Raw genomic sequence first — 72089 nt, forward strand, 5'->3', positions numbered from 1 at the left:
TGGTCTAAGGCTGAGGGTTCCTCTTTAAAGGTGGTTCTTCTCTCAGTTCTAGCTCTGTTTCTTTTGGCAATTAGATTTGCCTCTACGCTAACAGCAACATTTTGCATGTCTGCAAGGGTTTGAGGGGCTCTTTCCCTTAACTGATAAGCCATGTCAGTGTCAAAACCATCAGGGAATTTATACAAAGCAAGATCAGGTGGAGGTCTTAAGTTCTGTGGTATTGCATTATAAACATTATTAAATCTTACACAATAGTCCAAGACAGATTCTTGAGGGCCTCTTTTGATGGTGTCATATTCAGATAATATGTGCAAGGGGTCTTTCTTTTTCTCCCATCTATTGATAAATGACTGGTATAAGGCTTTTGGGTCTGCTATGGAATTGGCTGTGAGTGCTCTAAACCAAGTTCTAACATCACCGGTCAAACTTTGGACGAAAATCTTCATTCTCACGCTATCGTCATCTATCTCGTAGTTCTCAAAATAGTCTTGCATCTTCTTTGTATGCTGAAGGGCTGTGCAAGAACCAGTTCCATCAAAATATGTGATTTTAGTTTGATAATCCTGAGGCATAGCCCCTGGATTAGCAGGTAATTGTAGGGGTGCATATCTATTAGCCATGTTTACGGGGATAAGTGGAACAATAGGAACAGCTGGAACAGCTGTAACAACAGCGGTTATGGGAGTATGTGCAGTAAATGGAGGTGTGGAAGGAGTGCTTTGAGAGGTGGATGATGAAGAAGGGGAAGTGGGGGTTGAACGAAATAAAACCTTGACAGGGGTCGGAACACAACTTGGCTGAACTGTTTCAGGGCTAAAGTCAACAAAATCTTCTCTTTGCTCTAGCTTCCTGAGGTTCCTTGGGATTAAATTGGGATTTTAAAAAATAGCTAGGGGGTTTGGGTCTGGATTTGACCTTGTATGCCGTGAATTCCTTTTGGGAGCCAGATTCTGAACTTGTTTTGGTATTTTCTGTGAATGCTTTTTAGAATTAGCAAGGAACTGATCAAATTTTGGAATAGCTATCTATAACTTAAAACTAGCACGAAGTTTGACTGAAGCAACATTTGTTTACTCCTGTAAATGCAAAGCAAGAACAGTTTCAAAGGCTTCCTGGCTGACATTCAGGCTTCATCTATAGTTTTAAGGAATATGCAGCAATTGGAAAATTCATTGTTTTTCCCTAGTGGAGCTTTGCAACTTGATTTGTGAGATTTAACTGAGGATGTTCCCCAGTGGAGTCGCCATTATGTTATCACTCAGGTTGTCCCTTAGCTCCTTGAGGGATACGGCCGAGGTAACCACAAACCAATCTTTGGATTGCAGGTGCTAGCCCACCAGCAGTCAGAGAGGGCTCTCTCTTTAGGATTTAGCTTTGTTGATGATGATTTTAGGCTAGTTATTGAGTACAAGGGGTTTTGTTTTAGTTTTAGTGGGATGGATGATGCTTTCAAGTAAAGAGGCAGGGATAGCATGAAAGTTTTAGAACCATTGGGCGTGGAGTCAAGGAGTAGGACTGCTGGTGCGTTTTCTTGGTCACAAGAGGGAATATGGAGCAAGCTAGCTGCACATGAAACAATGATTCAAGCTAAAGGATGGAATGAAGGCTAGGAATGAGAGGCAGTTAAGAATCTCTCGTTCAGCTTAGCAGAGGGAAGGTGAATGAGCTCAATCTAGGAGCAGTGAAGAATCCCTAGATAACTATCGAACATGAGTGAATTAGGGGAAATATGAGCCACAGGGAATTCATATTCATTACTAATTCAGATGAAAACATATAGAAACAACAGAAATTGAGCATAGAGGGCAATTAAACCAATTCTAAACTATTCATTCTTTCTACTATTTTGGATGGTACATCAATGGAAAACAAAGGTAAGAAACACTTATTGAGTCATGCTGCAGCACAAGAATTCCACATTCAATTCTTCAAAACATTGATACACAGCACACAGTCATTCCTCCAAGCTTTTCAGCAGTCTTTAATTAAGTAAAACATCAGGTATACAGAGCGAGTATCTCTTGGAGCTATACAACCAACCAACCAACTCCCTAAACAGTGAATTAGGGTGGTTTTTATAAGTAAAATATCTATAAAGATCAGATCTCAGACAGATCTGCTGTAATAAGTGTCTTTAACCTAACACATGTCTGAAATAAATGCGGGAAAATATCCTCGAGCTGCGCTGGGTGCAGCTGTATCAAAAAGGAATTAATGTGTTGCCTTTATGGCTCTGTGCTGATCACTTAGCCATAACTGTGCTTTGGGTTTTGATCCATGCTCTTGAGTGGTTCTGAAGTGCATTAACTGTGATGTGAGAGCCTTGATTAAAGCTCCACCGTTTTCTTTGACTTTGTTGGAGGTCATTCAATGTTCACCTGCATTGGGAATAAAAGTTTTTCTTTAAAAAACATTCGACTGATACTCTTTGCCGCTTCCTTGATATGCTTTGGCACTGAATGTGCGCCTTTCTCACTTCTGATACTCTTTAAACTGTTGCATCGACCTTTCATGGCTGCTGTTCGGCCCTCTGTTTGCTTTTAAAACTGTGTTTGCCCCTTTCTGAATGCTGCGCAAAGAAATTCATGTCATTCTGCGCCTTTCAGGCCTGCTGGAGGCCGAGTCACGAAAGGGCTTTCCATTTTGGCCTATTTCCCGTAGCGATGCACGATTAGCGCCTATCAAAAACTGCCTCAGATTTTGATTCCGGGCTTCCTAGGCTGTGATTTGCGCCTTTCGTGCTTTTTGATGGTGACGTCAGCATGACGTCATGTGGTGGGTCCCAGTACGATGGGTGACATGGCAGGGTGACGTCAGCAGTACGGCAGGTGACGTGGCAGTGACATGGCAAGGACATGGCGGCAAGAGGCCGACGCTAGATGATGACGTCAGCATGACGCGGCACTGACACAGGGGGGGAAGCGGTATCTAGTTTCAGGTGCACCGCTTTTGTGCGCAGGCAGTATCGGAGGAGGGGGCTCCGTCACAACCGAGAGGGTGATGCGTGGCGGGAGTACGACGGGAAAACCGCCAATCTCTTGGGCACTAACCCTCGACATATCGGGGCACAAAAAGGCCCGCCCATCGTAGATCTTGGGTGCGCCAGATCTGACGGTCGGCGGCACGAGGAAGGCAGCGGACGGTTAAAAACGGGGCGCGTGTATATTTTATTATGTGTTGTTTAATTCGGTGGGGGGGGGGAACCTTAATAAAAATGGGTTTTATGGGTTATATACAAGCGGGGAAAATATATTTATATGCATGACCTTAGGATAAGGGTGGGAAGTGAGTGTTGTGGGGTTAGGGCTTAGGGGAAATGGTTGTTAGGGTGACCAGATGTCAGACTAACTCCAGGTAAGGACACGGAAGGGTTAGTAGGAGCCCCAGATGGACTACTATTTCCCGGACTTAGGAAATATGGCTATAGTGCCAAAGGGAGGGGCTATTTAATATTTTTTGGGGATTTCATATAATTTTTAGTAGTAAATGGGGATGGGGAAATGATATAGGGAGCTAGATAATAGAGTTAGGGGTTAATATGAAAATGAGATGAAGTGTAGGGGGGAGGCTAAGTTTGTGAGCCTAAACTTTGGACATTGAAAGTGAATGGACTGTGGAGACATGATTTTACACAAGAAATGTGGCTTCTTTTCACAGAAGAAAGTCAAAGCTTGACTTGGTGCTGTTACAAAAATAAAGTTATAACAGGACTGGTTGGGCAGATCCCAAGGTCCTCAAGGGGATGTTAGTGAGTGATTTGGGGAATGAGAAGAAGGGGGAGTTAGACATGCCTCACTTGAGCTCCTCCAAAGGGGAATTGCCTTGCCTTATGATCTGAATAGATATAACACTTGAAAAGATGAAATGTATCACACAGCATGATTCTGCAACCACAAAACTACTTACCCAGCCTACTTACCTAGCATTTTTTCTTCTTTTTGCATGGGTGCACTTGGACTTGCAAACCCTGATTATCCTTTTTCTTTTTTCTGTCCTCCTATCTAAATGTACACTTATTTCTTCCAAGGGCCCAGATTAAGCAGTTGGGCTCCTTTGTTTCTCTACCTATCTACAAATCTGCCAAGATTAAACTGTTTGGACAGATAATGATTCTCTATATTGTAAAACAAGAAATTGAAACCTAGGGAAGCCAAGATTAGGCTGTTTGGACTTCCCTTAACCAAAATTCTTCAAAAATGGTTAATTTATCAAAATTGGAATACAGTAGTGGCATTTAGATGGGCACACTTTCATGGCCTCTTCTTTGGCCTCTTTTAGGAAATATGGAGCATTGCAGCATGCAAAGTATGACATATTTGGCATGTAAAAATGTCAATCATGAAAGACGAACACCTATTGCAACAGGAGGCTAACATGATGAATCCAACGATCGACGCTTTCCCCGCTACATGAACATGCTCGACTGATAGGCCACGGGGAAGTGGTTTCCTGCCTACCACGCGTCGTTATATAATTGCATCGCTCTTCCATGTACTATTACCGCCTTCCCCAAAAAGCGGTGCCGGGAAACCACTTATCACTCCCGTGTACGGTTCCCCACTTGTTAATCTATGTGTACCCTCCGTTCCCGTCAGCCGTTGGATCATTCCCGTCGCGATCCAACGACCCTTGTTTCTCCATTCCCATTTGCTCCCAATAGCCCCCTGGATCCGATCTCCGCTGTCCAATGTGTTAGATCCAATGGCCTATAATCAATCGTGCTCCTGTTTCTCCCAACATTGCCCGCTAACAGATCTCGACCATCCGTCTAAGCGATTCGGCGGATAGAGTTCATTCTCGGCTTTTAGTCTATTTTCATTGCATTTTGCAGAGTTTTCGGCCTGGCCCATGCACGAGAAGAAAGAGGAAATGATCCAGTGACCTACACATTTAATCATCAGCTACCATAGTTAAAGAACAGCACGGTCAAAGACAATCCTCAAGCAGCTCAATGACGGTAGCAGTTATTGAAGTTTATTCAGAAAGTACTTCATCTGTCTGTAAAGGACAATAAAGTACCTATAAAAGTCATTCTATCCATTAAAACATTCAGATTGTAGTAGAAGACCCATATATAACTGTAAATGTGGTTGGTGATTAATTAAAACACCTCCATGCATAGCCTAGTAGAGAAATTTTGTAAACAAATTCTATATATACTCAGAATTAAGATGTAATCAGGTTGATGAGTGTTATTCTGTTGTAAGCTTCAACTTCTGGAGATTGTAACTACTGTGTAACCTGCAGCTTCTGGTTTGCATTTCCAGCTAATACAAGCTTCTTTTGTTGTTGATTGCTCACTTTCCACTTCTTATTCTTGCTCCAGGCTATGCCTGTTTTACATTTGTTCATGTGTTGTTAATGTTTAGCATTAGAGGGGCTGTCATCCCACCTCTGTGTTAGGATTTAGCATGTATCATTGAAATTTGTTTTCAGGTTTCTGTTGTCTTAATACCAGAGAGCTGTCATCCTGTCTGTGTATTAGGAACAGATTTAGAGACCTTTAAACTGGTTGTAGTCGGCCATCACAGGGTCTTGTGCATCTTCTGGTGTGGTCAGTTTTCTCCATCATCACTTTTTCTTAAACTGTGACTAATTGGTGGTTTAAAGCCTTGTAGTATGGGGGTGTTCACCCATGTCTGGGGTCAATCATAGTAGAAGTGGTTATCTGGCTTGAATAGGCAGCATTTCTTTCATTCATCCACCATTTATCCAACATTTTTGTTTAGTTTGCAATGTTCCTGAGCATCTCTGATATACAACCTAGGGGAGTTTCTTGGGGTGATAACAGTCTCCAGGTATCATGGTGTTTGTCTGTCTCTCAGCAGCAGAAGTACAACGGTTTCTAGGAGAGTAGAGTCAAAGACACTGTCAAGAGTGCAACTGGGGATGAAGTCGATCAAGTCTATATGAACTTTCTTATCCACGAAGACATCAAGTTGTTCATGGACAAGGATATCAAGGTCAATGGAAATAGCATCACAGCGAGTAGCATCATTAGTAGCAGTAGAAGGCACCACACTTGCACGTGATGAATGTAAGAGGAAGGTTGTTGACAACATAGAGGCAAAGCAAAGTTGTAAGTTCAAAGAAGATCCACTCATGACGAAAGAAGTGTTGGATATTGAGGCTATGAGGTGATGGCATGACATGAAGATCACGTGAAGGCAGAGAATGGAACAAAGAAGGAGTTGCATATGTGCTGAAGCAACAACTCAAGGAAGAATAGGAGTTGCATAGATAAGAGAATGAGTTGTAGGAGGAACAGGTACAACAGGGGGTGCAACATGCACAAATGGATGAAATTGCACCTGTAGAAGTTATCAATCCATCCCAGCAGTTGGCACGAAGTAGACAAGGTGAGAATTGTATTTGATCGCATGCAAGGGAATTCAACAACATACATGTCATTGTGCGCATGCATGCGATCCCACCCATTTGGCACACCTACCAAGGCGAAGACAAGAACCAAGTCCAACTGGAGCTGAGCATGTATTTTGACAAGTTCATGCACACGGCCACCAGAACATGCTTGGAGGTCAACGCAGACACTATGCATCAACATGTTTCCAGTTCGGTCACACCGAGGATGACCATGCACATGCTATCAGATGAGTTGGAGGAATGAGCCATATCAATTTACCTAGACGCAACAAAGGCAAGAGTTTGCTTCAGAAATATGTCACCATTAAGCGCACGAAAACCATCATGAATGACCAAGCTTGGCATCAGTTCACCAACATCGACCATCACAAGGATGTCAAAGAGTTGGTCTCACCACAACGGTTTGAGTGTTAGTGAAATCTTGCATGGCTTGCTCAAGCCATTTTGTCTCACATGGGTACATCTGCATATTGTATGTAACATCTTGTCAAGTGTAAGTTCAAGTGTTGATAGTTGGATGTAACAGTCATAGAGTAGATGAAGAGTCATGACAGTAGATGAATTGCCACAAAGGGGAATGTCAAGGGCCACCCCACCCTTTGCTATAAATAGTCCCTCCTAACTCTTTGTAAGGGATTTTGGTAAGCAAAGCTTTGATAGGAGTGTCTTAGAGAAAGCTTGGATAGTATTTTAATGTGCCTTGGCTTTTCCACTACGCAGAGCTAGTATCTCTCTTTGGAGGAGTAGGTGGTTGTGGCTGTAATGTTCCGCTATTGGGACTAGTGGCTAGACATGGATGTATTGTATGACTGGAACTTACAATTCTTAATATAACAAAGAAATCATGTTTCATGCATATGTTGTATTATATTCCATTATCTTGTTTACTCTAAATGATATATGTAGTTTTTTTTCTTATGCATGCATGTATGGACTATTCTATATAAGTATTTATTGAATCTTCCTTAAATGTGTTGTTGGTTTAACCATCACTTTGGATTGCTCGCTAACTTTCTTTCTAGCTTTTGATGCATCTTCACTAGTATGTGCCCTTCCAAGCCATGTACTATTACAGGTTTCCAAGGGGTGCACTCACCTCACCCTCAATGTGTTAGAACCTCTCATGCACCTTCCTTGACTTACTATAGTCATCACACGCTTGCTACCAACAGGGACATCTTACTTGTCTCTATGTGAAATCGTGGTCAAGGCATTACCGTATGACCCACTATTGGGATTCCTACACCAAACGGTCTAAGGTCCAATTGGGACTTCTTACTGGGGAGATCCCCTGACATGTTGGCGGATCCAACACAATCAACCAGACCTTAGGATAAAATTGGTCTTTTAAACTTCATGATGTATTCAACTAGAAAATATTCACTTGTGCATTTTGATGGACGTCTTTTAGCATCTTCTGGATTGTGCAAACATTTGTACGACTTTCTGGTGTTAACAAGAACAATGATTATTTGAAATAAATCTTCGAATGGCTTCAATTTTATAGTCCTTCTTGCACATCCATTTTTATATTATTTCTCAGTGACTCTAGCTTTTGTTACACATAATATGGCGTATCATAAGCTATGCTTGTAATGGCAGGTATGGGGACTTTTGATTATGTGTCTCACTTTGAAGAGTATTTCTTAGGTACTTTACTTATAGGCTTCACTTAATTCATATATATATAATGAAAAATCATAGTATCCTTATGAAAATGTGTAATAATCAATCTTAAAGTGCATAAAGTGTTAAAAAGAGGGGCATCAACCTCTTATCAACATTCCAAATTGGTTAACAAAAGGCACAAGTTCCTTATATATTTCCAATTTAGATTTTGTGTGTTTCTTGGTGTGTCAATTATGTACATAAATTATGTGTCACTTATGGTGCATCACTTATGTACATTGATGGATGTGTGTTGATGGTCATGGTTCATTTCTGATGTGCATTAGTTATGTCTTGCTAGCAGAGGTGCATTGCAAGTTTATATGTGACATCTAATATTGTGTATCATGGATTTTTTGCATTCCTTAGGGGACATCACTTAATTCATAAATATATTCAACAAACACAACATCCAAAGGAAAGTTCATAAATAGAAAGCCTATGTTGACCTCTTATGTTATCCACACTTCACCTTAGCCATCAAGTAGGTTATCTACACTTAGCCTTAGCCACCATAGATTAGTATAAGTTGGCACAAGTGAGACTCTCCAAACAAAAATTAGAAACCTTAGCCACCAAATTGGATTTTCAAATTTCACATTAGTAGGGTTTTCAAATTCCACATAACTAGGGGTTTCAAAATTCACAAAACTAAGGTTTTCAAATTGCACACAAATAAGGTTATGATTTTTCAAATTTCACTTCAATTTTTTCCCCACCTTATCATATTTATGGTTACACAACATTTTTTTATAAATACATGAATCAACCTCTTGTCAACATTGGGGATTGGTTAATAAAAGGTAGAAGTTCCTTACATATCATCTCATGTATATTACAACCAATATCTTAGATATCTTCTCATGTATATTGTAGCCACTATGTACAATGATCAATTTAGATTATGTGTGTTTCTTATGGTGTATCAAATATGTGTGTCATGTAAGAAAATTTTGAAGCCTCAACAACACCTTCTATTTTATCTTAAAAAGTTAAAGTCCTGACATATAAAATTTGGAAATAATAACTTCACTTACATTTTGATTGCTTATTTTGAGCGATTTTTATACTCATAAATTTTCACCTTTGAGGTTTCCATCATCTTCCCTCTCCAAGAGCTTTCTGGTTTTATAAAATTTGTGTCAATTCAACTCTTGGATCAAAAGTTATGGACCTTAGAATTTTTGTGGTTTTTATTTTGTTTTCACGTTGATGTGATAACCTAGGTGGAGGGTGATGTAGCAATACTCATGTGTGCCTTTCCTATGCTTTTGAATCCATATTCCTTTAGAATTTTTGTTAATAATTTTATGTTGACTTATTGTTGACAAGGTTAATCCTCTCCGTGGACAGAGACGATTCCTCTAGCCCAATGAGTGGGTCTAGCAGCTGAAGTGACAATCAACTAGGCATATTCATAGATTATAAGTGAAAAGTAGAACGAGAGAGATGACCTACCTTAGTCTGATGCTATTCTTATTTCTTTTGTTGAGATCCTCAAACTGCTTGCATCATGGACTTGTTCCTGCTTCTTTCAGTGCTTATGTACCTACACGTGATCAAGAGACAACAAAGCATGCAAAAATCAATAACAAATCCAATAATAACCTACTTATCTGATCAAGGAATGCCAAGCTAATACATACATGAACATATATATTTTGGGATGATGAACCAACAATTATATATTATTTAAAGAAAAAAGGGAAGCTTACAACCATAGCTTTGATGTTGAAAGGCTCTCCTTGAGTGGTAATCCAAGTCCAATACAAGAACCTATCCAAACACTCCTTCTCCAAGTCTAATGAATATCCTCTATGCACAAGCTCAACATAGGGGTGCAAATGGACATAGACCAACCTAGCTTCTAACCTAACCAACCATTTGGGAATGTGAGAGGATGAATTTATAGGCTGAAAAAGGGAGTTAGGACTTCTCCAAAGATAGGATTAGGCCCACATCTCAAGGAGGTAGCTCATAGGGATAAGACAAAGAGGTCAAGTTAGGAGGATTCGACCTCATCGATGCGAAACCAACTCCAGCTCGTCTCCGGAAGCTTCTAGATCATGAAGCTTCTCATCTCCTTTGGGAAAACTACCTTTTTGGGATCATCATGGGTATATGAGAAAATAGATTAATGTCATCATGGGTCGGGTATAGTGCAATAGGTAACCATCGTGGTTTTTAGCCTCATAAGAGCGATGATGCTCAAATTAGGGTTAAAGAGCTATTTCCTTCAGGGGAAACTCAAGGAATTTTCCAATCAATGTCTTAGGAAGGATTTGAACTGCATATATGAATGAGTACACTACATTATGTTCATATTTCGGGCACTTCAGGGTATGTCACAGGGAAGTGCAGGAGGTGTGACAAAATATTGTGTAACAGATGCCCCCTAAAGCATGAAGGTAGAACGAGGAGTGATGGTTGAGATGCTTTACAAGCTCTTGCAAGGACAAGGACACGCATTGTCAGGAGACCTGCAAATCAAGGACACATATACATATACATATCTGATATCAAGACATGAATCCATGACATGGACGCAGCCATCCGGATGATGAAGACTATATGAAAAGATCCATGGCATGGGTGCAACCATCCAATATAGAAGGATCATCTGTAATCTAAGATCCAAGGCATGGATGCAACCATCCGATATAAGAGGATTATCCTCATAAATATAAAGTCCCACAGTATTGTCACAACCATCTGTATAGCAAAAACACGTGTACAATCATGAATAACACATAACTCCACAAAGCCTGAGTCATATCAAACAAAACTCAAGGTCTTGTGCTCCATCCCAAATCGATCAAAGTATGAATTCTAACATGCGAATGAACGTGTCGCAGTCGAACATGCTAGAAAACCACTTGATTACCGGCCATTAATGTGGACCGTTAACAGGCATGAGAGGAACCACCCATAATAACAATGACTCTCAAGGTATGACAATACAATCTGTGAATGTGATAACAAAGCTAAAGTCGAACACTCATGGAATAGTCTATTTGAAGGCCAATGACAAAAACCTATCATCAAATGCGAAGAACTTGCCATTAAGGCCTATAAGATCTAAGGTACTAAAAGGGAGTTTCTAAGTCATTTTCCTGGATAATGAGCTAAGGTCAACAAGAAGTGGGCAGTCGAAGGAGGGTCATAATGATTCCCTCTTCATCGACACGAAACAAGGAATAAAGTGGGATAATTTTCAAGATCATAACAATGAATCAAACGATGTATAGGTAAATAACTGCAGATTTGACTTCTCTTGAACATATTGGTGACATAACTCCAGAGTGTGGTAGCATTAGACTCAACATAGGACCAAGGGTCATAATGACAAGGTGGAATAGTCAAATGAGAGGAAAAATGGATCACCCAAACCCAAAAGGACAAGTGACTAAGTGAGGATATAGTGAGTAACTCTTTACTTTTACACAAGCTTGAAGAGGATACCATATGCTTGTCGTATAATTTTACCCTTTGGATGAATCCATCCTAGTAAGTTTTACGAGTCCTAGGAAGGAGAAACCCGGGCTCATCACGGTGACGAGTCTTTCGTCATAAAATTTTGATGAGTCTGACGTAAGACAAACTTGGTATCTTTTTCATATTTAGAGAGTTTGAAAAAAAGACTAAAAGTAAAACTCCATCAGGTCCCTTTTCTTAATTTGTCTCTCAAATCTAAAAAGGTAGAAAACAATATTTGATAGATCCTCCTAGCCATGTTTGACTAAGGTGTACCCTTTTCGTAAGTAGTCAATCTCATCTTGAAAAAGGGGTAAACTTATACTTAGATGATGTTGATTCATTTAATTTAACGAGTTCAAAATGACAAGTACTCAGAAATAGTTTCATATTTTTGGAGTCTGAAAAGAGCTAAAAGATGACTCCTCTCAGAGGAACGAGTGGTAAAAAAAAGGATAGCAATGGGTTTCGGTCATGAGGAAACTGCTCAAAACATGTAAAGGTTAAGAGGCTGGCTAATAATACCATTCATCATAGATGTTCCTCAGGGAAGGATAAAACAACCAAGTGAAAGTGAATGATCAGCCAAAGAGATGGTGGCGATGGAATGGACAAACCAAGGCTGATCTGGAAAATATTGGGTGATAAAAATGGCAATTACGAGATGTAAAATGGGAATGGTTTCATTTTTACACAAGCTTGAAACATTAGAAACTATGCTTGAGTATACTTGAAGATGGTTTCATTTTTCACAAGCTTAAAAAGGAAACAAACTATTCTTGGGTTTGGTTTCATTTTTAAGCAAGATTGAAACAAAGATAAAATATGCTTGAGATAAGTTTGCATTCCTCCAACATAAGGACTCAATTTGAGGTAGATGCCCCCCAAGCTTCATTTCATTCACCTAAGTAGGCTACTGGTTACTAACAGGTGGATGGAATGAAGATTCACTTACGAGATCAAGTGAAAGACTCGACTGGGATTTTACGAGATCTAATCAAAGAGTCGAATTGGAAGGGGATTTGTTTCATTTTTTAACGAGCTTGACACAAGTAAAGGAACTATACTCATGGGACCTATTTCATTTTTTAAACAAGGTTGACATAGTAAAATAACTATCCTCACGACCCTTGTTTTATTTTTTAATGGCTTGACACAAGACAAGGGGCTATGATCCATCTTATTTCATTTTTGAACCAGCTTGACACAAGAGAAGGAATTCGTCTCCATTCCATTGTTTAATTTTTTAAGGAGCTTGACACAAGACAAGGAACTCTGCTCCAACTCCCTTGTTTAATTTTTTGAGGAGCTTGACAAAGGACAAGGAACTTTGCTCCAATCCCTTGTTTCATTTTTTAAGGAGCTTAACACAAGACAAGCAACTCTGCTCCATTCCCTTGTTTCATTTTTTAAGGAGCTTGACACAAGTCAAGGAACTCTGCGCCACTTCCCTTGTTTCATTTTTTAAGGAGCTTGACACAAGAAAAGGAACTCTGCTCCATATCCCTTTTTATCACATACCAAAGGAGTCCATGGCTTCCAAGAGGTCTCATCAGAAGGGAGAAAAACACTTTGAAAGGGATACATGTCCAGGGATCCAAATGAAAAATGGAGTTCTAGTGCCTCCAGTACATGGTGTACTACATCACCTACTAGATCATCAGTAGATGTGGGCATGGAACAAGTGGTCACGTAATTAACCTGTGGCGGGGGTGATACTTCTTGCATATGAGAACCATTTAGAGATGATGGTTGATTGGGAGCTGATTCAGGACCAATGAATGTAAGCTGATCAATGATCACAATGCTTCCTTCATGTGGGAGACACATCACTCGAAAGAGAGAAGAGACAAGAGCTCCCATGACATAAAGATAATCATGGTCAAGGAGTAGATTAAAATCAAATGGGCCTTGGAAAACCATCACATCTATATAGATAGTATTTCCTCCCAAAGTAAGAGGAAACTTAGGAAGGATCCCTAACTGTTGACTGGTTCCTCTGTGAAAAGCTAACAGATTCTGGGTGATGGGGACAAGCTGAGGAGAACCCAAAGCTTGCCAAGTAGTTGAGGATAGGATACTAACATATGTGTCGTAGTCTATGACTATGCTAGGTACGTCCATATGGTAAATATGTATTGTAATATAGAAAGGCACATAAGACGAAAGCCAATATCCTACCAGTCGAATCTAAACAAAAGAACTGACTAAATTACTCGGAGGGTTTGTCGTAGTAACGTGAGAGCTACCCTCTTACTTTATGGGAACAGGAGAAATTATTTCATGCACCTTATGAAAAAGAGGATTTACCTCCAATTCATTCGAAACTGAAGAAACCAAAAGAACTTGAGTAGTATGGAGTTCACTCTCTACCAGAAATTTATAGTTAACTGATGGTGGAGTCAGGTCCATCAGTTTCTCAGCCAATGGTTGGCCGAGAACAAACTCACGAGACTCATTTTTAGAGAGAGTGGGCTTGACCAAACATGAATTTTGATCAATCACTGGATCAACTAGTTAAGGATCAGGGGAAAGATTTAGATAACCAGCTGGAAGATGGGGTTAGGAAGCAGTAAGGTTTTCCAACTCTTTGGAAGCTTCATCCATTAAAGGACAAAGGTGAATGGGATGATTACCTTCACACAACTTACAAGGAAATTTGATTTTTCCCTTTTTCCCATAGGCTTTACTATTACTAGTTGAGGGTTTGTCACCAGCATGATCACTAGAGGATAATGATAAAGGTCGATGCGAACTTATAGACCACACTTCTAAGACCTTGAGAATACTAGGACAATTCTGAAGAAGGTGGTCACCCTTACATAACATGCAAGGGAATTTTACTTTCTGGGGCTTGTTGGAATATTTTTCTTCATTAGTTGCATCGGTAGAAATGATTTATTGGTTTCCCCCTTACTTATTTTGCTTCTTCTTTGTCATCCTCTTCTTCTTCTTCTTAGCTTCCTGGTCACTAGAATCTAGAATTTCACTAAGCAAAGAGGAAGAATGAGGTGAAGAAATAGGCAAAGAAGGAAAGGGGTCAACTTTAGGATCAACATGAGATTGATGTTGTTCAGGTGGAGGAGAACTTGGTTGAAAAGCTGTTTCGACACTTAGAATCACCGAGGTTGAAAATAAACAAACTGGAAGACCAATGGTGAATCTAGGAAGGGACGATGTTGCCATATAAGGAGCACCAACATTTTGAAAAGAAGGAAAAGTACTAGGATTCCCATGCAAGGGGTGTCCTTGACTCGTAGACTCAGGGAATGTTGCCATTGGTATCAACCTAAGATCTACTAAGGAGTAATTCCACATGAAAGATTTTGTTCTGCGGTCAATTAATTTTATAATTTGAAACAAAAACTTTTCCTTTTCATGTTTTAAGAGTTGAGAAAAGGACGAAAAGGTGACTCTAGTCACTTTTGATGGTTTAGCGAGCTTGAAAGGAAAAGTGCTCGGTGCTATTTTCAAATTTAAAGAGTCATAAAATATCGAAATGACTACTCACGTAACTCTAGGCAAAAGGAGTACCAAGTAACCGTGAACTACAATATACATCTCATCAAATAAATTTACCAAGGAATTGATGTACGTGCAGGCAATCTCCCTGAATGTTGTGTTCGGTGTATCACGTTTACAGGGTGGCAGACTCAACTTCCTATAGATAAAGGTTTGCAACCTATGAGGGTCTCCCTTTATATACGCAATGGTACGGGGAGCACAAGTCTGTGATAGCGCTGTCTAATGCAAGAGCGAATGACAACTACTAAGTTTTAAAGATGTCGGAACACGTCTCTAGACTAGACCAATAAGTATGAGCATTAATGTTTCAAATGCTCCTTAGATTAGTTGATAGATTTTTAAATGTTTATCTTCAATTAGGTCTCAGTTTTGAGGCTCAAAATGATGTCACTTGAACACCTATGATGCAACTATATGAGAAAAATAAAACTTTCATTTCTATAAAAGCGAGACTAACCAAGGGAAGAAATTTCAATCAATAATGAATCAGACAAAATTCATCATGCAAAATTCCTTCCACTAACTTTCACTTTTGTCTTCCAAACACAATGCCAAAAGTAAAAATATTTCTACTTTTCACTATCCTAAATGCAACTTTTTGAAAGCAAAATGATTTTGACTTTACAAATATCCACTTATATGAATTATTCTTTTCTTTTTGTTTTGAATGATTTGATGCCCCTAATACCATTTTTAGCTTTCAATCACCAAAAAATATGATCTATTCTCAGTGATGAATCTCAAAAAATAACTTTTTAATACAACTAATATAATGCATTTTCATGAAAAGTAAATTTTGAAATACAAGCTAAAACAGATGCAAAATGATGTTTTCAATGATTTCTACAGAAAACAACACTTAATCAATAAACAAAACAAACATCTCAATGACACCAACAAGCAAAAAATGATGACCAATTGACTAGAAACCCTAGAACTCAATCAGATTTCACTTCGAAGCCAATGAGACAAATTTTGCAAATTAATCAAGGAAATCAATCAAAACATTGACAAATCCAAGCATACGGGAAAGGAAAAGACCTTAGGGGCCAAGACACACTGGATTGTTAGGAAGAAACCTAAAAAATTCTCACATTGAAGGATCATACTACTTCATATACCCAAACCCGCGATTATCACTACTTTGCACAGGCAAACCTGTGATGGCATCACTACTTTGTATAGAAAAAATAGTGATGATTTCAACACGACCAAAAAATGAAGAAATGTTTTTTCATCGTGACTATAATGGTAAAAGCAGTGATCATCGTGACTGTAAAGGTAAAAACCATGATGCCATCGCAAATGTAAAGGTTAAACTTGCGATGGGCGAGGAATATGGGAAAACACTAAAAGGATTCCAAGAAACAATCCTGACTTAACACTCTAAGCTAGTAATCAATGATGGTATAAACCTAGACTAATGCACACAAGCTGAAAAATGATGGTTGGTCAAAATAGTCAAAAGACCAGGGTGAAGGATTGAATGGAAAGGGTCATAGGGTCCCTGGCAGAGTCACCATTTTTTTGACAAGGTTAATCCTCTCTGTGAACATAGATGATCCCTCTATCCCAATGAGTGGGTCTAGCAACTGAAGTGACAATAAGCTAGACATCTTCATAGATTATAATTGAAAAGTAGAACGAGAGAGATGACTTACCTCACTCTGATGCTATTTCGATTTGCTTTATTGAGATCCTCGAACTGCTTGCATCATGGACTTGTTCATTCTTCTTTAAGCACTTATGTACCTACACAAGTGATCAAGAGACAAAATAGCATGCCAAAACCAATAGAAAATCCAATAATAACCTACTTAGCTAATCAAGGAATGCCAAGCTAATACATACATGAATATATATATTTTGGGAAGATGAACTAGCAGTTGTATATTATTTAAAGAATAAAGGGAAGCTTACAACCATAGCCTTGATGTTTAAAGGATCTGCTTGAGTGGTAATATAAGTCTAAGCCATGAAACTCTTCAAACACTCCTTCTCCAAGTCTAATGAATAGCCTCTAAGCACAAGCTCATCATAGGGGTGCAAATGGACATAGACCAACCTAGCCTCTAACTTGACCAACCATTGGGGAATGGGAGAGGACAAATTTATTAACTGTGAAAGCGAGTTAGGACTTCTCCAAAGATAGTATTAGGCCCACATCTCAAGGAGGTAGCTCATAGGGATAATACAAATAATTCAAGTTAGGAATATTCGATCTCATCTATGCGAAACCACCTCCAACTCGCCACTCTGGAAGCTTCTAGATCACAAAGCTTCTCATTGCCTTTGGGAAAATTACCTTTTTGGGATCATCGTGGGTATATGAGAAAATAGAGCGATGTCATCACAGGTCCAGTATAGTGAATTATGTGACAATCGCGGTTTTTAGCCTCATAAGAGCAATGATGTTCAAATTAGGGTTAAAGAGCTATTTCCTTGAGGGGAAGCTCAAGGAATTTTCCAATCAATGTCTTAGGAAGGCTTTGAACTGCATATATGAATGAGTACACTACATTATGGTCATAGTTCAGGCACTTCAGTGTATGTCATAGGGAAGTGCAGGAGGTGTGACAAAATACTATGTAACGCTGATCAAATTATTTTCATCTTAGACCTCACCTTCTCACTAGTTTTAATATAAAATGAACTTTGAAAACCTTTGAGAACTTGAGAGCCAAGGTTTCAAGATGACATGGAAATCCCACCATGTGTCTCTCCATGACGATGCCATGTGTCTCTCTATGATGATGCCACATGCAAATTTGTTCTAGCCATATCATCATATCAAAATCACCTTTCCACTTTCCATGTGACACTTCCATGCGAACAACACTTCATCAATCTAGGCACATCAATGTTAATGCCAATGTGTCTCAGATATTTCTGTTTTAGAGAAATCCATCTTATTATTTTTTCATTTAAGCCTTCTAAGAACCTAACACTAAAGAAAAAAATTGTCTCGAGATCCATCAAATAACGATATTCGAGAAATGATTTTTTTTTCTTCATGTGAACAACAATTTTTCACATCAATTAGAAAAAATCCTATGGTCGACCATTAGAAACAGGTGGCTAGAATTGTGGGGTCACCAAAATCTTGGGATCTCATGGTTTTCTTTCCATCTATCTCTATTTCTCCCAATATTTTTTTTTTATTGTAGTGATTATTCATTATTATTAATTATTTTATTTTTATTATTCTTGGAATACCATGAAAAGAGATATATTCTGGTGAGGAGTTAAGGTATGTTGAAATGGGTCTCTCTCACTATTTTGAGTGGCATGTAGGGTTATAACAATCATTATCACTGACATCCATACCTTCCAATTGGTTTTCACACAAATTACTCTAATCACTAAAAAAAATATAAACCTTTCGAAGTTTCCCTCTATGACACGTGGGATATCTATTTTAATATTTGAATTAAGGGTTGAAATTGACCCATGAATTTGATCAATGGTGGCTAAGTGTCAACTTCCTGAGGTTGTATCTCGAGTTATAGAGCATCCAATTGAGTTCATAATAGCTCGTTGGAAAGCTAATTAGGAAGAGAATATTCCAAGGATGTGTCATATTTGTACGTTAAATTCCCATAAAAATAAAAATAAAAAGGAACATGAAATCACATGAACTTGGATTTCTTTTTATAAATGAAATTGTGCGCCAAATCATTTGTTCTTTTAAATTGATGCCACACAACATTGGATCTCACCAAAATGTTATCAATTTTTTAGAAATATGATATCAAAGGAATGAATTTTTTTTCTATTTAAAGAGGGAAGAAAATTATAGATGCATTCATGTGTAATTTTCATTGTAATTTGCTTAATTAATTTCAAATTTAATTAATTTGGTTAAATGTAATTGAATTTGATCACTCAAGAGACGTCAATGTTGAAGATTAAATATGGATAATTCAAGATTTGAACTGCTAACACATTACACAATCACAAAAATTAATCTTTTGTTTATATTTTAATTGCATTAGTTAAAAATGCATGAGGGACAGATTAATTGGGAACATTTTGTAATATTATTTAAATGTATCATTGGGATCCACATGAGGGTGGGTCTAATTCATGAAAAAGGAATGAAGCCTTTGCACTGTTGTAGAGTTTATTTTTGTAAATAAGTTTAGAGCATGTAGGATTGGATGAGAGAGGAGATGTTTTGCATCAGAGAAGTCCATGTTGTCGTGAACTTTATTTGACCTCTTTTATGCTCCAAATCTTGTAACTAGATATTCAATTTTGTACAATGTTGTCTAAATTCAAACGCTGGTTGATGACCTATTAAATTTATTAAATTTTGGTTTATTTATATTATATATAAATATATATTGTTTTCTTTTGGCACTACTATTAATTTCATACAATTCCATGCTTATTTAAAACAAATGAAAAGATATTTTCTCGTGGTTGGTCATATTTGAATCCATGTTGAATGTTGGATTCAATAAAACTTGTATGTGTTGGTTGATAACTATTTAGCAATTTAATTACACACTGCTTTTTAATTTTGACCACTTTGTGTCATATGATACCATTGTGGCCACCTTCTAGGCTACATTTTTTCTACTCCTTGATAATCACTACAAGAAAAAAGTTCATTAGTGAGGGTCGAAAAATGTCACTATAAGCTCATTGGTGATGATCAAAAGAGCCTCTGTCACAAAAAATTGAACATCACCAAAAGTGGTGTCGCCAAAAATATAGGTGTTGTGGTGACATTCAAGGTTCGTCACCAATAATTATTTATAATGACAGGTAGTGATCATCACCATTTCATAAGAGCAATGGTGATGGATCTTAGCCTCCTTCACCAAAAAACTGAACGTCACCAAAGGTGGCGTCATCAAAATTGTATGTATTGTGGTGACATTCAAGGTCTGTCATGAATAATGATTATAATGACGAATAGTTACTGTCACCATTTCATATGAACAACAACGATTTATTGTGATGGAATTTTCATGGTCATCACTATTGATGAATATATATGGCGATTGTTAAATAGGGAATCCATACAGGTGAGGATGGTTTTAGATAGAGGAGGAATGACCTGTTGTAGAGTTTTGTGAACCCAACGTTTCAGACTACCAAGTGAGTCCATCATCAGGGGACGCGACAACAGATAATCTTCAATCTTAATGATGTATCCATGAATTGGGTTTAGGGTATATATATATATATATAGGTTATTAAAGAATGATGTGAGAAATTAGGTCGGCCAATGTATTTATTTATTTATTTTTTTTTTTTTTAAATCAAAAATTAATTGTTTTGAATAATGATTTACTTACTTTTATTAATGAGTTTAAATTAATTAATTATTTATTTGTTATATTTAATTATTTGTTTATTCTGATTATTAAATTATTATTAATTTTTTATTTATTATAATTTCTTTTATTCCATTTTAATTTTTTTTTTTTTTAACTTTTAATTTTTAATTTAATTATATATTTTAATAAAAAAGTTTGATGAAATATGTATCTATAAATGTTTATTGTTATTTTTTTTTTATATATATATATATATATATATATATATATATATATATATTTTAATTAATTAATTAATTAACTAATTATTTATTTATTTATTTGTTATATTTAATTATCTGTTTATTATGATTATTAAATTATTATTAATTTTTTATTTATTTTAATTTCTTTATTCTATTTTAATTTTTTAACTATTTTTTAATTTAATTATATATTTTAATAAAAAAGTTGATATATATATATATATATATATATATATATATATATATATATATTTTAATTTAATTTAATTAATTAATTATTTATTTATTTGTTATATTTAATTATTTGTTTATTATGATTGTTAAATTATTATTAATTTTTTATTTATTTTAATTTCTTTATTCTATTATAATTTATAATTTATAATTTATAATTTAATTATATATAAAAAAGTTTGATGAAATATGTATCTATATATGTTATTGTTATATATATATATATATATATATATATATATATATATATATATATATATATATATTTTTAATTTAATTAATTAATTAATTAATTAATAAATAAATAAATATATGATTAATTAATTTATTACTGTTTTATGATTCGATTAGACCAATGCATTAATGCTTAAGGAGGATGGTTAAGAGGAGTTATATAATGATTGTTAGTTAGTTAGTTTTTGTTTTTGTTTTGTTTTTTTTTTTTTTTTTTGTTTTTTTTTGTTTTTTTTGTTTTTTTGTTTTTTTTTTTTTTATGGTGATGTTCATTGGTTGTCACCATTTCATATGAACAACAATAATTTATGGTGATGGGCCTTTCATGGTCGTTACTATTGATACATATATATGGTGGCGTTTGTTTCCCATCACTATTTTATATTTTAGTGAGGGTAAAAAATGTCACCATAAACTTATCGGTGATGGTCAAAAGAGTCCTTGTCACCAAAATACTAATCATCACCATTCCATATGAATATCATGGCACGATGGAATTGAACCACCAACCTCCTTCTTGCAAAGCAGGTGCTCTTCCATTGAGCTAGCATCCTTTAAAGAATTGGAATTTAAAAAATTATACATTGAAACTTTATAGATTGTAAATTATTCAAGTTCCAATAAATTATTTAACTTTGTAAAGTCTTGGAAAATATTTTACTAAACAAACAAAATAGCATCGAAGTTGTTGGTCCCTACCCAATGGTTATGGAAGTTATGAAAAGTGGGTGGAGGGAAGATTAATTACGTATAAGATAATCGATATTTTTAGTATAATACTCAATTAGAAGTGAAACTTTGAAGACATTTATAACCTATAAATGACATATAATTATCAATCCTAAAATTTTCAATTACATAAAATATTGATTTCTCACCTTGTGAATCATGTAAATCTGTTGTGACTGATTTCCATGCCAAAATGTAAAAGAACAGTGAGTATTCATGATGTAATTATGATTAATGAGCTACATGCTTGGATCCTATTAGATATGGGGTCAAGAAAACTAATTGGGAGTGGTTCGCATTATTAATTAATTCAAGACGTCAAAATATGACAATCAATAACAATGATCCTGACATGTAACCAATAAACATATGTTAAACACCTACGCACTAGGATACACAAAAAAATAACACCTACACTGCATAATAAACAAATTAATTAATACTACAATTTCTTTATCATTTGACATATTATATTAACTTAAATGATGCACGATAGTTCACTAGTTCCAAATGAACAGGGCATTGATAATGACATGCATAGTTTCTAATTTATCTGTTAAGAAATTATAAAGTAATTGGAGAGACTACCATAGGAAAAACTTGAAATAAATAATTAAAAATCACATTAATATAAAGTACAAGGATATAAATAAATTTTAGAAAAATCATTGCAAGGTTATTAAAGCACTTATTTTCACTTTGTAGCGAAACTATTCCATTCCATACATTACCATAGCTATCCTTGTTCATTTTTTAATAACTTTTCATTATCGCCTATCCACTCAAGAAAATATTCCATCTGAATACTCACCAACAAGAAAATTCTGCAAATTCCTTTTACTTCTATAGGGAGGCTATAGGATTGAGGAAAAGCTAGAAGTCATTGAAATTTTCATATCCAAGCCTTAAGATTTTAAATAGAATATCCTAGAAGCGTGAGCTTTACACAAAAATAAATGAAAATTTGGAGTACCTCAACTTTTGCATGGTGCCCTGTACCTCCATAGGAACCCCTATAGGTAGTCATGTGGCAACTTCAACATATATAATGCAACATTGCACATAGTAGAAATCACACCATTATTCACTATGGGGCTCATGTCTTATGCATAAGAAATGAAAGGAGAAAATTATATAAATGTTCTCGTAACTGGTAGAGATACCATAGTCATATGAGAAAATCAACAATATTCATCCAAAAGGTGACACAATGTCACATCACCAATCAAGTATAAATGAGAAAAAATAGAGTTTAACCAAAGAGTTCATTAAGTAATTTGAAAGGACAAATAAATAAAATACATGACTAAAGGTTATGATTATATTCCCAGTGTTGATCCATTTCATTTTCACCACCCTTTTTTCTTAACCATGATGACATGCCATTTCACTTCTCCTTGTCAATTTTCTACAAGAAAAAAAATTATTTCTACAGAATTAACCACATGAACGACTATAAGATTGAAATGATTTATAAGAAACTCTAGATAGGAAGTACAATAATCTCAATAGAATAAAATCACAACAATGGAAAGACATTTCATTTTTTTTTTCCCTCTTCGTTGACTTTTTTTGGGATTCTTGTACTACAATTGTTACTAGAATGCATATGTTGATTTTTTGAAATTTAGAACCTTTCCTATAACAATTTCCATAAACATAAGTACAAGATACTAAAATTAAGTTTATAATGCAAGGAAAAACAAAGATAAAACAATAGGATAACCCCCTTGCTTTCCAAAAACAACCTTCTATGTGTTCTTCTATGGAATTGGAGTAGGGTTTAATGGAAGAGAGGCCACAAACACTGCTAGATTTTATCAGAATATTAGGGTTGTAAAAAAATTTCAAAAAATTTTATGGCTCGGGTATTTTGAGAAGAGTTTATGATGATCATGATGCAGCCCTTGAATTTTCCTCAAATTTCAGAACTACAGGGGGAAAGAGTATTTGACTACAGTGAAAATCAATACATAAGGACTACCACTAAATATTGGAAAGATTTTAAAGTTGATATTACAAGATATGAAATCATCAAACAACAATTATTCTTTACCTATTTGGTCTTACATATCATTTTCATATCTCCTGCTTGAAGTGAACGAATGAAATCCATGATTGAACAAAAAATTGTAGACAAAGGTAATGTTAACTACCCAAAATCAAACTACGCAACAAGCACAATATTATATTAGTCTCCAAAAGAATACAATTTAGTACACATATCGAAATGAAATTTATATAAACTCCGTGACATAACAAAACATAAAACAACAACAATACAACTCATGAAAGGAGTTTTTCTTTAACAAATATTATTCCTTTCCTTTTCTTGATCCACACTTACTACTTTTATGCCTGAGGGTTGCATTTTCTTGACCCAAAGCATGAAGTCATCTCAAGGCCCAAACCACTTAGAAAACAAAAAATAAAACAATCAAGTAGCCAAAAAATGTATTTGATTTTGGATATGTAGAGACAAATTGAAATCTATTGAAACACAACAAATTTATCCCAACATAAATCATCTTCTTGTTAAGTAATCATGATCTACTAGCACACTTTCCACATAATAATTTAAAATCATGCCAACAAATGAGAGAAACTCCAAACCTATCATACCAAGAATAAACCTCCTTGGGGTCACCAAATCTTGTCCAACACTATGGTTTTGATTTCAAGTCAATGTTATAAGATACAACCAAACTAAAAAAACATAGAGGAAAATATAGTCAATTGAAAAACTCTAGCATACACCACAAAAATGTTAGGACTCTGGACACCACATATCTCCACAATGGTGTGATATTGTCCACTTTGGGCCTAAGCCCTCATGGATTTGTTTTTGGGCTTTACCCCAAAAGGCCTCACACCAATGGAGATATTTGTCCATCCTTATATACCCATGATCCTCCCCACTTCTAGTTAATGTGGGACTTTGGTCGTATACCTAACAATCCTCCCCTCGAACAAAGGACCATGGAGCCTCCCCTCAAACGATTATCCATCTGTCCACTCTCTACCAACCAGGATTCTCTGCTCCAATGCGTTGGAAGCACACGCCTTACATGGAAGCACCACCTGCCTCGAGAGCTTGCTCTATCCCAGGTCAACTCCTCTTCACCATGTTGGGACCAGGACACGTCCATGAAGAATCCGGAGCACACCGCCTTTCTAACCGAGCTCATCCACGGATCCCATCGTGATATTACCGGGGCCCACCACCTTCGTTCGGCATTCCAAGGATTCATCCACTTGGCTAACTTTGAGGCATGGCTCTGATACCACTTGTTATGACTCTGGACACCACATATCTCCACAATGGTGTGATATTGTCCACTTTGGGCCTAAGCCCTCATGGATTTGTTTTTGGGCTTTGCCCCAAAAGGCCTCACACCAATGGAGATATTTGTCCATCCTTATATACCCATGATCCTCCCCACTTCTAGTCAATGTGGGACTTTGGTCGTATACCCAACAAAAAAATCTATGACCAAAGAAAAATAAGAGATGGAAATCAATGTTGGCTCAAAGAACAAAAATAGATATGAAAAACATCCTAACCTCATTATGAATGCATAAGTAAGAACAATATTGACATGAAAATAACAAAGCCACAAGATAAAATCACAACCTAACACTAAATATGGACTACGAATTCATTCAAAGTTTTCTCCACTTCTTGCAAACACCCTTCTACCTAAGCGCTCTCATACAATTCAATATTTGTTGGAGTGCTTATTTGCACATAGCTTAACAACCATTGGTAATTTAGTAGTAAAAGTAGTTAAGATAACAAATTATGAATATGGAACACATACTAAAATGTACCCTATAAACCGAGTGCCCTTTTTGCCCTTGACATCTTGCCTACAATTTCCCTTACATATAGTAACCATACGCCATAATTATAACATGAATTTTCTCTATTATATGGCCAACCTGACTTTAACTCCACACTTTTTTTTTTGCTAAAGCAAGAGACGGTCCTTCTATTTCATTAATCCATAAAATATGTTACATAATATACAATTATCCATCCATCTCCATGGACCCAGGGAAAAAAGGGCACCCTGCCGAAGACAGGACCCCCAACCCTACATCGATTAACATCGAACCCTTGAAATACACAAAATGTTGGGCTAAAAGAATCTCCAAACACGTGTTATACACCAGAAAATCCCACAAACCCACTTCCCAAAAAGGCTTCAACAATCACAATCATCCTTGCATCTCGCGCAAACAAATAGCTGAGGGAGAAAACGCCCCGACAAGACGAGTGGAGTTTAACGACCTCGCCCCACAAAACAGTTCGGTCATTCTTGACCGTAGATCCGAGTGACGTAATCCAATGGTCTGGGGAAATATCGCACAGCCTAAGATCACCGAACATTAGTGTGCGATGGGGGCGGTTTTCTTTTCCACCCCCCTGCCACGTGTTGGAAGCCGAATGGAATCGCTTCCAAATCTCCAAAACCATTTTCCGCTCAAGAGCCATGCGATCACCTGAAAACCGCCTTGGACGTGGTTTTCCTTCCCGAAAATGGATTAAGGGGATATTACCGCAACCGGTAAAAATAATCCACCCTTCCCACTCATTCCTTCTTCTGAGCCTGAACCAGAAACTATGGCTTGCTATGATTCGACCCACCATGCAACCATCCGAAAAACTGAGGAAACCGGTCAACGTACACCGGGGTGTTTTGAGGCCGACCGTTGCTTACCTCCCACCAAAGTACAGACTGAAAGACTGTGGTAGATTATGCTGAGAAAAATTCATTTCAAGCTTATCACCCTGGCACGCTTTTGAAATACTTCTGTATCCTCTACCACTTGCTCGTAGCAGATAGCTCTTAATTTGTTTTGAGGCAGTTCCTGCCACTTTATTGCAACCCTGCAGTCTGAACAGTTCACACCTTGTTTGGCCAGGATGTCCGCTAGTTTATTGGCTTTTCGTCGAATGTGGTTGAAACTAACAGTTCGAAGACCATGGAGATGACCTTGAATTCTTTGGTAAACCTGGATAAGTCTCCAGTGATTTGAGACTATCTCTGGCACCATACCACAACTAATCCTTTTCACTGAATTTATGGTTATCTCTGAGTCTGCTTCTATAATGACATTTAAGCCATGGTCCTACTTCAGAAACTCTAGGCATTGCTCCAAAGCCATTAATTCAGCCATATTGTTGGTGGCTTTTCCTAAATGGCAGTGGAAGATGAAGATAATGTCTCCTTCCTCATCTCTTAACACCCCTCCAAAACTAGCAGTACCCGGGTTGCCTTTTGAAGCCCCATCAATGTTGTATTTCAGATAACCTTTCAGGGGGGGATGCTAGAAGTCCTTCTCCGTTTCCATAGCAATTACCTTTCTATTCAGGCCTTGAGGAATAATCCCTTCCATTCCCAGTTGCCTGAGAGTTCTTAGCTCATTCTCTGAGGGGGGATTCTCAGGGTGATTATGAGCTATGATGCTAATTGTCTCCTTAAGTTGTTTCAAGATCAGTTCAAATAGGCAAAGAGGGATAGTCTTTTCATCCTTGAATATTCTTTTGTTCCTTTCTTTCCAAACATTCCAGATAATGAATCTTGGCATTAAGGTCCAAGCCAAGTTGAGGAACTCATACTCCAAAAAGTTTCTTCTCCACTTGTTTAAGGTATTAATGATACTTCATCTGTCCTTGTCAGTATTGAAAAATGGTAGCAAAAGAATCCGACAACCAGGAGGTGTAAATACAGCTACTGAGAATATGCTCCATTGTCTCGTCTTGGGCTTCACAGAGCTGGCACCGAGAAGGCCCTAGAACACCCCTCTTCCTAATATTGTCCCAAGTCAAGATTTTCTTGTGATGAACCAACCACATGAAAATCTTGATCTTCATCCACCCTTTGTGCCTCCAATGGTGCTGCTAGGTCTTATCCGAAACACGAGAATCAAGCTCAAGGAGAATACCTTTTTCCTCCTTAAGATTAAAGGTGCCCTTTTTATTGTTGCCCCATCTTAACTGGTCCTGCCCCTCAGATACCAAGATCATCCTTTGTTTTAACATTCTCATGAGTACCTCAGCTTTTGTTTTTATGGGGCTGTCATCTCTGCAATCAATGTTTCTCCAGCTTCTCCACTTTCCTGAATTATGAGTGTGATCCTAGAAATCCTTTAACTTGTTTAATCCTTGGGAATCTTTTTCATGCTTGAGGCTTAAAAGGTCCTCTTTTAATAGCGTTGGTTCTTGTTGCCATTTGTCCTCCAAGAAGATTGCTAGATCTCCTGCTCTAATTTCCCATAAACAATTTTTTTGAACTAGGCTTTAGTTTTGCCAGGCTTTATTCCAGATGTATGAGCCTTTTATATTTCTAGACATTCTTATGAGATCACTAGTGTGCCAGGAGTTGGCGTATTTTTCTTTCCAGATTCTTGCACATTGATCTTTTGGCTCTTGAACCCATCTCCACCAGAGTTTAGCTCCTAAAGCTTTACTAAGAATCTCCTAGTCATCTAAGCCTAGGTCCCCGTGGCTCATGTGTCTACAGATTTTATCCCAAGAAACAAGGAAGAAACAAGGGCCCATTTCTTCCTTGTTTCCTCCTTACCCCAAAGGAAGTCTCTTTGGATGTTCCTGAATTGCTGTAAAACACCTTTGGGAGCTGGGAGAGCTGATAACATGAAAACAGGGATTGATTGAAGAACAGCCTTTGTCAATACCAACCTACCAGCCAGGTTCAAAGATCTGATGGTCCATTTCTTGACTTTGTCTTGCATCTTATTGAGCACCGGTTCCCAGATACTCTTGTGCATTGGTCTAGTAGTTAGAGGAACTCCCAGATACTTTGAGGGGAGGGAATCCCTTTGAAAGCCTAGAATTCTGGAGATATTTCTATGAATAGCAATATTGTTATTTAAGAAGATGAGTTTTGATTGGGAGAGATTAACTTCCATACCTAAAGCCATGGAAAAGTCATTCAGGATTTGCTTATAGGCTGAAGCTTCTTTGATTGTGGGGATTTCCTGCAGCATGGTATCATCTACAAATTTTTGGTGAGTCAGAGCCTAACCATTCTCAGATAATTGAAGGCCCTTAATCTTTCCTGTGACTTTAGCATGCTTAATGTACTGACCAAGTCCTTCCATCATAAGGATGAAAAGAAAGGGAGAGAGCAGGTCTCCTTGCCTGAGGCCTCTAGAAGGAATAAAGATATCTGAGGGAGAGCCATTCACCAAAATTGAAAAGCTGGAGGAAGTCACCAGGGCCATAACCCATCCGACCTAGTTATGATTGAATCCAAAAGCAGTAAGAACCTTCTTGATGTAGGTTCAGTTCACCTTGTCATAAACTTTGGCAATATCCAGTTGCATGATCATTCCAGCCTGCCTCTTGCTAGTTAGCGTGTGAACTACCTCGTGAGCTTGAATAATGTTATTTAGAATTTGTTTGCCTTCCACATAACCGGATTGTTCACCTGAAACTAAAGAAGGAAGAAGAGGTTTGAGTCTGTTAGCCACTACCTTGGAGATAATCTTGTATACCACATTGCATAAAGCTATGGGTATATACTTATCAGATGTTTGAGCTATGTCGTGTTTTCGGATTAGGGAAATGAAGGAGATATTGAGGACTTTCAGAATAGTTCTATTCACCCTATAATCCTCCAATACATTCAGAATATCCTGTTTGACAATATTTCAGCAGGCTTTAAAAAAATCCACATTGAAACCATCCGGGCCTGGAGCTTTGCCATTTTGCATTTCATTGAGAATCTCACTCACCTCCTCTTCAGTTATTGGTCTATTTAGGTTAAAATTGTCCTCCCTAGACAACAGTTTAGGGATGTGTTTAGTAACTTCCTTGATGCATAGCTCTCTGTCTGAATCATTTTCACGAGTAATCCCTCGGAAATGTTGAACAAACATCGCTTCGATATCCTTATGAGAGATAAGAAGCTCCCCATTCTCATCCTTTATCGAAGAGATTCTGTTGTGAGCTCTATTAGCCATGGTGGATCTATGAAAAAATCTAGTGTTACGCTCTCCTTCTTTGAGCCATTGAACTCTAGACTTTTGTCTCCAAAATATTTCCTCTTGTTTGCACAAATTCTCCCATTCTTGATGGTGTTTATCAACTTGATCACTTTTGACTTTATCAAAGCCATCCATGATCAGTGCTTGGTTGAGTTCCTGAATTTTGTTTTCCACAGATTTTTTATCCACAAAAATGTTACCAAAATCATTCTTGTTCCAATATTTGAGTTTGAGCTTAATGTGCTTTAGTCTTTTGTGTAGGAGGAAAATTTTTGTTCCCTGGATCTGCAAATCTTCTGACCACCATTTTTCAATATTGCTGATGAAATCTGGGTGGGAGAGCCAGATATTCTCAAATCTGAAGGGTCTGTTCCTGGGAGAATCTATACCCTTGATCTCCAATTGAATCGGCCAGTGATCTGAGCCTCCAAAGGGGAGAACTCTTGCTATTATTTCTTTGTCTATAAGCATAAGCTCCTCTGAGATCATAAATCTGTCTAACTTGGAGGCAACCTGTGCCTCTCCACCTCTTTTGTTGTTCCAAGTGAAAAGGCCATTGTTCGTCTCAGAGTCAACTAGTTTCATATTATCTGTGAAGGTTTGGAACGCTAAAGAGTCTTTACTTAGCGCTCTGGTACCTCCTTTTTTCTCTGAAAGAGATTTAATCATGTTGAAGTCACCTCCCATGATCCAAGGAATTCCTGCATGTCTGTCCCAGAGATCCACAAGGGAGTCTAGAAATTTGAGTTTATCATCTATTCTTTGAGGGCCATAAACATTTGTGACCAGGAAGGTATCCTTGACCCCCACTGGTTGAATAACTACTGATAAATAATTCCTTGATGCCTCCACATCTATTATGCTGACTTTTTGGGGGTTCCAAAGAGTGAGTATGCCCCCCGTTGTGTTCTCTACTTTAACTTCTAGAAACTCAAATCTACTGAGCCATTTGCTATGGATTTGTTTTAATTTTTGAATGGAGCATTTCATTTCCTGGATGAAGATTATATCTGGCATTGCTTGCTTCATTCTATTACTAAGCATTCTTTGTTTTCTCTTACTACCTAGACCTATGATATTCCAAGATGTGAACTTCATTATTAAAGATTTGTAAAGGAGTAGCTGGTTAGATCTTTCATCTTACCCGAATCTATCATTAGCTTTCCACACTCCATCAGGAGCTCATTCTGCTTTTTCCTGCCCCTCTTCTTTCCTGGATTTCTAGTGGCTAATCCTGGAGTAGATTTCATTGTTTTCACACCTCTGTAATCCTACTTGTCAATGGTTTTTCCCTTATCAAACCCCCTTTCCCGAGTTTTCCATAAAAACAATTGTTGTATTTTGTTGCACTCCTCTTGAGGCAATGAATCTATCCCTCCCATGGTTCCCTGCATCAAGAACCCTTCCAGATCCAGGTGTTCCTTTTCAAGAATTTCCTATAGCTCATGGTCCTCCAGATCTATATCACTTTGGGTCATTTCCTGATCCATCTCTAGTTCTGCTTCACTCATCATAGTCTCTTTCTGATTACCAATATCTTGTGTTTGATTGTTGTTTTCTTCTTTCTCCTTTTCATTGGGACTTTCCTCCATAGATTGGTCTTCTTTTGTAATTTCTTCATTCTCTTCCAGTACTTGAAACTTGTTCTGACTGACCTTTTGCCCCTCATTTTGTTGTTGCTTTGGCCCTCTTTTACCGCCTTTTCCTTTACTAACCACTTTATGAAAGCTTTCTATGTCCTTCATTGTATTAGCCTTGCTCTTGTTGTCTGCTTTGCTGAGAGGGCAGTCTCTGAATAAGTGTCCATGTTCATGGCATCTACGGCATCTGAACGGGATATGCTCATAGTCTACTATTTGCACCCATTCCTCATCATAAACTTCCAAGATTATCTCATCTGGAAGAGCTCCTGATAGATCCATTTCCACACATATCCTTGCAAAGGAAGTGTATTTCCCCCTTCTTGTGGCTTCAGAAGCTTTGACAAAACAACCTAGTTTATTGCCTATGGTAGCTAACGATTCAGATTGCCAGTAATCAAGAGGTAGAGAATAGAGTATTACCCAAACTGGTACTGAAGTGAAAGTTTCCCGCTTTGGGACAAAGTTCATCCTCCAAGGCTGCATATAGAGGCCCACTACTGCAAAAAAGTAGGGTCCTCCTTCAAACACTCTATCTTTGTCTTCAATGTTTGTGAAAACCACAGTGAAGAATCCCTTTGACCCAAGATGAAGGTCAATGCTCCCTTTGGGTTTCCAGTGATATTTGATCCATGTCTGTAAAGCTTTTTCAGTGGGCCATAATCCCATGAATTTGTAGATGATAGCATAAGTCCCCATGTGTTCCCTGTGCGCCTGCAGAGCAGGATCATTTAAAACAACTCTGGGAGTGATTTCTGCTTTGGGTTTGCATGGTCCCTTTTGTTTTTTGTCTCTAGCTCCCTGATTTTTGTCTTCTTCCTCCTTGTCTTTTGTGCTACTGTTTTCCTTGGTCTTGGTCCCATCTGTCTCCTTTTCATTATTCCTATCCCCTTCCTCCGCGGATCCTCTGACATTTTCCAGAGGTGCCTTACCTCTGCTGGCTACGACATCCTTATAGGAGGGAGTGGAGCTCCCTCCTCTGCGACCCTCCATTAGGATCAACTTCTGCAACTTTCTAAAACGCTTGCTGCTTGCCTACTATCCCGCCGACTTTAACTCCATACTTAATACCAACTAGTATTCTCAATTACCACACCGGCTTATGCTTATTGTCATAACAACCCCTAGAGATAGAAGCTAAGGTATTTCATTATTCAAAAGGGTACATTTTAAAAATGAGTGACAATAAACTAAAAACAAGAAAAAAAATTCTAGAAACAGGTTGTTTTGCCAACCTTGCTTCAAACTTGTTCTCATCAATTGCCAGAGAAAGAAGTTAGAAGAAAAATAATAAAGGAGATTCAAATCGAAAGGCTCGAAGATTCATAAGTGGTGTTTGACATATAGTGGACGAAAAAATACTAAAACAAATGTTTCAAATACATATAAAGACAATTGAAAATGAAATTAAAAAAATGGGAGAAGAAAAATTAATAATGAGCACAAACCTAGGTTGTGTAGTAAGACCGCATGCCAAGAATGTTGAGTATGGAGCATGATTGTTTAGAAGTCTTTGTTTTAGCTGGATGTATACCCCAAGAAGTTTTTACACCCCTCCACACAGGGGGGTGCGGGGGGGGGGGAATTGTCCCCTCATAGGGGTTCTGGGGGGCCGATCCCCACCGGCTGGGGGGTCCGAGGGCGAGCGGTCCCCTGGTGGGGGTTTCGGGGGCAGCGCCCTCGAAGCTAAAAATAGATGTAAAATTGCCTTGTAAAAGTATAGTAATTTCTTGTCAATCTAGGCCATTCATTAGGCAGATGATTAGACGGTAGAACTTATGTTTAGTTTAGGGTTTTTCCCCCTAGAAGGAAGCCCCTCTCTTTGTATGAGGGAATTGTATTTTTGAGGCTGTGTAATAGATGTGTATTCTCTGAGCAAGAAACAAAGAGGTGAGATAGTGAGAGAAAACAGAGGATATTAGAGCGGATCTGTTGTAGGTTGTGTCTTTTCATTTTGTTGGCTAATAGAAAAGAAGGACTAGATGTTCGGGGTGGACGTAGCGCAAACTGGGTGAACCACGTATATCTGTGTCTCTTTGGTTTTATACGTTTTATATGTTTATATTTCTGCTATATTTTATGTGTTCCATTTCTCTGTAATATATAATTTTCTAACAACTGGTATCAAAGCCGAAGGTCTATTTGGCTAATAAACTCGTAGGAAAGAACGATTCCTCATTCAAGTGGGAGCAATGGCGGAAGATGGTAAGTTTAGGGTCGAGAAATTTAATGGCCAAAACTTCTCGTTGTGGAAGATGCAGATACAAGATTATCTGTATCAAAAAGATCTGTACCTACCATTGGTCAGAAAAACAAATATGTCGACGGGTATGACAGATGAAAAATGGAACCTCCTCGATAGAAAGGCACTCGGAATAGTACGGTTGTGCCTCACAGCATCGGTCACATTCAACATTTCGAAGGAAACAACGACAAAGGGTTTGATTAAGGCATTGGAGAAAATATATGAAAAGCCCTCGGCCTCAAACAAGTTATTTCTTATGAAACGGTTATTTAATATGAAGATGTTGGAAGGTGGATCTGTTGCAGACCATTTAAATGATTTTAATACTATTACAAGTCAGTTATGTTCTGTAGGGGTAAACTTTGATGATGAAGTTAGAGCTCTGTTATTCTTTTGCTCATTTCCAAAAAGTTGGAATGGTTTAGTAATGGACATTAGTAACTCTATTTCTGGATCTAGTACTTTAAAGTTTGATGATGTTGTCGGTGCTATCCTTAGCGAGGAAATGCGACAAAAAAGATTCGGTGAGACATCGGGTAATGCTTTGAGTGCAGAGTCCAAGGGAAGAAAAATGGAAAGATGAAAGAGCTCAGGATATCGCAGTAAATCAAGGAAAGGTAGATCCAAGTCCAGATTGGGGATAGTGTGCTGGAAATGTGGAAAGAAAGGACACCTAACGAATGACTGTAGATCTCGGAAAGGAAAAGAAGGATATGCACAGTAAGAAAACAATCATGAAGCAAATGTGACAGGTGAGGTGTTACAAGATGCTTTAATTCTTTCTTCTGAAAATATTACTGATTCCTAGATGGTAGATTAAGGGGCCTCATTCCATGCCACACCTGATAAGAAATACTTTCATGACTATGTTCAAGGAGATTTTGGACAAGTTCGTTTGAGTGATGATAAACCCTGTTAAATTGTTGGAATGGGTAAGGTTCTTATAAAACAGCAGAATGGAAACCAATGGCTACTAAAGGAGGTAAGGCATGTTCCAAATCTAAAGAAAAATCTGATTTCAACATCGTAGTTAGGCGGTGAAGGTTGTGTGACAAATTTCACAGATAAATATTGGAAGGTCACCAAAGGAGCCCTGGTAATAGCAAAAGGCGAAAAGGTTGGTACATTGTATTTATGCAATGGTTTCTAACTCTGTTAATGCTTTAACTTCCAAAGGAGCAGATGCAGCATTATGGCATCATAGGCTCGGACACATGAGTGAAAAGGGGATGAAGATTCTTCACTCAAGGAATTTGTTGTCGGGTTTAAAGAATGTTGATTTGGACTTATGTGAGAATTTCATTTATGGAAAACAGAAGAGAGTCAGATTTATCAGAGTTGGGAAAGAAAATAAGAGCGAAAAATTAGAGCTTGTGCATACAGATGTATGGGGAGCTGCTAAGGTATCATCTCTCGGTGGCTCTCGTTATTATGTTACTTTTATTGATGATGCAACTAGAAAAACTTGGATTTATTGTATTAAGAATAAATCTGATGTATTTGATACTTTCAAGAAATGGAAAGCTTTGGTTGAGATTGAGACATGAAAGAAATTGAAGTGTCTCAGATTAGACAATAGAGGTGAATATTGCAGAAAAGAGTTTGATAGGTACTATTCAGAGCATGGAATTCGCAGAGAGAAGACAGTTCCAAGAACACCACAAGAAAATGGTGTGTCAGAAAGGATGAAGAGAAACAATCATGGAACATGCAAGGTGCATGAGATTGCATGCAGGACTGCCTTTACAATTTTGGGCAGATGTTGTAGATATTGCTGTTTATCTAATAAACAGAGGGCCTTCAAGTTCCTTGGATGGTGATGTTACAGAGGAAGCATGGACAGGTAAAATGGTAAACTACTCTTTTTTAAAGCCTTTTGGTTGTGAGGCCTTTGTTCATATCAATAAAGAAAATAGAAAAAAACTTGAGGCAAAGTCAAATAAATGTACCTTTATTGGATATGGTGTTAATGATTTTGGTTATTGCTTATATGATTACAAAAATTAGGAGCAGAGATGTAATATTCAATGAAAAGGTCTTGTATAAGAATCAGTTGCAGGAAAAGAAACAGGAAAAAGAAAACAAGGAATATGCAGTTCTTGATGAGATCACTGAAAAAGCAAAGGTGCCTGAAAATAATAATAATCAACAACCACAACAACAACAACCACCACAACAACAACAGGCACACCAAACACCTGAAAGTGGTGTTAGAAGATCTACCAGGATAAGTATACCCCCTGAATGATACTCACCTTCATTATATTATTTATTGTTGACTGATTTTGGTGAACCCGAATGTTATGAAGAAGCAATGCAGGTTGAAAGCAGGAAGAAGTGGGAGGTAGCCATGGAAGAAGATATGGACTCCTTGATGCATAACCAGACTTGGGACTTAGTCAGGTTGCCTGCAGGAAAAACTACATTGTAGAATAAATGGGTTTATAGGTTGAAGGAAGAAGATGGAGGAAAACAAAGGTACAAAGCTAGACTTGTGGTGAAGGGGTTTGCATAGAAGAAAGGTATTGATTTTGATGAAATATTTTCTCCTATTGTTAAAATGACTTCAATCAGAACTATTTTAAGTCTAGTAGCAGTTGAAGATTTGCATCTTGAGCAGTTAGATGTAAAGATAACCTTTCTCCATGGGGATTTGGAGGAAGAGATATATATGCAGCAACCACAAGGATATGAGGTGAAAGGGAAGGAGAAACTAGTGTGCAGGTTGAAGAAGAGCTTTTATGGCTTAAAACAGGCTCCAAGGCAGTGGTATCTAAAATTTGACAAGTTTATGTCTGAACAAGGTTATACTAGATGTCACTCTAATCATTGTGTTTATCTGAAAAAGGAAAATGATGGTAGCTATATTATATTGTTATTGTATGTGGATGACATGCTTGTTGCAGGGTCTAACATGTAGGAAATAAATGTGCTCAAAAGAAAATTGGCAAATTCATTTGCAATGAAGGATTTGGGTGCTGCAAAACAAATCCTTGGTATGAGAATAGCTAGAGATAGGAAGAATCGCAAATTAACATTGTCTCAAAGTGTGTACATAGAAAAGGTGTTGAAAAGATTTAATATGCACAATGCAAAACTAGTTAGTACACCTTTTGCTAGCCATTTCAAACTTAGTAAGGAAATGTGCCCAAAGACCCAAGAAGACATGGATTATATGTCTAAAGTTCCATATGCATCAGCAGTTGGAAGATTAATGTATACAATGGTCTACACAAGGCCTGATATTGCACATGCAGTGGGAGTTGTAAGCAGGTACATGAACAATCCAGGAAAGGAAAATTGAATGGTAGTGAAATGGATTCTCAGATATTTGAAAGGTACCACAAATCAAGCATTATGCTTTGGTGGTTCAAACATTTCTCTATAGGGATATGTTGATGCAGATATGGCAGGTGACAGAGATAATAGGAGGAGCACTACAGGATATGTATTTAATATAGGTGGAATAGCTGTCAGTTGAGTTTCAAAAATTCAAAGTGTTGTTGCACTTTCAACAATAGAAGCAGAGTATGTTGCTGCTGCAGAGGCTAGTAAAGAAACGATTCAGTTACAAAGGTTTATGGGTGAATTGGGTAAGGAGTATGATATGGGCACGTTATACAATGATAGCCAAAGTGCCATTCATCTTCCAAAGAACTCAACATTTCATTCCAGGACTAAACACATATAGCTCAAGTACCATTTCATATGATCAGTGTTGGAAGATGGAGAGTTGAAGCTGGAAAAGATACACACTAGCTAGAATCCTACAGATATGCTAACAAAAGTTGTAACCAGGGAGAAACTGAGAATATGCTCAGTTTCAATTGGTCTTCAAGGATGACGATGAAGATGAGAAATAACCTGGTCCAAAGAGGAGTCATTGTCCAGCAAATGAAGTAGTGGTGGAGTTACTACAATCATTCTCCAAGTGGGAGATTGTTGAGTATGGAGCATGGTTGTTTAGAGGCCTTTGATTTAGCCAGATGTATACCCCAGGAAGTTTGTACACCCCTCTACGTGGGGGGGTGCAGGGGGGACTTGTCCTCCTGCGGGGGTTCGGGGGGCCGATCCCCCCTAGCTGGGGGGTCTGGGGGCCAGCAGTCCCCCGGCTGGGGTTTCGGGGGTAGCGTCCCTGAAGCTAAAAACAAATGTAAAATTTCCTTGTAAAGGTATAATAATTTCTAGTCAATCTGGGCCATTCATTAGGCGGATGATCTGATGGTAGAACTTATGTTTAGTTTAGGGATTTTTGCTATAGAAGGCAACCCCTCTCTTTGTATGAGGGCATTGTATTTTTGAGGCTCTGTAATAGATGTGTATTCTCTGAGAGAGAAACAAAGAGGTGAGACTGTGAGAGAAAACAGAGGATATTATAGCGGATCTTCTATAGGTTGCGTCTCTTCATTTTTCTAGATAATAGAAAAGAAGGACTGGCTGTTCAGGGTGGACGTAGCCCAAACTGGGTGAACCACGTATATCTGTGTCTCTCTGGTTTTATGCGTTTTCTGTGTTTATATTTTTGCTATATTTTATGTGTTCCATTGCTCTGTAATATATAATTTTCTAACAAAGAAGAACTCATGATTATGGAGATGTCCTTGGGAGTTGACTTTGATGAGATGTAAGGGGTAAATAACTTGCTCCATCATATGTCATAGTTTGGGAAACAAATGAACTTGAAGAAATCCCATAGTGAGATGTTGAACCTCCAAAACTACTATATGAATGACTTCCATATCTAGAGGATCCATATGGACCATGATGTAACTGCCTGCACCTAGTATTGCTCGACGAGAAGTTTTTCCTTGGAGAAGAATTTGGAGGCCCAAGTCCAACTGTGCAGAAGAGTTTAGTGAACTATAAGGGAGGTTTTTTTGCATCAGGGTCTCTAGAAAAACTTGGTAGTTCTGCATCACTTAATCCATATGGATTTAAGTGAGTAACTAGTATTAATAATGGGTTCATGGTATTTCGATGAAAATAAGTGGTGGGTTGACTGGCCCATGACCCAGTCAACCATATTTTGAAATGTGATTTACATCACCATTATCCTTAAAATGAGGAACGACCAGGCCCTCATTTGTTGTAATTTTCTTCTTTTGTTCTTTAAATGCTAATTTACAAAAAAGTTGATGCCCATCTATGAATTTAACAAGATCTTCCAGGGCTCCATTTTTTGCTTCAGTTGTTTTGTAAAGAATAAGGGAGTATCCTTTGGAATTACCAGTATGTCTGTCAAAACCACTAGGGCCTTCTTCGATGTCTCCATAATGAGAGAAAAAATTAGTCATTCTAGCAAGTTTCATGTCTTCAAGAACATTACCCACATAGACCCTTCTTAAGTTAGGATCCGTTGTAGCTGGTTCAAAAGGATTAGCTCATTGCAATTAACTAGATGTATGAGTTGATGAAGGAGTTGGTTCAGTTGTGATTGTTTCTGCCTAACATCAGCCAGATTATAGACAATCATTCTACCATCAATCATCTTGTTGGGTTCTTCCAATGCACTCAAGGCGCAATCAACATGTTTAAATTTGATAAATCCATATCCCTTATTGTTACCAGTGGTCTTGTGAGTGACAAACACTGCATCTACAATTTCTCCATGCTTGACACAGACTGATTTGAATGACTCTAATGTAGTGTCATGCCCAATCCTTCTAACAAAGAGCTTCTTTCTCTTCATCTCTTAGTTTTTTTTTATCTTATTGCATGCTCTACATTCTAAGTGTTTGCATCATAAGCCTCCACTTTGGTGTCTTTTGGTGGTTTTTTCCTTGTCAGGGCACGTTTATTCTCCAAGGGCCTCCTTTTGTGCTAACATTTCTCTTGTATCTATTTATAGGTCCCACTGGTTGGGGTGAAATTATATCTAGTACTCAACCTATGTGGTTCCCCTACCACTTCCTTGAATTCTTAACTCAGTATGGGTCATTGATCCACTTGTATCGAGTCCCTTACCTTTCCCCATGCCTCAGCAATGGGTGCAAGTGAATTATCACACCTGAGGGATAAAAGTTTGAACCTATAGTTCTTAATGCCTTGAAGGGAAGTATCATCTCCAATAATAACCAAATATTGTAACCATATTTTTAATTTCTCGTTTGGTGATTCAAAATCCTGGTTTTGGTTTCAAAAAAATGGAATTACAAGCGAGTAACTTGAAATCAGTTTTTAAAGTCCCATTTTTGAGAAAAGAATATATATATATATATATATATATATATATATATATATATATATATATATATATATATATATATATATATATATATATATTGTTTCTAGAATCAAATTGTATGATAATGTTGGACAGAATCATTGTCTTGATATCATAATCAATTTTACCTTCTTGCATTAATTATCCTTGCTAACCATCGTTCTCTATGGGGACACCCTAACCATGGGTGGGTTGAAGCTTTGGGAAGAGGTGGGTGTTATAAATTGTTACATCCATATTCAATCAAGGTTGTGTGTTGGTCTTATTAAACCCTTAAGAGCTTAGAGCATGAGAAAAGGACTAACAACTAAGAGAAAATCAATAAACGACACTCTTATCTAACAATGGACAAATGAGTTGAGATTCATATGGGGTGTATGAAGTGGAACGAAGTTAACAGAAATCAACTTTACCACTCCAATGTACATGTTCGCTCATGATTGGTAGAAGACGCTAAAACGTATTTTAAAACCACCTTAAAAAATTCTCATACCACTTTTGGTATCGTGCCACATCAAGCTGACCAACATGTTTTCAAGCTGATCGACATGTTACTCGAGTAGTCAGGGAAATAAAACACGCCTATGAATGATTAACTAAAAGAAAATAAGAAGTGACAAGTGTAATTCTCAATGTGGAAATTAATAAGCGTTAATTTTTTTTTTTTTTTTAAAAGTCGCCAACCTTTCATTCTATTGTATGTAAACACATTGAAGTTTCATGTTGCAACAATTGGATTTCAAAACATATTTTTAAAGCTAGTGTCTACTCAAGTGAAAGTAAAGTGTTTATTTTTATTTTTATTTTTATTTTTATTTGTAAGTTACCAACCTTTCATGCTACTTTATGTAAATACATGGAAGTTTCATGTTTTCCACAATTGGATTTCAAAACTGATTTTTAAAGTTGGTGTTTACTCAAGTCAAAGTGACATTATAAGTATTTTTGGAATAAGCTCATTTCCCAACAATGTTTTCCTTTAAAAAGGAGTTTCTTGAAATATCTAATAGTAGTAGTAGATGGTGCACAAAGAGAAATGACTTTTGTGAAAAGGAGACAAGATTACCAACTACTTGTTTCAGAAAGCTGAACTTAAAATACTTTATTGATGAAGACCAAGGTGTTGTTGAAAACAAATTGTGAGGTACAAATTCTAAGGAAATTAAAACCTAGTTTTTCCAGGTTTAATGACATTTCAAGTGAAATTTCTGCTTGGGAATTATCGGGGACAAATAATGAAGAACTTCAAAACTTGACATTTTCAAGGGTTAATGACATTTCAAGTGATATTCTTGCTTAGGAATGTGGTCTAGAACAAGTTATAATCCCTATAACTTTCCATTTTCTTGAATTCATTTATATGTGCTTTAAATATTATGACCCTATCAAAGTTGTGAAATACAAGAGGAGTTTGTATGTTATATTTCATGTATCAGAAAATTCTATATTAGAACTATTGTTCTTACGTGATAATCAAGAGAAAACATTTGAGAGTAAATTAGGAAATCATTTCAACTTATTGACAACAAAACATAAGTTTAGTTTTTTGTCCAAACTATTACCAGTAGATCCAGGCATGCATGAGTTAAAGTTTCCTTTAAGGTCATATTTATTTAATGAATTGTTGATTAAATTTGTAGTTATGATATGCATAATATTGGGATATGAAATGGTATATGAGTTGATGATATTACTCTAGGGTTTATCCTTATAATAATCCAATCAACTAAGTTCAATTATATTAGTTTCCTATCTGATATAATCCACGAGATATTGAATTTTTTTTAATATTAGAAATGCTTTAGAACCATATTTAGTGGGTCTCCTAATATATCATCAATTATATTACTTTAGCATTTGATTTTTAGGAAGGTTGATCAACATGGAAGGTTACTATTGGTTTTGGAATGGAGCTATTATTTATGGTTTTTAAATGGACTTAGGCTATAAGAGATTGTGATCAACAACATAGTTTCAAAACATTTGTTTGTGACTTTATGGCCATAATTTATACCTTGTTCTACAATGAGCTTCCTCCTAGGATTTTCTCTTAATAAAAGAAAATCATGTATATAAATCTAAAATTAAAATATGATAACTCGTGCGTTTCCAAAGATCACATATTTCTAAGAGTTAAAGGATCCAAATTAAAGCCTTACGAAATTTTACTTTACCTAAATCATAATAGTGTTTCCTTAGAGTACATTAGGTAAAAGTTTAAATTCATATCATATTCGTTATGTGTCAAAGAATACAAATATTCTTTCATATCACTCACTGAAGTTTATCTTTCTTAGTTAAAACCATAGTAACTTTTACAATTATTGAAAACATGTTGAAATGTTTTCATTTCAAAGAAGAAAATTTCTTTAAAGTCAAATAGAGATACATACATTTTTTTACCTGATCAAGAATATAAAAATGATTAGTAATAACTTGTTTTAGAATATAAAAAATTTGTTGTTTAGTTAAACTTCCCTACATCTTGGCAGCAACTTCTTCTGTGATTATTGGAGTGTTTGAATCCTCCAATTTTCGATTCTTCCCTTTGTTTCCATCCTTTCCTTCCATTTCTGCACCAGAAAACACAAACAAAAGGCTTCATTTAGTAAATATAGCCTTGTAGTTCTAACACACAAAATGAAGACTTGGGAAATTTAATATCTGACCCATTTAACCGTAGACAAGAGATCTTAAAAACCCAACAACATTAACCATTCCCCTTATTGAATTTGATTTTGATTCTGCTAAAGATATCATGTAGACAAGATAGGTGTCAAAAGACGTTAAAAGGAAGAAAACAAATAGACATTCAACCCTAAATAGTTTTCTGCTTAATTACAAACATATCGAACCATGCAAACAATTGCATATTTTTCCCATAGAAACTAAATAAAAATAATAAAATGCATCCATCAGATAACTCAATGAAAAGACAACATTTTTCACTAGAAAAAGATTGATAATAAGAGCACCCATAGATATTCTAGCTCACGTAGTTTAAATTTTGGCTATAAAGGCACATGACTGACTACAAAGTTTCACAAAGAAATGAAACCAAGCAGAAACTTGCCCTATAATAACTGAACAAGAAATCTTCTCTCAAAATAATCCAATACATCATTTGCTAAAAATGTGACACTCATTATATTGGAAACCAAAAATCCAATATCAAAATGATTTTGTTTATCTTGAAAGAAATAGAAAGACCAAAGTTCCAATTTTCATGTCTATGTTCCCACCGTGGTTGGATGATGTTCAAAGTGGCATTTTACTTTGCCCCAAATAACTTCATTAATCCTATATTTGAGGAGAAAATGCAAAAACATTGCAACAATAATTCCTAGTTTTAAAAGGAGCCAGACAGTTATTTGGAGGTGTGAGTGCAACCGACACCGAGACCAATGGGCAACTAGAATCAATTAACGTAGCCTCAGGTATTAGAATGTATTAGAACCAATGGATTCAATCCAATGGATTTCATTGTGGATTAAGCAGAAATTATTTCTAAACCAGTGGTTCTTTCACACATTATGTCCCTTCCGTCTGTCTGGGTAACCGAATAGAGCAATCCAACTTCCTTCTGGTCTCCCAAGGGACCTAACAAATATATGGGATCGGGCCCGTAGTCTGCAAACGAAATAGTTACCTTATTAATTTTTATTAACTAAGCACTGGACAATCAATAGTTCACAATCCAACCTTCTTCTTTCTTGTTGGGGTGAAGATCTACTCTCCGAATAATCAAACTTCCCATAGCAAGCAGGGGATAGGAAAGAAAAAATTTGTGTAGAGGGTGAATGAAGGACCTTCCAAAAGAAATTTCCATCTCACTGCAAGCTCCATTGGGGGTGTGTAAGGGATCAAATTAGACTGTAGGAAAACCATTGGTGTGGCTAGCCAGCTTGAATCTTTTAGTGGAGTAGATCCTCCACTATTCTTCTCGATTAACCTAGTAGAAAGAATGTTAGGCCAACCAAGAGAAAATCAAATGGATGCAATTTCCCCGAACTGCCAACAAGGAAATTCCAACAATAAAGAAGTTAGGCCCTCCCTGGTAATGCCAGAATATATTTGAGTTGTCTATGGATACTTCCTCCCAACTTCATTCATTTGGGCCGCTCAAAATGGTTAAATATTGTATCTTCAACCAACCTCCCAACTGGATGGATAGAGAGATGATAATACTTATCATGCGAGGGAGGGATTTGGGGGGTCATTTCATTTCCAGATGGAGATCCATAGCTTGAATATTGAGATCCATATTTTGGTGTTTGTGCCCTAGAATGATATCCATTTATATTTGAACTATAGAAAACCACATCACGAACGAATCCCTAAGGATGGAGAACCACCAAATTATTTAAGGAAAAACCTATAGGGAGACCCACCACCTAAAGACATAGAGCCACCACGCACCAGGAGAGAGCCAACTAGGGAGTAACCTAGAGAAGGACCTAAACTAGTCTATTTATTCCCACCCTTTTGGACTTGTTTCAAAATGCATGGGGTTATTATTACCTAAAGATACAATGCAATTATAAACATGGGTTCAGTATATTGCTTTCACATCAAACCCCTAACTTGGTATATATTTCTAGTCCTAGTGTCAATCTCCTCTCAAATTAAAAATCCCTGTAGATTTTCCTTTCTTTCGTAAAACAATAATACAGTACAGACTAAAGTGCAAAATGCTTACCTCAGACTAGAAATGGATGCTCCTTCGGAAAACAATAATACAATACAAAATTAGGTGAAAAATTATTAACTCACACCAGAAATGGGTGGTAGCATAGAACAGAGCAAGAAACTTGATGGAAGAAGCAGCGAATATGCTACCTTGAAATCACTGATAAACTATTGGAAGAGGAGGAAATAAAGAAATAAATAGACAAAAAGTCTGATGTAACCAATTCTTTCAATTGTTCTTGGCAACCCTAATTTGACCGCCCCATGAAATTTTATGTTAGGCATCAAGTTCACTTTGTGATTAAGAACCTAATGCTTCAAGAAATACAAGAATTTATAGATAATTTTAGAAATAAGGTAGGCCTGACATTAGGTTGAAATTCGTGGTCACAAAAATATATAATTTATTTTTATTTAATACTTTGTAGTGTCAATAACGTTAGTTTAAATGTTTTAGGTTTTAAATATTTTTAAGTATATTTTTCCATTGGTTTTTTTCAAAAACTTCATTAAATTTACAAATATTATTGGAATTGCAAATAGAATTGGACATCAATTATAATTGGTTAAAAAAAAATAAAAAATATAGAAAGTTTAGACTCGTCTTGCGTATATATATCTAATATATAATGTAAAAGTTTTTGGATGTGTGTATTTTGTGTATAATACATATTTTTAGTTGAGCATGGTCACATGACTTGGGAATGTATAATATGTTTTTGTTTGGAGACATAGACTATGTGGATGTATGTGGGCTTAAGGAAGGTTGATTGTATCTATTACAACAATTTAGAACCTTTATATAATGTAAAGTCCTAAGCATTAAAGGGTTACTTTTGTGCACTTAGGAAGGTTACCTATAGTGACCACAATAATTTTTCCACACACATCTACTTGAACCTTGTCCAACTTGAGAAAGACATCTCTAATGATAATATTAATAAAGTTATCGAGTGGAGACACGAATTGAATTTTGAAGAGTGAGCCTTAACAAAATGGACGGTAGTATCATAATGGAATTGTGAGTGGTATCGCAAGGGGAAAATGAAGAAAAATCACAAAACTAGTGCCTACCAAATATAGGGCAAATAGAGTCAAGGATATCACTCAAAAAAGGGTGGTTTGGTGAACAGTTAAGGAGGAGAGGTTTGAAAATAACATGCCAAAATAAAACTTGATAATTTCAAAAATAGTTATGGTAGTTAGTTGTTGGCTTGTAGGGCCCTGACCCAGGTTCGGAAGTGATTTAGCCAAACAAATCCCGAAACTACCGACCCTTTCAACAATAGCCGCAGTGCGCGGACTGAGGTCTCACCTGAGGTAGTATGGGAGGGTGCTGGAACCAGGTTTCTGTACCCTAGGGATGTCTTGATGAGGTCTAGGAAGTTTGCGAACCCAACCTACATGCTTGCACTGCTCCAAGCAACTGTCTGACCTTCGCAGCTTGTACGACTGCTTCACGTAGCTCTATAAAGAGCGCGAAGAGGTGCTTTCTAGATCCTTTATTCTTACGGTGCTATTATTATAGATCTTAATTTAATTGCATGTACCCAAGATTCTTATTAACCATTCAACATTCATTACAAGTACGCGCAATCATAAAACTATAAAGAGATGCATAAAGACAATAGAAACATAAACACAGATCTCTGAGTAGATGCACAATATTTCTGAATCAACTTATCTTTATTAATCCTTTGTTCCAGTATAATCCAAACTCCGCCCTACGCACTCAGCTGTAGGGGTCTACACACACAGCTGCGGACTCTACCAGGCCTCTACGCACACAGCTGCAGAGCCTCTTCCTACTACTACCACCCAAGACTCGGACTTACAAACTAAGAGTGAATTCCTCATTCAAAACCCATATTACTTCTCCAAGCTTCAAAAAACTGCTTTTTACACTTAGAGCCTCGATCTACTTATACAATCCCATGGTCCGCAGACCATGGGTAGGCCAACACATTCTATATTAAATTACATTACTTTAGGGCGGACAACCCTAGACACTCGCACTCCGCGCTCGCATTTTGCGGGGTCTTTACATTACATTGACCAAAACTCGGGCTTTAAGCCCCAAAAACCTGCTATTGGGGGATTCGCTACCCAACAGTCCCCCAACACAATCACCGTGACTCGTCCTCGAGTCACTCGACTAGTGTGGTGATCTTTGCGTGAAGTCCATCCAACTGTGCCTGTGTTGCGTGAAGGTCCACAACGCACCATGCTGCCGTCATCTGGATCTACTCCATCTCTGCTTCTGAATCTTCTACGTCTGACTTGATTATCTACTTTGATGCCAGCTTCTAGTACCTGCGTTTATAGTCCCACAACTATGTCCGGCTTGTCAGGTCGCAAAGACTGTACTTAGGTCGATTAGTCAGACAGCTGACCCTCCTGTGTAGAGATTCAGGTGAATGCCGTTTACTCTTCTTGGGAAGGGTTCACGATTAAGTTTGACTAGCTGGACTGCGACCCCATATGTAACTTCTTTTACCACATATGGTCCTAACCAATGCATTCTGAGTTTCCCTGAAAATTTTTCGAACTTGTTGTCATACAAAAACACTGAATTGTTTACCTTGAATGTGCACATCTTGATATAGTGATCATGACAGGCTTTCTTGCATTGTTTCTGTACCAGCTGATGGAATCCTGCTAGAAACTGTTCTTCCTCGAGTTCTTCTAATTGCGCGAGTCTCTCTTCCAAGGCTTCATGGTCCGACATGCCTGTAATTGTTGCTATCCGTAAACTAGGTATGATGTATTCCATTGGCATGACTGCTTTCGTCCCATAAACTACCCTGAAAGGTGTCTGACCCATCAATTTCTTGCACATGGTCCTGTATGCCCATAACACGGCAGGATGTGAAGGTCCTAGTCATTTTGTTGCACGTTACATATTTTGGTCAGCGCATTCTCCAGAATTTTATTGAATGCTTCTACTGTCCCATTAGCTTGCAGATGGTATAGTGTACTTTGTTGATGATACACCTGGAATTCCTCGGTGAGTGCGCTGATGGTCTCATTCAGGAAATGCGTCCTGTAATCACTCATTAAAATTTTCAGGCAACCAAACCATGTCAACACATTATCGAACAAAAATTTTGTAGCTGTCGCAACCGCGTAGTCCTTAACCGGTTGTGCTTCTGCCCATCGAGTCAGGTATTCTGTCGTGATGATGATGTAGCGTGCACCCATCTTCCCCTAAGGTTTGATTGGTCCTTGATCCAGATTTAAATAGGAACGCAAAAAAATACAGAGATAATCATATACACAAAGATGTAGCAGAAATAATACTTCATTTCATTAATGTAAAATACTGAAATATGCTTACAAACAAAAATGGAAATAAACCAGCCAGGGCGATGGTAGCTTATCCCTAAGAAGAGATGTGGCAGCTACATGCCTCTAAATTGTGTTACAATGAGGCTCGAAGGCCTATTTATTGTTTAGAAACAATGGAAAACCCTTAACATCCCAAAACCTAACCCTAGAAGATGAAACGCCAAATTGTGGGTCCTGTTTGGGTAAATTGGTACATCAATTTCCCGGGGTCGTAACTTTGGCATACGATCTCCGTTTGATGCATACAATAGCTTGTTAGAAAGATCTATCTGAGCACTACAACTTTGGGAAGAGAAATATAAGGCCATGGATCCATGTTGCTTCCAGATTTCCAAAAAAAGGTCGTTTAGGGCCTCAAAACGGCTCCGAAAGTTTAGGACTCAAAAAATTACTAGAAATAGTAAATTGTGCTACAATTGCGGAAACTGAAAAACTGAAAGAGACAGTTGTGGGGGTCTAAGTGGGATAGGTGGGTGGCCACCAAAATCCACCTGGATCATTCCTCCCCCCTTAGGAAGTAATGGTCCCCATTGCGCTGAGTTCCTCCCTGAGATGAGGAAGCTTATGTTGAGTTGGGTCTTTGGTGAGTTGTTCTACAATCTCTGATGTGTCCAGTAATGGTGGGAAGCATGGTTGATGATGGTCCACATTGAACACTCGGTGCAAGTGAAGGAATCGAGGAATTTTTTACTCCAAAGAATTTTTTCCCACAGCCTTGGTAATGGTGTAAGGACCGTGTCGGCGTGGTCAGAGCTTCTGATGGGCTCTTGTAAGGTGTCCTTTCTGTAGATGTAACAAGACTTTGTTGCCCACCTGAAGCTTGTGTGGTACCCCTGTGGGTGAGGAGAAGTTGTTCTTGTGTTCTGTCATGACCGTATCCCTTTGTTGTTGCTGTTGCGTGGAGGAACCCTTCGCGGGGGTCATGGATGTGGTCGCGATCTTCCCCTTTCTTTGGGAGCAAACTAGACAGATGAATTTCCTAGTTTGGGAGATGAGCTTGCTGCCTTTCTTAGCAGTGATCAAAGAGGTGGTGGTAGGTGGGGCTACCTCTGGTATCCTGTATATTTAATTACACAAATAAATAATGATAGCACGAGGCCTTGACTCATACACAGCATGTCGCCTCAAAAAGTATGGTTGGCCTAATAATACATCACAAACATCCAGAGGTGTAACATCACACAATACCTCGTCTGTGAAGGGCTTGATGCTGTAGGGAAGGCGGCACTGTTGGATCTCGTCCTTCATGAAGCCACTCGATACTGTACGAATGTGGGTGTGGTGTAGTTGGTAGGCCCAACCGCTTCACATCCTCTGCTGAAATGAGGTTCTTTTGGCTGCCACTGTCGACAATTAATTGCAGCGGCAAACCCTTCACCCACATCTGTGAGTGGAAAAGACGTTCCCCCTCCTCTGGATCTTCGGGCTCATTTTTCTGGATCTTGACGGTGACAACAATGGTGCTGGGATCCACATCAATGATCTGCTTCCCTTTTCCATTCCCTTGTTAGGTTCTGGCTCAGGGTCAGAACATGCATTTGATTCAGAAGCCTTCAACTCGGCCACGAATGACTGCTTGGTCCGATACTCACTTGTGTTGTCAGTGGGGCTCGTGTGGAACTCACACCACTTTCCTGTGTCCTTTTTTGACTTCGTGGTGTTGTTCTTTTCTTATAGCTTTGACGGGTTGTCTTAGGTCACCCCACCTTGGCTTTGTCCTTTGGTCTTTGAATTCGTAGATCCAAAGTTTCGCTTCTTCTGTTTGAAATTTTGCTCGATTTTGACAGTGTATCGGTACGCCGTGCCGAGCGAGGAGATGTTCAGGAACTCCATCTCTTCCTGGATGTATCTATGTAGGTAGCCATGGTATTTGAGTACCAGATGTAGATCAGAATCTTTGATACCCAACTGTGTGCAAAGGGTATGAAAAATGTTGGTGAACTCTGGCACATCTTGGTCCCTTCCCTGTCGCAGCGTGGTCCACTTTATGTATTTATCCTCGTAGCTTTTGACAAGGTAGTACTGCTCCTTGATGGCATCTCAAAATGAATCCCAAGTGGGTGCGGTTGAAAATAGTGAGCCTATGCTTTCATTCTTCTGCTCGCAGTAGGTTTCCCACTAGTCCTTGACGTGGGGAGCTGCTTTGAGAAGAGTGAAAATAATCTTTTCCTGACTTGAAAATTCATTAATAGAAAAATACCCATCTAGCAGATTTAACCGTCTATCTACGGCATCTGCATCTATTTGACCCTCGAAGATAGGGATTTCAAAATTAACTTGTACCTTAAAGGGTGTGGCATTTCCAAAGTAGTTGTTGGAAGTTGATGCGTCACCTCTGGGTAGTCGTTGAAGGATCTCCTCAAAGCTATCCATCATCACGTTCCTTTGTCGCTCGAGGGCTTCTTTGAGCAAGACTTTGATATGATCTCCTACCCCCTCGTCTTTATTCTCATCTGCCATGGGAGGCCATCGGGATTTGCGAGGCTCGTCTTGCAAAGGTTCGACCAATTCAAGCCCTAACTCCTTATATCCTGACCTCGTTGGGGACATGCAAAGAAAAACAGAGAAAAAGTAGACCGCTCTGATACCGCTGATCCGGATTTAAATAGGAACACAACAAAATACAAAGATAACCATATACACAAAGATGCAGCAGAAATAATACTTCATTTCATTAATGTAAAATACTGAAATATGCTTACAAACAGAAATGGAAATAAACTAGTTAGGGCGATGGTAGCTTATCCCTGAGAGGAGATGTGGCGGCTACATGCCTTTGAACTATATTAAAATGAGGCTCAAAGGCCTATTTATTGTTGAGAAACAATGGAAAACCATTAACATCCCAAAACCTAACCCTAGAAAATGAAATACCAAATTGTGGGCCCCGTTTGGGTAAATTGGTACATCAGTTTCCCGGGGTCGTAACTTTGGCATACGATCTCTGTTTGACACGTACAATAGCTCATTAGAAATATCTATCCGAGGACTACAACTTTGGGAAGAGAAACATTGGTCCATTAAGCCATGTTGCTCCCAGATTTCCCAAAAAGTGTCGTTTAGGCCCTCAAAACTGCTCCAGAAGTTCAGGACCCAAAAAATTGCTAAAAATAGTAAATTGTGCTACAATTGTAGAAACAGAAAAACTAAAAGAGACAGATGTGGGGGTCTAAGTGGGATAGGTGGGTGGCCACCAACATCCACTTGGATCAGTCCTACAAAGTCGATTGCCCATTTTTCGAATGGTTGCAGCGTCATCTGTGGATTGAGTGGCATCAAATCCCTTTGTGATGGTTTCCCTATCCTTTGACATACGTCACAGGCTTGACAGTGTGCTTTTGGAATCCTGATGTAAGGTTGGCCACCATAGCCCAGCACGAAGAATATTTTGTGCCGTCACGCATCCACTATAGTGTCCTCCTACAACCCCTCCATGTGCTTCCATGAGGATTTGTCCTTGTTCAAATTCAGGTACATATCTTCACGATATCTTATCGTTTCCCATTTTATAGAGGTGCCCCACGATGACAGAAAAGTCTGCCACATGCACCACCAATTCCTTCTTCTGCTGAACTAAATATTCCTTTGGCGCAGTCTCCGTGGTTAAAAAATGAATTATATCATTAAAGTGGTCATTCGCGATGCACACCCCAAAGAGTTGTGCATTAGGTACTCCTTCTTCCAAATTTGTTGGTTCCTTGCCTGTCTCAATTCGTGATAAGTGATCTGGTCCTGCATTTAGGCATCTTGACTTTATGATGACCTCAAAGTCATATTCTTGAAATAGTAACAACCATCTGCATATGTACCCCCTCAACACAAGCTTGTTCACCAGGTATTTTAACGTGGAATGATCGGTATACATCTTGAAGTGCCCGCCTAGTAAATAGTGTCAGTATTTCTAGAGTGCGTATATCATTGCCAACCCTTCATGCTCAGTAGTAGAGTAGTTCTCTTTAGCTTTGGATAACCGTTGACTCACGAACGCGATCGGGTGATCCACGCCTTTCGTGCATTCCTGCGTAAGTACAGCTCCCAGTGCGATACACGACACATCAACGTATACATGAAATTCTACATCCCATTTTGGGAAGACGAGGATGGGAGAGGATGCCATTTTCTCCTTGAGAATATCCAAACTTTTCTCACAATCATCATTCCAACAATATGCAGCATCCTTTTTCAATAGCTTCTCCATTGGCACTATTATTTGTGCATAGCTCTTGATAAACTTCCTATAGTAATCAGTGTGTCCCAACGTAACGCGTAGTTGTTTGACACTTCATGGTGCTTCCAGATTGAGAATAATAGCAATCTTCGCAGGATCCACCATCAGAGCTTGTTTGTAGACTAGATGGTCGAGTAGGTTTCCAAAGGGGATGAGGAAGGTGCACTTTTTCAGATTCAGCGCAATCTCGTGTCATCGACAAGTATCCAACATCAAACGTAGGCTTGTTATATGGTGTTTAACTAACCCGAATACAGTCTAATCATCCAAATATACCTCCAAGAACTTGTGGATGTATTCCTTGAATGTGGCCACCAATACGCGTGAAAATATTGTTGGCACATTCTTCAGTCCAAAGGGCATGATGGTGTATTGAAAACAACCCCATTCAGTTGTGAAGGTTTCCTTGTTCCTATCTTCTAGCACGAACTTTATCTAATGGTACCCTGAGAAGCCATCTGTGAATGAGTAAGCTTCCTGACCACCAACATTCTCCAATACTTCATCTGTAAATGGTGTTGGGAATGGATCGTGAACATAGGTGTCGTTGAGCTTCCTGAGGTCCATGCATATTCTAATTTTGCCCTTCTTTTTTTCTCCTGTACTATCATAGGACTCACCTAGTTGGATTCTTCCACTGGTTCAATAATTCCGTCTACAAGCATTTTGTCTGGTTCTTCACAGACCTTTTCTTTATACTTCAGATTCAAATGGTAAGGTTGCTACTTAATGGGCTTTGCGTCCAGTTTCAGAGTGATCTTCATCATCCCTAAGTCACCAATGATCCCCCTTAAGTCCGTGATTTTGGTCGGGAACAAATCTTGATATTCGCAGAGTAACTTGGCGACCTTATCTACCGCAGCATCGTCCCAATAGTCCCCAAGCGTTGCATACTTCGGTTCTGCGTCTGTACCAATGTTTACCTTCTTTTTTTTTAGCATCGCAGTGATGCTGAGATCCTCAATTGATGGTCCTCTAACTTCGCGACTGCCTTTAGTTTCCGGAATACTAATATTTTGGGGGTCGTCATCATCCTCCTCTATTTGCACGTTATAACATTCTAGGGCACTTCTTAACTAGGTTGCCCATGCTATTTGAACGACTTGCCGTGGTTCCTGTGGTCTTCTGAAGATGGTGGCATTTATGGCTTGCAGCGTGTCATCAACAGTATCTGACCATTGGTCTTTCATTGTGAATGTTAACAAAAATCCCTCGCTCTATACTTCCCGTTCTCCCGTACTATGTCGAAGTTTTGTCTCCATATATCAATTCATGGGTATGACATCGAGGCTATGGTGGAATAAGTGTACCCATTCAGGCTGAGGTTCTTCCCCATAGGCCTTGGTCCATTTCGTGAAGTGTGTGCATGGGTCATCTCGTCCATCGTATTTATCTTCTATCTATAGTTGCGGTTTTCAAAATTGCAAGCGCATCATCCTTCTACATCCATGCCAGTTTTCAAAATTTCCTTGATGTGTTCCCCACCAATGCACAGGTGTCGCACCCAATGCCCACTTCAACGGATTGAATCGTTGTTGTTCTGGTACTGTGCTTTCAAACTTGTCTAGGAATTCATCCACCACTGTTAATCCATCATATATTGGTAGATCTCAGGCCTAGGTTGTTACGAGACGCAGTGATCTAATCATCATGTTGCAATTCAGCATTGTCACTTCGTTCTACCAATTGCGCCAACGTTCATCTTCCTTGTCTAAATCTGCAGTGGAGGAACTTACTCACTCCCACGAGATCCTTCCATCTGTAGTTGGATTCACCCAATCCTGATCCAACGCATTTATCTTGTAGATACAATCCAGCTCATCGTCACTTCCATCATCACGCACTAGTTCAGTGTAGCACGCTCCTTCGGTTGGGTCGAGTGAAACTACCATGCATAGGGACTTTTTCTTGAATATCATCTTCCTCTTCTTTAGGTTAATGACTCCATTCATATTAGTGGCCCAGTCTATTCCCAACAACGTAGGATAAGGATTGTTGTCATTGACAATCTCTATTACCTCAAATTCTGTCTGTGTGCTTGCGCCTTCCATATCAACTGTTACCCCTTGCAACCTCCCCATGGGAAAAATCTTCTGTTGGTTTTCCATTCATAATTGAATAGGGGACCACTGTAACGCGGGCTTGGCCATACGTTCCCATGTCTATTTTTGTAATACATTCATGTCTGAACTGAGGTCTAGGATTACCTGGTCCATTTCATATTTGCCAATCTGCGCTGTCAATCTCATTTCCCTCCCGATGTGCAATGCATGATTTCGCAGTTTCCGGACCATGAGTGGTTCCCTGACCCCGTGCACCTAGTGATCAACTCCTGTAGTCTCCTAACTACCTTATTGTCGTGTAGCAATTTCATGCATCTCTCTAAAAAGGTAGCAAACATAGAAGGATCCATCTTTGGCTCTGGTTGATCCTTACTACCTAAAGTAGAGGCCTCCGTGAAGCTCTTCTTAACTTCCATAAACGTCTCCTTTGTGTGTTCCAAGTTTAACTCAGGTTCCTTTGTAGGATCCATATGAACCCATGTATCCTCCTCGGGCTACTTCCCCTTATCCTCTCCTATGGTCGCACTACTTTTGAGCACCATATTCACATTTGGGTCTTCTTCGCATGGTTCAGACCTCATCATCTAGATATTTTGAGTCGGAGTAGGCTGAAGCACTCCTTTCTCGTGCATCTGTGCGATCAACATAGGACAATCTACTGCTTCTTGATCGAAATGAGCACAATATGAACAAGATATTCTCGTTGGATTAGTACAATCGTGGGCGTAGTGTCCTGGTCCTCCGCAATTGTAACATATTAACTATCTGCGGCCCCTTCCTAGCCCCATTCCTCCTTCTCCTTGACCTCGGCCTTGAAATCCAGCGCACGCCATCCCCACAGCTAGGTCAAGGCCTCGCGTTTCTATCTGCAGCGCACGCCATCCCTGTGGCTGGGTCATTAACTTGTAGCGGTGACACGTACGCCTGTTGTGGCCCACCAACCTACAAAAATTACAAAATAGTTGTTGCGGAGCCTGTGTATACTTCTGCAACAAATGAAAATTGTTTGTCGTGTGCTTTCCCCCTATTTGACAGATCACGCACCATAGTGTGGGTGTCGCGCTCAGCCCTGCCTATGCTTCTGGTCTCAATGGCATTGGCCCCCCTCCTACTAAGTAATTCACAAATACTGGACAATGATCCTTGTCATGGCCTTGGCCTTTACATTTTATGCACCACACTTCCTTGCACGCCTCCTGCCGTGGTGCACTATCTTGCTTCAAGCTCTACATTTCCAGGAAGAGATTCTATAGCTGCGCATAGATTTGTTGAACTCTTAGCCTCGAATCTTGTATTGGTGTTTCATGCATCCTCATCACCATTTCCAATGCTTTGACCTGGTTTGAAAGCTTTTGCTGCAACAATGCCATCCTCAGGTGGGGTGTCAAAGATGCCACAAACCACACGTAGTGTTGCACATTCGTTAGCATCATATTAGCCTCGCGGATCGTACTCTTCAACCACTAATCTAGATCCCATGGGGTCTCGCCTAGAAGCATCGTGATCTCCTTAAATCTGATGATTGACTGTGTCTCTGATTTCGGTCGGTGAAATTCTTTGTTCAACGCATTCTAGATCTCCGTTATTCCTGCATTTGGGTGATCATTCCAGTGCTTGATATACCATGTCAATGCGTGATCCTGCAGTGTGCTCACCAATGTAGCCTTCTTAATGTTGTCATCTGTAACCCCTTGTGCTTCCCACATTGCTCTTATCATGAACTAGAACTGATGTGGATCTTCATTCCCTACTCCTCTCAATACGGGTAGCTTAATCATGTTCACCATACTGAACTGTTGGTTTGGTGGAGATAGTGTGGGAAGACGAAGGTGAAGGAGGTGAAGCGAGTGGGGGCATAAGTGGTGATGGTAACAGCGGAATGCGTTGCCTTATCAAACTGACTGCACTCCTTAGAGAGACTCGAGTGAGCTCTTCCTCGCTCTCTTGCAAAGGTGAAATTAAGGGATTGTTTCCCAATTCCCCGCTACCTCTGTAGAACTTTCCACTCTGCGTCATTCCAAACATTAATGTATTCACATCACCCATTTTTCACATAACAACATCTTAATCCAGGTATTCAAAGATTTGATGTACTTACCTCGTGGTCCCTTAAGAAAACGTCTTTCTGCTTCACTGTAGCTCACAGTCATGTCTATCACAAATTCAGTGATAAATCCTCCTATTATCTGGTCGAGCTAATGGTCCACAGCTTGTGCAATATTATCTTCTGATGTCTCTAGTCTGCACACCAATTATGGAGTCCACAGTATCGGTTGATCGAGCTTGTACCTTCCCTGGTTGTCGGATAACCTCGTGATCCACTCATACAATCTAGACGAGAAGGACACGAAGAAGATCTTGTGGATTTCCATATATACATAGTGATCCAGCCACCTCTTCCTGGATATCTACGAAGTTCTGTTTTCCTATGTCACAAACTCGTGAAGCTTTCTGTCCAACCATTCTTTAATTTCTTCCTTTGTAGGGTTCCAATGGCATGACATCAGACATCCCTTAAGTAGATCCCAGTCCCAGCAATGGAACCATTTGTTGGCTTGTAGGGGCCTGACCCAGGTTCAGAAGTGATTTAGCCAAACAAATCCCGAAACTACTGGCCCTTTTGACAATAGCCCGCGGTGTGCGGACTGAGGTCTCACCTGAGGTAGTATGGGAGGGTGTTGGAACTAGGTTTCAGAACCCTAGGGATGTCTTGATGAGGTCTAGAAGTTTGTGAACCCAACCTGCACGCCTACGCTGCTCCGCGTAGCCGTCTGACCTTTGCAGCTTGTGCGACTACTTCCGCGCAACTCTATAAAGAGCGCGAAGAGGTGCTATCTAGATCCTTTATTCTTATGGTGCTATTATTCTAGATCTTAACTTAATTTCATATACCCAATATTCTTATTAACCATTCAACATTCATTACAAGTGCGCGCAATCATAAAACTGTAAAGAGATGCATAAAGACAACATAAACATAAACATAGATTTATGAGCAGATGCACAGTATTTCTGAATCAACTTATATTTTATTAATCCTTTGTTCCAGTACAATCCAAACTCTACCCTGCACACTCAGCTGCAGGGGTCCGCGCACACAGTTGCAAACTCTACCAGGCCTCTGCACACATAGCTACAGAGCCTCTTCCTACTACTACGACCCAAGACTCGGACTTACAGACTCAGAGTGAATTCCTCATTCAAAACCCATATTACTTCTCCAAGCTTAAAAAAAACTACATTTTACACTTAGAGCTTCGCTCTATTTATACAATCCCATGGTTCGCAAACCATGGGTAGGCCAACACATTCTATACTAAATTACATTATTTTAGGGTAGACAACCCTAGACTGTCACACTCCACGCCTGCATTTTGTGGGGTCTTTACATTACATTGACCAAAACTCGCGCTTTAAGCCCCAAAAACCCGCTATGGGGGGATCCGATGCCCAACATGAGTCTTGGAGAGTCTTATTAGTAGTACTCTTGAACAAATTCAAGGACATGTTTCCCTACAATGATATATTAATTATAATAACAACTTCTTTGATAGTGAGGAATTAATATAGATAGCATCGAGGTGGATTGACAATATGGTTGGAAGCTAGGTTTTTCACTCTCTACCCAATTTCATATCCCCATTGATACTCTTTCCCATTGTGATAAACCTAAAAGGGTAGATGCCCCTCAAATAGAAGTCCACGCTAGTGTGCCTTCAGACACCTCATCCCTTGCTAAGTCACAAGTTATTGGCATACATGGCTTGTGGGTTGTTGAATATACTCTTAGGCTATAGTGTAACCAATTGCTTTAATCTCAATCCTAGCCTCAGTCAGTATAACGAGTTACAAATTCCCATGGTTTAAAAAAATGAATTAATATATGGAAATATATAACAATAAAAATAAAATGAGAAGGAGAATATCCATATAATACTACCATCCAAATGATAAATGGCCCATTATAAAGCCTTCACATCATTTTCTTTGCAAGATATTCCTACAACTATCCAACAAAATTAAATGCATGCAAAAATTAAGCCTCACATATGATAGAATGATACCTCCAATCTTATGTTAATATTGAAAAATTCAAATAAAATGTAGCCCAAGGGGAGACCTCCTTCATCCAAAAGTTATCCACCATTATAATGGTGAGGGAGATCACCTTATAAAGTGAATCTCTTCTCTTATACAACAAAATGTTATCTTTTAACTAACTCCATGAGAAGTCAAACAAATATTATAGTAATGGAGTAATTATATCCCTCCCAAATTTGTGGTGGAACACATTACAACATGTGGAAACTAGCCCTTTCTGAAAATTAGCTCCCATCCAAAAATAGTAGTAATATGCCCCAAATAATGCTCTTTAAGGGGACATCACCAAAAATAGGCATCAAACCAAGTGAAATGCATGTTTCCACATAGAATGCACCCTCTAAAACTATGCATGCATGCAATCACTATACATCTGTGAATTCCAAGGTTATTAACACCATAGATTTTTTTTATTAGGAAAATTGATAGACTTCTCACCTGTCACTGAGGAGACATGGGAACAAGTCAATGGAATTACAATTATAATCTTGAGCCTAGCTCAAATGCCCACAAGCCTCGCTAGACAAGATAAACAAGTTTTGAACCTAGTTGGCCCCCTCTATTGGTTGGAAAATGCCTTCTAGTGTAAGACATCCACCATTTTCTTTGTCTCGAAGGGCTAACTACATGGATAAATGTGCAACATGCCAAGTAAATAGAGCATTCCATGAGAAGATAAATACTCAAAATCCTAAAATAGAAAGTGGTTTATCTCCCTAACAAAAATCCAAGGAGATGAGGGTTAATTGGGGTTTTTACCATGCAAAAACTCCATGAGATTGTGTGTGTGTGTGTGTCCAAGAATAGTAAGAAATGTCTCCATGAGTGTGTCCTCCTAGAATATATAAAAACAATAAGAAGTGACCCTCCACAAGTTCACTCTACAAGAATAATCTCCAAAAAATAGGAAGAAGACTAAGTACAAGAGCATGTTAAGTCACATGTGTGGCCCTACTCATGTGCCACAAGTATTCCAATAGCAACCTCCATAACCACCTCAAATTAAATAATAATAATAATAATATAACTTTAATGTCACATCCAAACCAAAAACCAAATTAGTGTATGATACCCACTTATTTGTCGAACAAAGGACTCCCCTCTACATAGGGATTTGATTGCCAATATCTATGAAGGTGCAGTCTCAAGGTGGAGGATAGAGTGGTTAAAAGAATAATTTTCTCTATCATCCATTTGGGTTCAATTCCAAAGGACATGTTTGGTATATTGTGATAATGCTAAAAGAGTAGGTACCCCCACCCGCATGACATCTCGACTCTTGCTAAGTCATAGGTTATTGGCATATATGGCTTACACATTGTTGGATATACTCTTGGTGATATAGTGGCAGGTGGAAGATTTGATTTTGGGCCTCTCCCATATTACTCCAAGGTGTTATTGAATCACCATAGTTAAATTATAAAAATTAAAATACATGAAGGTGTATATAATCTACCCACTACAAATTACAACAAGGAGCATATTTTGAGACTCGTGCCCAAAATTTATCTCGGCCCAACGATATATTTGGTTAACAAGTAAATATGGGTTCAAGCATATGTAACCCTTGTTGAAGTGCACAATATGGTAACTAATAAAATCATCTAGATCTATGGATCTAATGCGAGAGAAAAAGGTATATGGGTCTCTAAGGCTCTAGATTAAAGATTGTTGAAGTAGACATCTAGATCTGTAGTTTCTAGATTTTACCATTTGGTTTTAGGATTTGTGTGAAGGGGAAAGGAGATTTTAGGCTTTTATATTTATTAAGAAAATTTGAAATTACAAAGGAGATTGACAATTAAATCTAGAATGTTATTGTGGACGTAAAAACACAAAGAATTCATCCATGAAGAGGAGAGATAATAGATCTCTCTAAGGAGAAAGTATTCAAAGCACCGACCTAGGAATAAAATTACCTTTGTAGGAATTAATTTAGGGAGTGTTAGGGAAACACAAGGGAGAACTAGTCAAAATAATGCATGAAAATGAACAATTATGAATTTGTGATAGGAAATGCGAGTGACTTCCATGTCTTCTAAGGGACTGTGAAGGTATGCTAGGTAGTGTTAAGGCATGCTAGAGGCCAAGGAAACATGCCAATATATGTTAGGTGCTAGGGTGTGTCAATGCATGCCAGGGAGTGTTATGGAGTGCTGGGGAAAAACAAGGAAGTATTAGTTTCAAATTCATGGAAATGAATGAATAAGAGTGTGTGACAGGGAGTGTTAGTGAGTTGTAGGTGTGCTAAGGAGGGAGTGACAAGGTATTATAGGTAGTGACAAGGAATGTTATAGTACTAGGGAGACATGCCAAGATGTGTCAAGTGCCAAGGTCTGCCAATGCATGCGAGGGAGTGTTATGGAGTACCATGGAAAAACAAGGGAGAACTAGTTCAAAATGCATGGAAATGAATGGATAAGAGTGTGTGATAGGGACTGTCAATGAGTTCTAAGTGTGCTAAGGAGGGAGTGACAAGGTTATATGCTAGGCAATTCCAAGGCATGCTAGAGTGCCAAGGCATGTCAGGGAGTTGTAAGGTGTGCTAAAGCATGCCAAGGAATTAAGGGGATGCTAACACGTGCCACATAGTGCATGGGATTGTTAGACGTGCTAGGTGTTATGATATGTCAAGATGTAAGCTATGTTTATTAGTTGTTTTATGGTCATGATTGGAAGTGGGCCTTGACTTGGTAACTTGTTAAGTGGCACGAGTTCAAATTCGACATGAGTATCCTAAGATGAGTTATAGGAAGTTATTAGGTGAACAAGGAATAGTGTAGTTGTACTAACCATAACTTGGTGAAGTTGTTGTAGTTGAGGCAAGACTTGGTTGGGTTCCCAAGTCCCAAAAAACATAAGGGTATCTTTGAGGACATAATAGATAATGAGTGCCAGGGCATGTTAAGGAATGAAAAGGTGTGTTGACACATGCCAAGTAGTTCCAATGCATGCTGAGGGGTGTTAGAGAGTTTTAGGGAATCACAAGGGAGAACTGGGTCAAAATGCATCGAAATGAATGAACAAGAGTGTGTGCTAATGATTGTCAACAAATTCTAGGTGTCTGAAGGATGAAGTATGTTATGAGAAGTTTAAAATAGGACTTGCAGGAGGCAAGACTATGGTTGTGATAAGGGGTTGGACAAAGAAATTTCAGACAAAGGCAGACTTTGGGTTGGGCACAACATTGTTTTTCCAATGACTCAGTTGGGTTCCCAAGCCACAACAAAAGTAAGGCTATCTATGAGGGCATGACAACGATGGACTGCCAAGGTGTGCCAAGGAATTCTAGGAAGTACTACGACATGCTAGGTAGTTCCAAGGCATGTTAGGAATTACACTATGTGATAGGTTCTAGGGTGTGGCTCCAACACATTTTAGGGTGTGTTAGGCCAATGTGCTAGGTAAACATAAGGGAGCACTAGTTTCAAATGTATGGAACTGAATGAATATGAGTGTGTGATAGGGAGTGTCAATGAGTTCCAAGTGTGCTAAGGATGGAGTGACAAGGTATGCTAGGAAGTGGAAAGGTATGCTAGGCATTGCCAAGGCATGCTAGAGTGCTAGGAAAACATGCCAAGATGTCCCAATGTGTGCTAAGGAGTGTTAGTGAGTGGTAGGGAAGCATAAGGGAGCACTAGGTCAAAATGCATGGAAATGAATGAATAATAGTCTGTGTGAGGGAGTGTCAATGAGTTCCAGGTGTTTTAAGGAGGGAGTGACATGGTATGAAATGCTAAGGCATTCTAGAGTGTCAGGGTAGCATGCATCCGATATGTGTCAGGTGCCAGGGTGTACCAATGTGCGGTAGGAAGTGTTAGGGAGTATCAGGGAAACATAAGGGATCACTAGGTCAAATTAGTGAATGGAAATGAATTATGAGAGTTTGTGACAAGAAGTGTCAATGAATTCTAGGTGTACTAAGGAAGGACTCACAATGTATGCAAGGAAGTGCTAAGGAATGTGAGACGCTAAGGAAACAAGCCAATATGTGCCAGGTTCCATGATGTGCCAATGTATGCCAGGTAGTTTACAAAGTGCCAAGGAAACATAAGGGAGAACTAGTTTCAAATGTATATAAATGAATGAATAAGAGTGTATGACAGGGAGTGTCAACAAGTTCTAGGTATGTTAATGAGGGAGTGACAAGGTATGCTAGGTAGTTACAATGAATTCTAGAGTGTCAGGGTGGTATGCCAAGATGTGTTAGGTGCTAGGGTGTGTTAATGTGTGCTAGGGAGTGTTAGGGAGTGCCATGGAAACACACATGATAACTAGTTAAAAGTGCATGGACATGAACAGATAAGAATGTGTGATAGGGAGTTTTAGTGAATTTCAGGTGTGCTAATGAGGGAGTGACAAGGTTATATGATAGGCGGTTCCAAGGCATCCTAGAGTGTCAGGGGATGTCAGGGAGTGGTAGAGTGTGCTAGGGAGTGCTAAATCATGTCAAGGAATGCAAGGGGTGTTAACATGTTCCACATACTGCCAAGGGATTGTTAGACATGTAAGGTGCTATGGCATGTCAAGATGTAAACTATCTTGCTTATTTGTTTTATGGCCACGGTTGGACGTGGGCCTTGACTTGGTGATTTGTAACTTATTAAGTGGGATGAGTTGAAATTGGGCATGAGTAGCCCAACATGAGTTATAGTCAGTTCTTTGGTGAACAAGGCATAGTATAGTTGTAGTATCTATAACTTGGTCAAGTTTTTGTAGTTGAGGAATGACTTGGTTGGGTTCCCAAGTCCCAAAAAATGTAAGGGCAGTTGTGAGGGAATTCCAAGGAATGAAAAGTCATGTTAACACATGCCAGACAATGTAAATTCATACTAAGGAGTGTTAGTAAGTCTCAGGGAATCACAAGGTACAACTAGGTTGAAATGCATGGAAACGAACGAATAAGAGTGTGTGCTAAGAAGTGTCAACAAATTCTAAGTGTCCCAAGGACAAAGTTTACTAGGAGATGTTCATAATAGGACTTGTAGGAGGGAAGATTATGGTTTCAATAAGGGGCTAGACAAAGTAGTTTCAAACAATGGAGGATGTTGGTTGGGTACAACATTATTTTTCCAATGCCTTAGTTGGGTTCCCAAACCACAAAAAAGGTAAGGCTATATGTGAGGGCATGATAGCTACAGAGTGCTAGGTAATGTTAGGAAGTACTAACACGTGCTAGAAATTTCCAAGGAATGTTAGGCATTCCAAGACATGCCAAATTCTAAGGCCTTCCAAGATGTGCTAAGTGCAAGGCTTTGCCAACGGATTCTAGGGAGTGTCAGGGAAACACAAGGAATCAATAGGTCAAAATGTATGGAAATGAACGAATAAGATTATGTGACAAGGAGTGTCAATGAGTTCTAGGTGTGTTAAGGAGGGAGTTATAAGGTTATATGCTAGCTAGTGCCAATGTATGATAAAGTACCAAGGCACGTGAAGAAGTGTTAGGGTGTGCTAGGGAGTGTCAAAGCATGCCAAGGAATTTAGGGGATGCTAGCATATCCCACATAGTGACAAGGAATTCTAATACATGCCATGTTCTATGGCATGTCAAGATGTAAATTATGTTTCTTAGTTGTTTTACAACCACTGTTGGATGTGATAAGCATAATCTTAGTAACTTGATAAGTGGGATGAGTTGAGATTAGACATGAGTAGCCTAAGATGAGTTATAGGTAGTTCTTAGGTGAAAAAAACATATGTTGAATTTCCATGACACATGAGAATCTGGGTTTGGTCTTAGAATTTCTTATGCAAACACACTCAAGTGCCACAACACATCTACTTTTCACAATGAAATCTACACACATCAGGGAATAAACTAGTGCACATGAAAAATTCTAACCTTTTCAGACCCTTTTTTGTTATATTACAAACTTTAATAGAATAGTCTAGATCTCTTATACCAGGGATCATGGTCCTTTACAATGAAACTGATACAAGGAATACAAATAGGGCTTGGTGTTAGTCCTTTGACAACCAATCTACCTTGAACAAGACAACACTTGACCTACTTGTTGATGGTGGGCACACACAGCCCTTTAAGTCAACATGTCCTAAAAACATCTAGCAGGTCCTCTTTCCTCCCATTATGTAACTCCTCAATCTGTATCTATCTATTAACTCAACTCCTTTAGTTTACTGAACTCGGATTAAAAAACCTTGCCCTATAGCTAACTCCTTTTTCCTTCAAGGTACGCAACACTTAGGGTCTTTGATCAACTCCTCACAACTCTATTTGTGAACAACTCTTTGGTCTGCACAGTTTTTCCATATCGTTGCTCCAAGATGAAAAGTCTAGGGCTATGGTGGTTTCCCTTATTCTCACGAACTCAATCCTCTACAAGACAGTGACGTAGGGCTACTTGGCTAGCCCACTTGACGGTTACTTTATTCCTTCAAATTTTGCATGTCCTTAGGCCCAATACACCTACTCTTCTACCATTGTTGTTGTCCTTCACAAATATAGGACTTAGGGTTCTTCTTTGACAGTCACCTAAAAACCCTCCATCGGTACTTGGACTACCATCAATTTTCCCAACCACAACCAATTATTTTACTGATCTAGGGGCCAAAACACTTCCCTCATCTATGGCTCTTCAAAGATGCCACCTAACAGTGATTTGAGTGCTCTAAAAATCACTATTCTTATGTACTAGTTTCTTTGTTGTCCAATCTATGAACAAAATTGAGCTACTCCTTTTATCATCCTTGTAAAAATTTGTACATGACTAAAATAGGGTCACAAATAATCCACCAACAACCCATTGACTAACTATTTATAGGACGTGTTGGGCACCAAATATGCCTATCTTTTCCTTACATTTTCACCTATCGTTTCATCATTTTTTCACCAATGATATGCATTAATTGTGATAAACTTACAAGGTACACCTACCTTCTAACGTCTCTTGGAATATTTAATTGATGAAGTAAGGTCACAGGGTTTTGCCTATGTGAACTACTAAACTTTTCTATTTCCAAATTTTGGTGAATGGGTATCGCTTTCACAGCTCGCAGCAGCAGTTCCACATTTACAGAAGATGTTCAGCAATGCTGCAACAACATAACCAACTCTCATGTTCTCTCATGATTATTTTGGATCTTTATTGTTCTCTCTCTCTCTCTCGTTAATTAGTTGTTGTTCTAACAATTGTATATTTTTGGGCATTAGTTTCCAAATTTGGGGAATATGTCTTTCCCATGTATTTGTATAAAAGGGGTTTTTATTCCTGTGCGAAGGGGTCAGCTGTGCAGAGACAAACATTGTAATAGTTCTTCATATATTAATTGAATCCAAGAAAGTTTGTTGTTCTTCTCTTAGCTATGAGCTAGCACAGCCCTGATCAGAGCATTGGACCAGCTCTCCTGATTAGGTGCTGCATATTTTCCTTGATGTGTGTTATTTATTTTGTTGTGTGTTGATTTCTTATTGCTATTACAACTCTTTAATTAATTATTGTGGATGCCTTTTTAAGTGGTGCAATTTACTTCTAATTACGGTTACAGTGATGCTTGGATTCTTTAGCTGTGAATCCTTGTTTTATGTTAGATTGTAACCTTTCCCTTGCATATACCTTGCATGTTACCTTGAAAAATGCATGCACTCAGATTGATAAATTAATGTGGAAAAGGGTGGAATAGTTTATTCACACTCGAACACCAACATTTTGGTGCCATTGTCGGGGATGGCTAACAAGGTGCAAGACATGATATTCATTGACCAAAGGATCAATCTCTCGTATTAGGGAGGGAAGTGATACCCTACTCTAAGTCTTGAGCTTAGTATTTTGATTTCTGTTTCTTTTCATCATTTTTGGGCCGAGTCGCTTGTTTTGGTTACTTGTGCTGAATTTTTCTGAGTTGTTAAAACCCAAATCTCTCGTCCTGGGGAGGGGAATCATCTTTTGACTCCTGTTGCAAGTTGTAAGTTTTAGGATTCCTTTCATTCATTCCTTTTCTTGTCTGTTAAAACCCAACCTCTCATCCTGGGGAGAGAATGGTCTTTTGACACCCTGCTCCAGGTCCCGAGAATAGTGCTTTAATTTAGATGTTTCCCTCTTGCAAATTTGCATTAACAGGGATTCAAATAAAAGGGGCAGAGGAAAAGCCTTGAAGAATGGAGGACAGGATTTGGGAAGGAACACTTACATCCAACAAATCAATGCAAAAGTTGATTCAGAGGAATCTTCTTGTGTTGCTGTAAGGGCAAAGACTCGAACGAAATGAGAGGGACAATTTGTTGAACAAACAGTGCTATCCGTAGTACCTCCTATTGATTTAACACAACAAACCCTTCCAGCAACAGAAGAAGTATGAAACATTGTACTTGATGAAGGAGTACCGCTGCTGGTAACAAAGGAAGAAAAAGTTGCAAGTATAAGATTTGCAGAATAAGCCCATTTGAGTAGGGAAGAAGAAGCTGCAAGGCAGGGGTTTGAAGAATTAAGCCATTGTGGTGAGGAGGAAGGAGTTGTAAGGGTAGTCATATCACCACGTGATAAGGGGAGTGTCGTTAAGGCAAATCAAACTTCCGTGATAAGACCCCCTCCATCATTCACTACAAAACCTGCTGAAATTACTAGTGACTATTGGAGAATATTTATGGCACCCCCAACCTTTACTATTGACTTCCCAATTGGGGATGCGAGGATTGGCACACCAACGAAGCCCATTCCTTTGACAACTTTACCTAGCTTTCATGGGTTGACTTCCGAAGACCCTGAAAATTTTCTTTTTGAATTTGATATTGTGTGTCGGGGATATGACTACATAACTGATGAACAAAAACTAAAAGTCTTCCCTACTACATTAAAAGGGATAACCCTGCAATGGTTTATGGGTCTAGGAGGAAATACTATCTCCACATGGGATGGGATGAAAATCGCTTTCCTAGAGAAGTATCAGGATTACTACAAATCTTGGGATATTAAGGAAGAAATTTTTAAGTTCATGCAGAAGGAAGACAAGAATATGGAGGATTGTGTGGAATGTTTTAAGTACATGCTACAGAGGTTAGGTCATTCTAACTTGGATAAGGACATTTTAAAAATTATCCTTCTCCAAGCTTTTCTAGAGGACTCTCTGGAACTGTTAAACATAGTAGGAAAGGGAGATATATCAAAATAGGACTTCGATACCATCTCTGAGCTATGCATCCGGTGCTTGAGGGGAGTTGCAAGGAATAAACAAGGAATTCGGTCAATAAAAGTATCTGGTGGAGGTGTCATAAAAGTAGAAATTGGAAACCTAGTGGATAACTTAACGACTGATATCTTGAGTACCCTGTCTGTACAAATGGACACGTTGCAAGTAAAATAGAAATAGATGGAATTGGAAAAGACTATTGCTATTTTCTGCCTAAAGTGTAGAAAGAAACATCCACCTAGAGAATGTCCATTGAACTCTATGGAAGAATGTGCAATCTGCGAGCTAATTCATGCAATAAGTTCATGCCCCTCCTTGCCAGGATTGAAGGTAGTCTTTCAAGGGACAGGTGAAGAGGTGGATCAACTATACTTCATGGGATCCAAAAAGCCATGGCAACCTCAGCCACCAACCGTAAATGAAGGTATGTTTCAGGATCCATCTTAGTATTTTAACAATTTTAATATGGGTCCTTAGTCCATGCCTTATTCACCTATGTGGCCTCAATATTAGTTTCCACCCCGACAACAGTGGGCTCCTCAAACTAGTTCGAATTCTTCATGGGCCCCGAACTGGTGTGGACCCTCTCCTCCTGGATTGTTTCCTCAATCAATACCACAATAACAACTTCAGTTTCCCTCTAACATACCTCTTGGTAATCTACCTATTCGCCATCAACTTCTTGTCCAACCAAATCTGAATCCTAACAATAAAGGGGCTCAGCAAGCTGACACCCTCAACCTTCCTTCCTCCAATATCTCTAGTGCAAAACTTTATGAAATGAACTTGAGATCTAGGTGGGTAGCAGATGCTAAGCCCTCACCTATTATTATTGAACAAGTTGGTAATGAGGTTAAAGAACCAGGAATTGTTGAAGAGAAATCAAACCAAGCTAGTAACAATCAAACACCTCCTCAACTGCTAATTACTCAAGAGCACCGAGTTGACCCACCCTATCCTCAAAGGTTGGCCTTGAGTAGACAGATCCCTGAAGCTGAGTTTGATTTGTTAGGGGAGTTACAAAATATGTTTGTTAAGATTCCCCTATTACAATCTATGAGGGATATACCTATATATGCAAAAAATCTTAAGGAATATTGTGCTAAAAATCGTAGAAAGAAATCAAGGGACCCACTAAATATTCATATGATGGGAAAGTTATTAGACATTATGTTGGGAAAGGCTATGCTTGTGAAATATGGGGATCCAGGGAACCCAATTCTAACTATACAAATTAATGGAGTGGATATTCCAAATGTAGTGGTAGATTTGGGTGCTGCTATAAATGTCATCACTGCTGAGGTCATGCATACATTGGGTCTTCGAAACCTCAAACATACACCTACTGTGTTAGAATTAGCATATAGATCTATATTCAAACCAGTAGGAAAGTTAGAAGACATTACAATCTCAGTTGATTCATGGCATTATCATATGGATTTCCTAGTGCTCCAAACACAATCCCCAGCTGGTTGCCACCCCTTGATTCTGGGAACACCATGGTTGGAGACCACAAACACTTACATTGGGTGTCATTATTGAAATATGGTTATCTCAAATGGGCAGGTTACTAAAAACCTTGTGTTATATCCTCCTATGGAACCTAGCCCGTCAGTGAAACCATCTTGCCGTAAGAAACCCCTACCAAAGGAAGAGCCTGAGTCTGAAGATGAATAATTAAGATTAGTTCTTATTATTGGGTAGGCCCTTCAGTTGAAAACAGAAATGGACGATGATAAAATTACTACCTTCATTAGCGACCTCTGTTTTTTTTCAAATTCAGACTGAAAAATTCTAGAATCTGTCTTCAACTGTGAAATACAGGAAAGTATTGAAACAACATATGGATTTGAAGAACTGCCTACAACTGTGTCCCATGATAGCATTTCTCTAGAGATAGAGTCAAGAAAGACCGTAAATATTAACACAAGTTTGTCAGAATCCCTGACAAAACAGTGTCTAGATGTTCTCTAAAACCACAAAGAGGCCTTTGCCTTGGACTATACAGACATGAAGGGGATTCCTACCAATATATGTACCCATCATATATACATCAAAGAGGATTTTCGTCCTATGAAACAACCCTAGAGGAGAATGAACCTTGCTTTGAAAAACATTATCAAGGAAGAACTTTGAAAGCTTTTGGATGTAGGATTTATTTACCCCATCTTAGAAAACCAATGGGTAAATGGTGGATATGCGTAGATTATAGAGAATTAAACAAGGAAACACAGAAAGACCATTTCCCTCTACTGTTCATTGACCATGTATTGGATACTTTTGTTGGGAAGAAGTTCTTCTCCTTCCTGGACAAGTTTAGTGGGTACAACCAGATCCAGATAGTTCCTGAGGATCATGATAAAACCACTTTCACATGCCCTTGGGGAACTTTTGCATACCGAGTCCTTCCATTTGGGCTATGTAATGCGCCTACAAAATCCCCATCGAAAATTTTAGGGATTTTCTCTGATCTGGTAGATGACAGTGTTGAAATCTATATGCATGATTTTACTCCAAACGGGGACTCATTGAAGAAGGGGTGGAAAATCAGGAAAAGGTTCTTGAAATATGTAAACAAACACATGTCTCTTTGAGTACAATAAAGTGCCACATGATGATGGAGGAAGGAATAGTTATGGGACATTTTCTTTCAGCTTCTAGAATTTGGATGGATCCAGCTAAGGTAGAGGTAATATTTCACTTTCCAATACCCAAAACACCCACACAGGTACGCAGCTTTATTGGTTGCAGTGGTTCTTATAGGTGCTTTATAGATGATGACAAAAGATGCAGATTTTGTGTGGATAGATGACTCTAATGCAGCGTTTGTGAAGATCAAGGAACTTGTCTGTAGAGCTCCGATCCTTTGAGGGCTAGACTAGACATTACCATTTCATATCCATGTTGATGCCTCTCAGACAGCAGTTGGGGTAGTTTTGGGACAACAAGTAGACAAGGTGCCATATGTAGTTTACTATGTTAGTAAGAACTTGGCTCCTACCGAGTTAAACTACACAGTAACTGAAAAAGAATTTCTTGTTGTCATCTATGCCATCAACAAGTTTTGGCATTATATTACCAGGTATCCTACCTTTGTACACATTGATCACGCAACAATCAGGTATCTGATGAATAAACCCATTACCCCTAGTCGTATTACAAGATGGTTGTTGTTACTTCAAGAATTTGACATCACCATAGTAGATAAACCAGGAAAGGATAACGTGGTTGCTGATTTTGTGTCTAGACTAGATAATAATGTTGAAAGCACACGCATAGAAGTTAGTTTTCCAAATGAACATATTTTTGCAATTTCTGCTATGTAGATATTGCTAACTATCTTACTACAGGGAAGTTACGTCATCACTTCTCATACGCGTAATAGTGGAGAATTATTCATCATAGTACCTGATATTCATGGATGGCAAGATACCTTTTTCACACAGGGGCTGATTAGCAGATTTGGTGCTGCGTATCTGAGGATAACATTTATGAGATATTGTAGATAAAAGAATAGGCCACAAGGTGTTTCAAATGGGATATTATTTGCCTTCTATTTTTCGGGATGCGACAGTTGTCAATGCATGGGGTAGCATGGAAAGTCTGATGAAATTCCATTGCAACCCCAAGTAGTCCTCGAGCCTTTTGAGAAGTGGGAAATTGACTTCGTTGGACCTTTTAACTCGCCTTCTCATCAAAAGTTTCTTATTCTAGTCTGCACTGATTATGTGACTAAGTGGGTGGAAGTCAAAGTTGTTGCGAAAGAAACAGAACAGGTGGGTTCAGATTTTATTTTTAAAGAGATTTTCGCTCGATATGGTACTCCAAGGGAGATTGTTTCATATGGAGGGGAACAATTCACATCCCACATGATAGCAAAGCTTATGCAGAAATATGGAGTCAAACATAGGGTGACATCTCCATACCACCCCCAGGCGAATGGACAGGTAGAAAGTACAAACAATGTATTGGAAAATATCTTGACAAATACTGTAGCAAGCCATCGTCAGGATTGGGCTTAGAAACATCCTGAAGGTCTCTGGAATACAAGACAACATGGTAGAACGCAATCGAGTTTTCAACATTTGAGTTAGTTTATGGAAAATTCCCCTTGTTTCCGATAGAATTTGAGATCAGCACACTCAGAACAGCTTCAGAAGTATGATTGGACTTATCAGAGGCCCAAAAACACTGGATGGAACAACTAGATGAGTTAGATGAAATTCATTCAATGGTTGTCCAGAAAACTATTGCTATCCAACAACAGAGAATGAAATGGCATGATAAATTTATCAAGAATAAGGTGTTCCATAAATGAGATTGGGCACTACACTATGACTCCCGTTTTAAATATTTTAAAGGGAAGATTTGCACTCGCTAGATGGGACCCTATGAATTGGACGATGTGCCTGACAATGGAACAGTCAGTTTGGTTACAATAGATGATACTCATGCTTCCTTCATAGTGAACATACACCATCTGAAATTATACCACCGTCTAGCTTCTAAGGATGTCTTCATCAAACATCTCTCTGATAAATCTGTTTTAATGGTTGTTGGTGCAGAGAATGCTTCCTCTACATTCTCTTAATATATATATATATA

At 38.5% G+C, this 72089-nt stretch overlaps 1 pseudogene; it reads right to left on the reverse strand.

Annotated features, from left to right (window-relative positions):
• Positions 1-32888: 32888 nt before the first annotated feature.
• On the reverse strand, positions 32889-39374 carry LOC149203833 (uncharacterized; annotated as a pseudogene).
• Between the last annotated feature and the right edge of the window lie 32715 nt (positions 39375-72089).

The sequence above is a fragment of the Pinus tabuliformis genome, chromosome 2_1 (genome assembly GCF_031772625.1).
Source record: "Pinus tabuliformis cultivar Carrire ecotype Pingquan chromosome 2_1, CPIR1, whole genome shotgun sequence".
Taxonomy (NCBI): domain Eukaryota; kingdom Viridiplantae; phylum Streptophyta; class Pinopsida; order Pinales; family Pinaceae; genus Pinus; species Pinus tabuliformis.